General features: G+C 49.3%; 1 protein-coding gene across 1 annotated transcript; it reads right to left on the bottom strand.

The window, feature by feature from the left end:
* Window positions 1-34,771: 34,771 nt before the first annotated feature.
* Window positions 34,772-56,687, bottom strand: LOC142905980 (uncharacterized). Its single transcript, XM_076053294.1, has 6 exons — window positions 56,514-56,687; window positions 51,686-51,709; window positions 50,931-50,960; window positions 48,927-48,977; window positions 47,484-47,657; window positions 34,772-41,171 (listed from the first exon to the last, which is right to left on the bottom strand). Exons 1-6 carry the CDS (start codon window positions 56,526-56,528, stop codon window positions 40,536-40,538), a joined length of 930 nt encoding a protein of 309 aa, XP_075909409.1. The 5' UTR covers window positions 56,529-56,687; the 3' UTR covers window positions 34,772-40,535.
* Window positions 56,688-69,324: the final 12,637 nt, after the last annotated feature.

Raw genomic sequence — 69,324 nt, forward strand, 5'->3', positions numbered from 1 at the left:
ATATGCGTATCGCATCCAACAGGCACGCAGCGTTAGTTACGACCCAAGACAACCATCAACGCCACCTCCTCGCTACCGACTCAAATCCCCGATTCCCCCCCATCCCTGCTAGGATCGCGATGCTGCTGCTGCGGCTGCGGCTGCTGCGGTCACGCCCATCCTAGAATCTCACCCAGGTCTTGGAGGAGCGATGCTGCTGCTGCTGCTGCGAACAGAGCGTGGGACGGCGCTGACGTCCATCATATAACGAACTCCTCCTCCTCGCTTTGACATTCCTCCTGGAAGACGCCTGCTGTTATTAACCGTGAACTCATTCACCCAAACTCACGACCTCCTGTATACCAGGCGAGGTAGTTAACATTTCACCACGGGATGAGAGAGAGAGAGAGAGACACGCAAACTCCAAATATACAGCGGGCGGGATCGAACCCACGACCTCCTGTATACCAGGCGAGGTAGTTAACATCTCACCACGGGATGAGAGAGAGAGAGACACGCAAACTCCAAATATACAGCGGGCGGGATCGAACCCACGACCTCCTGTAGACCAGACGAGGTAGTTAACATCTCACCACGGGATGAGAGAGAGAGACACGCAAACTCCAAATATAAAGCGGGCGGGATCAAACCCACGACCTCCTGTATACCAGGCGAGGAAGTTAACATCTCACCACGGGATGAGAGAGAGAGAGACACGCAAACTCCAAATATACAGCGGGCGGGATCGAACCCACGACCTCCTGGAGACCAGGCGAGGTCGTTAACCGGCACATTTCCATCAATGGACATAAATACAAAGATCCCCCGTATAGCCTTGACAGACTGTAGGGGCAAGTGCTGTTAGCGAGCAGCACCTATGAAGGCCGGCACGTCACACGAGGGGGTGGGGTGGCCAGCACCACGCCCGACCGCCTTTGTCTCTCCCAGTGGTTGCTGCTGTTGTTGCTGCTGCTGCAGGGGATGGGCGACTTAAAAGCTCGCGTCGCGTCACCACTGGCGAGCGAGAGGCGAAGCCGCTGCTCGGGGCTAAATGGTGGCGAGATGACAAGTGTGAGTCTGTGGGTCTCTGTGTGAGTCTGTGGGTCTCTGTGTGAGTCTGTGGGTCTCTGTGTGAGTCTGTGGGTCTCTGTGTGAGTCTGTGGGTCTCTGTGTGAGTCTGTGGGTCTCTGTGTGAGTCTGTGGGTCTCTGTGTGAGTCTGTGGGTCTCTGTGTGAGTCTGTGGGTCTCTGTGTGAGTCTGTGGGTCTCTGTGTGAGTCTGTGGGTCTCTGTGTGAGTCTGTGGGTCTCTGTGTGAGTCTGTGGGTCTCTGTGTGAGTCTGTGGGTCTTTGTGTGAGTCTGTGGGTCTTTGTGTGAGTCTGTGGGTCTTTGTGTGAGTCTGTGGGTCTTTGTGTGAGTCTGTGGGTCTTTGTGTGAGTCTGTGGGTCTTTGTGTGAGTCTGTGGGTCTTTGTGTGAGTCTACGGGTCTCTGTGTGAGTCTGTGGGTCTCTGTGTGAGTCTATGGGTCTCTGTGTGAGTCTGTGGGTCTCTGTGTGAGTCTATGGGTCTCTGTGTGAGTCTGTGGGTCTTTGTGTGAGTCTACGGGTCTCTGTGTGAGTCTGTGGGTCTTTGTGTGAGTCTACGGGTCTCTGTGTGAGTCTGTGGGTCTTTGTGTGAGTCTGTGGGTCTCTGTGTGAGTCTGTGGGTCTCTGTGTGAGTCTGTGGGTCTTTGTGTGAGTCTACGGGTCTCTGTGTGAGTCTGTGGGTCTTTGTGTGAGTCTGTGGGTCTCTGTGTGAGTCTACGGGTCTCTGTGTGAGTCTGTGGGTCTTTGTGTGAGTCTGTGGGTCTCTGTGTGAGTCTGTGGGTCTCTGTGTGAGTCTATGGGTCTCTGTGTGAGTCTGTGGGTCTCTGTGTGAGTCTGTGGGTCTCTGTGTGAGTCTGTGGGTCTCTGTGTGAGTCTGTGGGTCTCTGTGTGAGTCTGTGGGTCTCTGTGTGAGTCTGTGGGTCTCTGTGTGAGTCTGTGGGTCTCTGTGTGAGTCTACGGGTCTCTGTGTGAGTCTGTGGGTCTTTGTGTGAGTCTGTGGGTCTCTGTGTGAGTCTGTGGGTCTCTGTGTGAGTCTGTGGGTCTTTGTGTGAGTCTACGGGTCTCTGTGTGAGTCTGTGGGTCTTTGTGTGAGTCTGTGGGTCTCTGTGTGAGTCTACGGGTCTCTGTGTGAGTCTGTGGGTCTTTGTGTGAGTCTGTGGGTCTCTGTGTGAGTCTGTGGGTCTCTGTGTGAGTCTATGGGTCTCTGTGTGAGTCTGTGGGTCTCTGTGTGAGTCTACGGGTCTCTGTGTGAGTCTGTGGGTCTCTGTGTGAGTCTGTGGGTCTCTGTGTGAGTCTACGGGTCTCTGTGTGAGTCTGTGGGTCTCTGTGTGAGTCTACGGGTCTCTGTGTGAGTCTGTGGGTCTCTGTGTGAGTCTGTGGGTCTCTGTGTGAGTCTGTGGGTCTCTGTGTGAGTCTGTGGGTCTCTGTGTGAGTCTGTGGGTCTCTGTGTGAGTCTGTGGGTCTCTGTGTGAGTCTGTGGGTCTTTGTGTGAGTCTACGGGTCTCTGTGTGAGTCTGTGGGTCTCTGTGTGAGTCTGTGGGTCTCTGTGTGAGTCTGTGGGTCTCTGTGTGAGTCTGTGGGTCTCTGTGTGAGTCTGTGGGTCTTTGTGTGAGTCTGTGGGTCTTTGTGTGAGTCTGTGGGTCTCTGTGTGAGTCTGTGGGTCTCTGTGTGAGTCTGTGGGTCTCTGTGTGAGTCTGTGGGTCTCTGTGTGAGTCTGTGGGTCTCTGTGTGAGTCTACGGGTCTCTGTGTGAGTCTGTGGGTCTCTGTGTGAGTCTGTGGGTCTTTGTGTGAGTCTGTGGGTCTCTGTGTGAGTCTACGGGTCTCTGTGTGAGTCTGTGGGTCTCTGTGTGAGTCTGTGGGTCTCTGTGTGAGTCTGTGGGTCTCTGTGTGAGTCTGTGGGTCTCTGTGTGAGTCTGTGGGTCTCTGTGTGAGTCTGTGGGTCTCTGTGTGAGTCTATAGGTCTCTGTGTGAGTCTGTGGGTCTCTGTGTGAGTCTGTGGGTCTCTGTGTGAGTCTGTGGGTCTCTGTGTGAGTCTACGGGTCTCTGTGTGAGTCTGTGGGTCTCTGTGTGAGTCTGTGGGTCTCTGTGTGAGTCTGTGGGTCTCTGTGTGAGTCTGTGGGTCTCTGTGTGAGTCTGTGGGTCTTTGTGTGAGTCTACGGGTCTCTGTGTGAGTCTGTGGGTCTCTGTGTGAGTCTATAGGTCTCTGTGTGAGTCTGTGGGTCTCTGTCTGAATCTACGGGTCTCTGTGTGAGTCTGTGGGTCTCTGTGTGAGTCTGTGGGTCTTTGTGTGAGTCTACGGGTCTCTGTGTGAGTCTGTGGGTCTCTGTGTGAGTCTATAGGTCTCTGTGTGAGTCTGTGGGTCTCTGTCTGAATCTACGGGTCTCTGTGTGAGTCTGTGGGTCTCTGTGTGAGTCTGTGGGTCTTTGTGTGAGTCTACGGGTCTCTGTGTGAGTCTGTGGGTCTCTGTGTGAGTCTATAGGTCTCTGTGTGAGTCTGTGGGTCTCTGTGCGAGTCTGTGGGTCTTTGTGTGAGTCTACGGGTCTCTGTGTGAGTCTGTGGGTCTCTGTGTGAGTCTATGGGTCTCTGTGTGAGTCTATAGGTCTCTGTGTGAGTCTGTGGGTCTCTGTGTGAGTCTGTGGGTCTCTGTGTGAGTCTGTGGGTCTCTGTGTGAGTCTGTGGGTCTCTGTGTGAGTCTGTGGGTCTCTGTGTGAGTCTGTGGGTCTTTGTGTGAGTCTATAGGTCTCTGTGTGAGTCTATGGGTCTCTGTGTGAGTCTATGGGTCTCTGTGTGAGTCTATAGGTCTCTGTGTGAGTCTATAGGTCTCTGTGTGAGTCTATGGGTCTCTGTGTGAGTTTGTGGGTCTCTGTGTGAGTCTATGGGTCTCTGTGTGAGTCTATGGGTCTCTGTGTGAGTCTATGGGTCTCTGCGTGAGTCTATGGGTCTCTGTGTGAGTCTATGGGTCTCTGTGTGAGTCTATGGGTCTCTGCGTGAGTCTATGGGTCTCTGTGTGAGTCTGTGGGTCTCTGTGCGAGTCTATGGGTCTCTGCGTGAGTTTGTGGGTCTCTGTGTGAGTCTATAGGTCTATTTGAGAGTCTATGGGTCTCTGTGCGAGTCTATAGGTCTCTGCTTGAGTCTATGGGTCTCTATGTGAGTCTATGGGTCTCTGCTTGAGTCTATGGGTCTCTGTGTGAGTCTGTGGGTCTCTGTGTGAGTCTATGAGCAGGCGGTGCCGTGAGACTGTCAGCAGTGAGAATCTCGGGGTACATCTTGGACTCATTGATGAGGTGCGGCTATCGTGTTGTTGTTGATGATGATGATGTCCTGATCGTGTTGTTGATGTTGCTCGTTCTCTGCTTCGCCCCCCCCCCCGCATCCTCCCCCCCCCCCCCAAGGCTGATTACTCCACACTAAGCACCCCCCATGTCTGCACGCTCTCGATTAAATAAATCAACAAACACACGCCTCGCTCTGACATCAACTCCTGCAAGACTCAGGGCGATAACACGATAATTGGTGTTAGGAGTTTGTTGTTTTTAAAATTCAAAGCGTTCATTAAAGCTGTCAAAAATAAGAAAGAAAGTGACAATCAAACGTGTGCCCGCGCGCGCGTGTTCCGTGCACGTGGGGAGCGGTGGCGCAGCGGTTAGCGCGCCGCGCCGCAAATGCCGGGGGGAGGGCCGAGTTCGATTCCCTGCTCACGGCCACCAAGAACGCCAGGGACGATCGTCTGAAGCGGTCCCAGGCCTCTGAATCCCCGAGGTCGACTCCGCTGACTGAAACGAGCACCTGGGTGCGGTGTGTAGACATCGCCACTGGGGAGACAAAGGCGGCCTGGCGCGGATGCGCTGACCACCCACCCCCTCTTGTGCCGTGCCGGCATTCATAGATGGCCGCTCGCGAACAGCACTTGCCCCCAGCAGTCTGTTGAGGCTGTAGGGGGGATCTTTGTCTTTGTGGCCAACACCCAGTGACGATTACCTGGACCGGTCCTGGGCCTCCCCTAGGTCGACTCAGCCTCAAACGAGTACCTGGGTGCGGTGTGTAGACATCTCCACGGGGGAGACAAAGGCGGCCGGGCGCAGGTGGTTGGGCGGGGGGGGGTAGGTGCTCGTGTCGGCCTTCACCGGTGGCTGCTAGCCACCAGCACTTGCCCTAACATCCCGCTCGAGGCTATACGGGGGATCTTTGTCTTCACGTCTCCATCTCTCACGCTCAGTCCTTGGGGTGTCCCCGTGTGTCAGGCACCTCGCGGAGTTGAAGGGGTTAAAGCCCCGTGTTTCATAGCTGCAATGGGCAATGTTTGATTTATATCCGAACCGGTTTTGAACCGATAACCGAATCACTTTTAGAGGGCGGGGGCGGTAATTCCGGTGCAGAAGAAATCTCTCTCTGGGTTCGGTTTTCGTTACGAAACGGACAACAAATTGGTTAAAACCGGTTCCTCGTTCCGGTTTTCGGTTCGACTCGCCTTGTCAGTTTTCAATACTTGCCAATTTGTTTGAGGGGCGTTGTTGATGAACTCGGTCAAACCACTGCCATCCCCGCTGCTACGACGATGGCAGTGGTGGCGCAATGAACAGCAGCACGGACACAGGGACTCCTCTCTTTACGAACGAGTTAGGTTCCAGAGGATTGAGGATGGGGGAGAGAGGTGGTGGTGGTGGTGGGGGTGGTGGGGGTGGTGGTGTGGGTAGTGGTGGTGGGGGTGGTGGTGGGGGAGAGAGGTGGTGGTGGTGGAGGTGGTGGTGGGGGTGGTGGGGGTGGGGGTGGTGGTGGGGGTGGTGGGGGTGGTGGTGATGGTGGTGGGGGTGGTGGTGGTGGTGGTAGTGGTGGTGGTGGTGGTGGGAGTGGTGGTGGGGTTGGGGGTGGTGATGGGGGTGGTGGTGGTGGTGGGGATGGGGGTGGTGTGGGTAGTGGTGGTGGTGGGGGTTGTAGTGGTGGGGGTGGTGGTGGTGGTGGTGGTGTTGGGGAGGGTGATGGTGGGGGTGGTGGTGGGAGTGGTGGTGGTGGAGTTGGGGGTGGGGGTGAGGGTGGGGGTGGGGGTGGTGGTGGTGGGGGTGATGTGGGTAGTGGTGGTGGTGGTGGTAGTGGGAGTGGTGGTGGTGGTGGGGTTGGGGGTGGGTGTGGCCTGGGGTCAACTCTCCATCATCAGCTGCACCAATGCGTCACGTGGGGCCCCACGTGAGTTGAATAGCCAAGGCAACATCCTGGCCGCCCTCGACAGTAAACACCCAGCCGCTGCCCTCTTCCCAACAACGCTGCCCTCTCTACCGCAAAACTCTGCTGCCCTATATAATAAATACATCAAATCTCCCTGTCACAAACGATCATGCCCGATATAATAAAGACCACCGCTGCTGCCCTCCATAACATAGACCCTGCTGCCCTCTATCAGTGACTCTGCTGTGTGTATGTGTGTGTATATGTGTGTGTATGTGTGTGTGTATGTGTGTGTGTTTATGTGTGTATGTGTGTGTGTATGTGTGTGTATGTGTGTGTATGTGTGTGTGTATGTGTGTGTGTGTATGTATGTGTGTGTATGTGTGTGTATGTGTGTGTGTATGTGTGTGTATGTGTGTGTGTTTATGTGTGTATGTGTGTGTATGTGTGTATGTGTGTGTATGTGTGTGTGTGTATGTGTCTGTATGTGTCTGTGTATGTGTGTGTATGTGTGCAGCCCATGGGCTTGTAATTACCAACACGCTGTTCCGGCATCGGCGCATCCACACAACATCATGGATGCATGCCGGGTCCAAGCAAGAACATCTGCTGGACTACACAGTGACGGGCCAGCGGATGCGAGCCCATGTCCTTGACACCAGGACCTACCGTGGAGCTGATCTGCCCTCTGACCATCCACTAGTCATCTGTAAGATGCGCCTGCCATTCTTTCACTCCGGTGGTGAGTGTACACCCAGGACCCCATTCCAACCTAAGGTGGCCTGGTCTCAGATAGCTGATGAACGTTGCAAGCGATAATTTCATCATCGCTTGCGACTGGGGTTGGCATCGTCCCCCACTCCTCCTGATGTCGAGGGTAAATGGGCGAGGTTTAGGACTGTGACTCAGGCAACTGGAATGGCTGCTTTGGCTACGCGGTCCAGACCTCCCCAGAGACCCTGGCTGACAGAGGAGGTGTTCAGGATGGTTGAGAAAAAGCGACAGGCCCACTCTCATCGTCTACAGCATCCCACGTCAGAGAATGAGGAGGCTTACCGCAGCCTTCGCTCGGAGGTTCGGAGAGCCGTGAGGCGCTGCAAGGATGGGTGGTGGTCGCGGGTTGCTGAGGAGATGGAATCTGCCTCAGTGGTCCGCGATCACAAATCCCTATTTAACTTAATCAAAAAAGTAACTTGCAGCGCCACACCTATTACCATCATTAGAGGAAAACGGTGATCCAATCTCCGACCTCCAGGAACAGGTTTGCAGATTTGCTGAGCATTTATGTGAGGTCTTGGGGGAGGGGAAATCCCTCGGCCAGGAAAACAACGTGGCACAAAGTGGAGATGACCCTGCTGAGGCTGCGGTGCCTCAAATATTTGAAGAAGTCACCCTCTGTGAGTGGCTGGCTGAGGTGCCATCTGTTGAGGAAGTGCTGAAGGCGATCCAGAGTCTGAGACCAGGAAATGCACCGGGAAGAGATGATCTCCCAAGCGAAATGCTGAGGGAGGTTGGCGTTTGTGCACAGACTGCCCTACATGACATCATAACAACAGTCTGGACCACTGGACGGGTTCCGCAGGATTGGAAGGATGCCCTGGTGGTTCCCCTCTTTAAGAAAGGGGACTGCACAGACTGTAACAACTACAGGGGCATCTCACTCCTCAGTGTGCCGGGAGAGGTCCGGGCAAGGATTATTCAACATCGCCTTGCTAGGCACGCTGAGGAGAGGCTTGTGGAGCTCCAATGCAGTTTCAGGAAAGGGCGGTCTAGCACAGATGCTATATTTTCTGTCCATCTGCTACAGCAGAGGTGTAGCGAATTCCAACAAGACCAACATCTCTGCTTTATTGACCTGGTCAAGGCCTATGATACCATCAGCAGGCCTGGGCTCTGGGTTGTTCGTGCTTTTGGAGTCCCTGACCCTCTGCTCACGATCATTAAGGACCTTCATGATGGTGAGCGGGCCCGGATAAAACTACGTGGCCGGGAGTCAGAGCCATTCCCTGTCCACCTTGGGGTGCGACAGGGATGTCCTCTGGCTCCCACATTATTTAACATATATTTTGACCACGTTGTTCATGAAGCCTTCAATAGCTGTACCGGAGTAATCTCCATTTGGTACAGATATAATGGGACGCTGATCGATGCCCGGGTGCGGTCAAGAGATGGCTCCCTATTGGTCAACCACGTTATGTATGCCGATGTGGAAATTTCTGCTCATTCAGAGGAGCAGTTGGAGACGCTGCTGCTGAAACTGGAGCGTGACACTAAGAGGTGGGGCCTTACCATCAGCCCCACCAAAACTAAGCACCTGTCTGGGTATTTTGTACCATCGGAAACTCCACCCCCACATCTCCCAATTGGTGATAGGGCAGTTGTGGAGAGAGTGAACAGTTTCCCATACCTTGGCAGTGTGCTCATGACCGGCTCCGGTTTAACAGTAGAGGTCTCACTCCGAATCAGTCGAGCGGCAATATATTTTCATCGGTTTCGTAACGCTGTGTGGAAGCTACTTGGTCTATCGCTCCGCACGAAGCTTCTTCTCGGCCACGGTCATTCCCTCCCTTCTCTCCGCTTGCGAAACGTGGACCTCCCTAATAGAGCATCTTCGCCGGTTAGGAACATTTAGACTGGCCTGCCTACGATCCATCCTGGGTTTAACCAGGCTGGATTGTGTGAGGAGCTCACAAATCCTTGAAAGATCTGCGCAAGGTCCCATCGGTGAGCTCCTCCGGCAGGCAAGGCTGCATTGGCTAGGTCATGTAGCCCGCATGCCCAGCCACCGCATGCCTAAACAGCTTTTGTTCGTCCGGATCGAGGGGGCTAAACGGGCGTGGCACGGGCTAGAGAAGAGATGGAGTGATGTGGTACAGGAGGACGTGGAGCTGAGTGGACTTGCCGTTGACTGGTACCAGCGGAGGAGGCTCGTGAAGGACGCTACTGGGCAGTTGGATGCAGTCGCCCTCCAACAACAACGGTGGGCGGATGAGCGACGCTCACAACAACGAGTGGAGCGCCGGGTGGCTAAAGCACAGCAAGTTGGCACAGTAAGGGGCACAGGTGGTGCATCAGCCAGTGATCTCAGTCAGTCGACCCGTGGCACCTGGGTCTGTCCCGTGACCTCCTGCCAGTGGGCGTTTAACACTTCACGTGGCCTCAAGGTGCACATGGCCTGGCACAAGCGTCGTGGTGACGTCACCGCCACTTAGTGGCGAATGGCGGTTGTTGTTGTGTATGTGTGTATGTATGTGGAACTTTTTTCGTACCGTACGTAGCCAACCGTGATAATCGGGTTGCAGTGTGGAGTCTATGGATAGTATTGAGTCTATGGGCAGTGTTGAGTCTGTGGGCAGTGTTAGTCTATGGGTAGTGTTAGTGTATGGGTAGTGTTAGTCTATGGGCAGTGTTAGTCTATGGGCAGTGTTAGTCTATGGGTAGTGTTAGTCTATGGGTAGTGTTAGTCTATGGGTAGTGTTAGTCTATGGGTAGTGTAAGTCTATGGGCAGTGTTAGTCTATGGGTAGTGTTAGTCTATGGGTAGTGTACGTCTATGGGTAGTGTTGAGTCTATGGGCAGTGTTAGTCTATGGGCAGTGTTAGTCTATGGGTAGTGTAAGTCTATGGGTAGTGTTAGTCTATGGGCAGTGTTAGTCTATGGGTAGTGTTAGTCTATGGGCAGTGTTAGTCTATGGGCAGTGTTAGTCTATGGGTAGTGTTAGTCTTTGGGTACTCTTAGCCTATGGGCAGTGTTGAGTCTCTGGGTAGTGTTAGTCTATGGGTAGTGTTAGTCTATGGGTAGTGTTAGTCTATGGGCAGTGTTAGTCTATGGGTAGTGTTAGCCTATGGGCAGTGTTGAGTCTCTGGGTAGTGTTAGTCTATGTGTAGTGTTAGCCTATGGGCAGTGTTGAGTCTCTGGGTAGTGTTAGTCTATGGGCAGCGTTAGTCTATGGGTAGTGTTGAGTCTATGGGCAGTGTTAGTCTATGGGCAGCGTTAGTCTATGGGTAGTGTTGAGTCTCTGGGTAGTGTTAGTCTATGGGCAGCGTTAGTCTATGGATAGTGTTGAGTCTATGGGCAGTGCGCGTGTTGAACTTCTTTCGCACCGCACGTAGCCAACCGCGCTAATGGCGTCATTCATGCTCATGGCATCCCCATAACGCTGTACATTCATTATATATCTAACGACCAAATCCCGTGAACACAAACACTATTACCAAGCCAATGAAACACCTACTGCTGCCAAGCAAAACACAACACGAATATAAACAAGTGAAGGGACGGCACCAGCACACAAGGCACGAGACTTCGACAGACCCAAGAGAGAGAGCGTGCACAGCTGTACAGCTCTACTTTCAGAAGCGACAGGCCATCGCAAATGATAGGGGCCGTCCATAAATGACGTCACGCACCTGGGGGGGCGGGGGGTCAGACATTTGTGACGATGTGTGACGAGAGGGGGGGGAGGGGTTTGAGAAATGTGACGTCACATCAAAATGCGCAACTTTAAATAAATATAGACAACACGTTCTACTTAAATAGACTTTTAACAAAAATGTTTTCTCCTACGACATCAGAGTGCAGCGCCACATTAAATACGCACTACAATGACAATAGTTCATAGCGATTGGAAGCATGTTTTATTATTTATTTGGGGGGGGGGGGGGGCAGAGCTTTGTGACGTCATATTTGAGGGCGGGTCTGACTTTTTGTGACGCCGTGTGACGAAGGGAGGGGGGGTTGAAAAATCGTCCAAAAATCGCGTGACGTCATTTATGGCCGGCCCCATAGCTCAACGAAGTGGCTCATCGTCAGCATCGTCTTCTAATGGCAACGTTGGTTCTGAATCGGAGGACCCCCGAGGAACATTCACCCCGACCACAGGGAGAGAGGGAGAGACAGGCAAACTCCAAACTCCAAATGTACAACAGGAAAGGCCGTAGCGATGGAGTTCACATTGACGGGGACCAAATAAATATTTGAAAATACAAGTGCTGTTGGCGAGCACCTACGAAGGCCGGCACGGCAACACGAGGGGGTGGGTGGCCAGCACCACGCCCGGCCGCCTTTGTCTCCCTACTGGCAATGTTTACACAGCACCAAGTACTCATTTGAGGCTAAGTTGACCTAAGGGAGGCCCAGGACCGGTTCTGATAATCGTCACTCGGTGCTGGTGGCCGTGAGCGGGAATCGAACTCGGGTAGCTCCTATCTACTACTACTAACTACTACTAACTATCACTATCTTCCAAGGCCGTAGCCATGGAGTTAACATTGAAAGGGGGGACCAAATCTTCCAGGGGGGTCTGGGGGTCCCCCCTCACAAAAAACAATCTACATTTCAAAACTCATTTCCTGCCTAAAATATTTTTAAAAAATCACTAACACGTGGGATAGACTTTTAATTTATGTTTAACAACAATGTCTAATAGTGAATATTGTATTACATTGCTCTGTTTTTTTATCTTTTTTTACCATTTCTTGTTTCATTGTATGTAATTGCAGAGACTAGGGATTTATAAAGTAACAACCATAACCACAATCATATAAACAGAAATCTATTTTATAGCAATATATTGGGGGGGGGGGACATTTTGAGCATATTTGAATATTGCGGGGGGATGTATCCCCCCCCCCCAATATTTTATTATAATTACGGCCTTGACAACACGTGTCAGGGATCGAACCTACGCTACCTGCTGAATGCCAGGATCTTCACATGTCCGACCGATTCCACAAATCCGCCAAGACCACAGTCCTCCTCGCCGAGAAGCAGCTCTACCAGGGCCCACCCGGCGATTGGGATATTCGACGTTGTAATGTTATGCGTAAATGTGCCAGAACGCGCTGTTTTATCGGAGTCATTTGCAATTATGATGTCGTAATTGCGGCAATGTGCTGCTGTGGCAGGCAACGCGGGCAGATGGCAAATGCCGCGTTCCTGCATCGTGGCGTTGTAAACCGAAGCTGCCAAATCCTAGCACACTCACACACAGCCTAGCACACTCACACACAGCCTAGCACACTTACTCACAGCCTAGTACACTCACAACCTAGTACACTCACACACAGCCTAGCACACTTACTCACAGCCTAGTACACTCACAACCAAGTACACTCACACACAGCCGAGCAAACTTACTCACAGCCTAGTACACTCACAACCTAGTACACTCACACACAGCCTAGCACACTCACTCACAGCCTAGCACACTCACACACAGCCTAGCACACTCACAGCCTAGCACACTCACAGCCTAGCACACTCATTCACAGCCTAGCACACTCACTCACAGCCTAGCACACTCACACACAGCCTAGCACACTCACACACAGCCTAGCACACTCACTCACAGCCTAGCACACTCACACACAGCCTAGCACACTCACACACAGCCTAGCACACTCACTCACAGCCTAGCACACTCACTCACAGCCTAGCACACTCACATACAGCCCAGCACACTCACACACAGCCTAGCACACTCACTCACAGCCTAGCACACTCACGCCCAGTCTAGCACACTCACACACAGCCTAGCACACTCACAGCCTAGCACACTCACACACAGCCTAGCACACTCAAATAGAGCCTAGCACACTCACACACAGCCTAGCACACTCACACACAGCCTAGCACACTCACACACAGCCTAGTACACTCACAACCTAGTACACTCACACACAGCCTAGCACACTCACACACAGCCTAGCACACTCACACACAGCCTAGCACACTCACTCACAGCCTAGCACACTCACTCACAGCCTAGCACACTCACACACAGCCTAGCACACTCACACACAGCCTAGCACACTCACACACAGCCTAGCACACTCACACAGCCTAGCACACTTACACACAGCCTAGCGCACTAACACACAGCCTAGCACACTCACACACAGCCTAGCACACTCACTCACAGCCTAGCACACTCACACACAGCCTAGCACACTCACACACAGCCTAGCACACTCACTCACAGCCTAGCACACTTACACACAGCCTAGCACACTCACACACAGCCTAGCACACTCACACACAGCCTAGCACACTCACTCACAGCCTAGCACACTCACACACAGCCTAGCACACTCACACACAGCCTAGTACACTCACACACAGCCTAGCACACTCACACAAGCCTAGCACACTCAAATACAGCCTAGCACACTCACACACAGCCTAGCACACTCACACACAGCCTAGCACACTCAAATAGAGCCTAGCACACTCACACACAGCCTAGCACACTCACACACAGCCTAGCACACTCACACACAGCCTAGCACACTCACACACAGCCTAGCACACTCACACACAGCCTAGCACACTCACACAGCCTAGCACACTCACTCACAGCCTAGCACACTCACAGCCTAGCACACTCACTCACAGCCTAGCACACTCACACACAGCCTAGCACACTCACACACAGCCTAGCACACTCACTCACAGCCTAGCACACTCACACACAGCCTAGTACACTCACTCACAGCCTAGCACACTCACTCATAGCCTAGCACACTCACACAGCCTAGCACACTCACTCACAGCCTAGCACACTCACACACAGCCTAGCACACTCACACACAGCCTAGCACACTCACACACAGCCTAGCACACTCACACACAGCCTAGCACACTCACACACAGCCTAGCACACTCACACACAGCCTAGCTGACAGCAGTGGCGTTCCTCCGGATCTCGGGTTGTGAGATTCTAGGATGGGTGAAAGTAGCAGCGCGATCTCAGAAGCGATGAGGATCGGGGCTTGAGTCGATAGTGAAGAAGTGACATTGACGAGGTGTTGGTCGTTGATGATGATGATGATGTCCGTTGTGTGTCATTGGTATCAATGACAGCGTGCGGTTTGCGCATCTCAGCAGCGAAATTTGCAAACCCGTTACCCCAAAAAAACCACACACACACACAAAGAAATGCGCGCGCACGCACACACGCACGCACGCGCGCGCACGCACACACGAACGCACGCACGCGCGCGCACACACGCACGCACGCGCGCGCACACGCACACGCACGCACGCGCGCGCATGTAGAAATCGCATAGCCATGAAAACAATTTACTAAGCGTAGGCGCGATGCAACAGGAAGTTGATTTGTAGATGCGGCTGTGCTGTCACGCGCAAACGTTGTCAGAGTCACGGCTCCACCGAACGGAAAACAATCCTTCGCTGGATTTGAAATAATTTCACATCAATCATCCGAGCAGCATTTCCTCGTGGGGACCAGATGAATGTTGTTTGCCGTGCGCGTGCATCTGTGTACGTACGTGAGCATGCAGATGAGTGTCTGTGTGTTTGTGTGTCTGTCTGTGTGTGTTTGTGTCCGTGTGTTGGGGAGCGGTAGGGTAGCGGTTAGCGCTACGCTGCGCTACGAACCTGGCGACCCGAGTTCGATTCCCGCTCGCGGCCAACACCCTGTGACGATTATCTGAATGGGTTCTGGGCCTCCCCTAGGTCGACTCAGCCTCAAATGAGTACCCGGTGCGATGTGTAAACATCGCCACTGGGGAGACAAAGGCGGCCGGGGCGTGGTGCTGGCCACCCACCCCCTCGTGTGCCGTGCCGGCCTTTATAGGTGCTACTCGCTAACAGCACTTACCCCTACAGCCTATTAAGGCTACACGGGGGATCTTTGTATCTATGTCGATTGATGGAAATGTGCCGGTTAACTACCTCGCCTGATCTACAGGAGGTCGTGGGTTCGATCCCAGCCCTGACGCCTGCTGCTGCTGCATATTCGGAGTTTGCGTGCCTCTCTCTCTCTCTCCCCGTGGTCGCGTGGATTTTTGTCCCGGGTCTCCGGTTTTCCCCTTCGCATTTAGAATCACGCGTTCAGAGTCTTTGGTTCCTGCTATAAGTTTCCACTTGATGATGGTGATGATGATGATGGTGGTGATGATGATGGTGATGATGATGGTGGTGATGATGATGGTGATGATGATGGTGGTGACGATGATGGTGATGATGATGGTGGTGATGATGGTAGTGATGATGATGGTGATAAGCTAACTTCGGTGAGGCTATCATTTGTGATGGCCAGGTCGCTTCTGAAAAAAACATCTACACAGCTCAGTGGGAACTTACCTGGTCAAATCAAAATAAAAAGTGTATAGTTTAGTTGTGCTGGCTTTAGACGTCAGAGTCAGTAACTGCTGGCTCTGTAATTTATCAGCGGGATTATCATCATCATCATCATCGTTTTATATATTTCCCCGAATTCCATCCTCGCGTTTTCTTTTTTTTAATTTGACCAACTTACAACGACACCCCCACAATAAAAAAAATTGTCTAGTTGATTTATTTATTTTATAATTAAAAAATATATATATACCAAAAAAATAAAATCGTAATAATAAAAGCGGCGAGACCAACCTTCGACACTTTCATTAAAGTGTCGTAACGTTCGAGTTTGACTTCTTCTTTCTAATTAAAAGTCAGCCAATACTTGGGGCAACCGCACTCGAGCGGTTTATGAAGCAATTTGAAGCCCAGAGCGTTTCCCCATGCGAGGTGCTGCCGAGAGAGGGAGAGGCGGGGAGTGGCGAGCGGAAGGACGCGAGGCAATTGTAATGTCACCTGCTGATTTACACGCGCGCCCTTTGGGAAGGCACGCTGTTTGCGCGCACGCACACGTACACACACACACGTACACACACACACACGTACACACACACACGTACACACACACGTACACACACACGTACACACACGTACACACACACACGTACACACACACACGTACACACACACGTACACACGTACACACACACGTACACACACACACGTACACACACACGTACACACACACACACGTACACACACACACACGTACACACACACACGTACACACACACGTACACACACACACGTACACACACACACGTACACACACACGCGTACACACACACGTACACACGTACACACACACGTACACACACACACGTATACACACACGTACACACACACGTACACACACACGTACACACGTACACACACACACGTACACACACACATACACACACACGTACACACACAAGTACACACACATGTACACACATTTACATACACACACGTACACACACACGTACACACACACACGTACACACACACGTACACACACGTACACACACGTACACACACGCACGTGCACACACGTACACACACACACGTACACACACGTACACACACGCACGTGCACACACACGTACACACACACACACACACGTACACACACGTACACACACGCACGTACACACACACGTACACACACGCACGTACACACACACACGCCCGCGCGACCACGAGCCGGAGAGAGAAGATTTACAGGGCAACAACAACATGAACAACATCATTAACAACATCATCAACAACATCAACAACAACATCAACAACAACATCATTAACAACATCATTAACAACAACATCATTAACAACATCATCAAAAACAACATCAACAACAACATCATTAACAACAACATCATTGACAACAACATCAGCAACAACATCATCAACAACATCAACAACAACAACAACATCAACAACATCAACAATAACATCAACAACAACATCATCAACAACAACATCATCAACAACAACATCATCAACATCAACAACAACATCAACAACAACATCATTGACAACAACATCATCAACAACAACATCAACAACAACAACAACATCAACAACATTGACAACAACAACATCAACAACATCAACAACATCAACAACAACATCAACAACAACATCAACAACAACATCATCAACAACACCATCAACATCAACAACAACATCAACATCATCAACAACATCAACAACAACAACATCATCAACAACAACATTGACAACAACAACATCAACAACATCAACAACAACATCAACAACAACATCAACACCAACAACATCTCTCGCTCGCTCTGCTCGGCTCCTGCGCCCTCTCAAAAATGATGTCGCTATCTCAAGATGTGTTCCGCCAGGCGGTGGTGGTCGTGGCGGTGGCGGCGGTGGTGGCTGTGGTGGCGGTGGCGGTGGTGGTGACGGCGGTGGCGGTGGTGGTGGCGGTGGTGGCTGTGGTGGTGGTGGCGGTGGTGGTGGCGGTGGTGGTGGTCTTGGCGGTGGCGGTAGCAGTGACAGTGGCGATGGCAGTGGTGGTGGTAGCGATGGTGGTGGTAGCAATGGTGGTGGTGGTGGTGGTAGCGGTGGTGGTGGTAGCGGTGGTGGTGGTGTTGGTGACGGTAGTGACGGTGGTGGTCGTGGTGACGGTGGTGGTAGCGGTGGTGTTGGTGGCGGTGGTGGTGGTAGCGATGGTGGTAGTGGTGGCGGTGGTGGTGATCGTGGCGGTGGTGGTATCGGTGGTGGTGGTGGTAGTGGTAGTGGTGGTGCCGGTGGCGGTATCGGTGGAGATGGTGGTGGTGGTGGCGGTGGTGGTGGTGGTGGTAGCGATGGTGGTAGTGGTGGTGGTGGTGATCGTGGCGGTGGTGGTATCGGTGGTGGTGGTGGTGATAGTCGTGGTGGTGGCGGTGGCGGTGGTGGTATCGGTGGAGATGGTAGTGGTATCGGCGGCGGTGGTGGTGGTAGCGGCGGTGGTGGTCGAGGCTCAAAAGAAAGCCGTCCCTTGGTCTGGACCAATCAGTTTCAAGGACAATGCATATATTATCATAGTATGTTTTTTGTTTGCATTTTGACTGCAGGTATTGTGGTTAATGCAGACATGAATCCTCGTAAAAAGGTTTCAGTTTTGTTGCCAAAAAAAGGAGAAAACCCCTATTATTACATTCTGGTACTGGCAAAGGAGGTCTAATGATGTCTGTTTTAGTTTTTTTATCAAAGGCCCCCTGGCCGCGGATGCCAGCTCAACGAAGTGGCTTAATCGTCGCGCAGGAAATTAATGTCTCGCAGGCAAAATGATTGTGAGCGGCGTGGACGTTGATTTCTCAACGTGGAGCGACCCGCATGGAAAATCCACGCGAGCGCGAAGGAGAGAGGCGTCGCAAAACTCCAAATATACAGCAGCAGGCGTCAGGGTCGGGATCGAACCCACGACCTCCTGCATCCACAGGCGAGGTAGTTAACATCTCATAGCCACCGTGATGATGATGATGAGAGAGAGACACGCAAACTCCAAATATACAGCAGCAGGCGTCAGGGTCGGGGCCGAACCCACGACCTCCTGTATACCAGGCGAGGTAGTTAACATCTCCTAGCCACCGTGATGATGATGAGAGAGAAAGACGCAAACTCCAAATATACAACAGCAGGTGTCAGGGTCGGGATCAAACCAATGGCCTCTTCTGTGCGAGGAGAAGCAGTCAACATCCCTCCACCGTATGAACACCATAACACCGCCTGTATTCTTGCCAGAAAGGCTAACAGAATATTGTTTTTTTTTAATCGTAATAATTTCGATGATTATAATTGTTGTTATTATTATAATGATGAGTATCCCATATAGTGAGGTCCTTCCCTGCTGGGGGCCCCGCGTTGCGTCCACGGGGTTCACAAATCGCGGGCTCACACAACTCCACCAATGCTTGAGCAAATGTCTTCCTCCCCCCTCCCTCCCCACCTCCTCATCTTCTTTCAGCGGGGAATCTTTAAACGGAACGCGCGGTGGTTTTATTTACAGTCTGAACAAGAAGGCGGAGAGACCCCGCAAGTGACTCAAAATATTAAGGACATTTTTTTTTACGACGCCGGTGATGTGAAATCGTGAATTTCAGGGCAACCCGGGTTTGGCATTTGTTGGGGCACCCCAACCACCAACCACCCCCCCCAGCCGGCAAGAGATGTTCACGCGCCGAGATGTTCACGCGCCCATTTGTTCACGCGCCGAGATGTTCACGCGCCGACACCCAAGGCAACGATGAACCAACCTCGCGGCGTGGGAGGGCGCGGCGCTCGTGCCGAACGGAGATTTCGGCCGTGACATCTGCCGCACGGCGCAGGGCGCCGGTGACCCCCCCGAGTCTCGGTGACCCCCCGCCCGGAGTCTCGGTGACCCTCCCCCCCACCCCGTCTCGGTGACCCCCCCCCCGAGTCTCGGTGACCCCCGAGTCTCGGTGACCCCTCCGAGTTTCGGTGACCTCCGATGACCTCCACGACATCATCTGTCTGCATCTCTCTCGTCTCACGCCATCTCAATCTCTTGTCTCTATCTCTTGAGTCATCTCACTCGGAATGTATACAATGAATATATACATTGAATGCATACATTGAATGTATACATTGAATGCATTGAGGGAGGCGAGGGGCAGAGATGGAGGGGGGAGCACACAGAGAGGTGATTGCCAAAACATAAAATCTGCTTAGCCCCCCACCCCCACCGCCTCCTATGGGCAGTCACCTCCACACGGCTAGGGGGCACATTCGTGCCAGGCGCTGTCATTGCCAGCAGACAGCTGTTGCGCCGGCAAGAAAATAATTAAGCGAGGTTCCGGCGAAAACGATGCAACCCCGACGGATGGGATTTCATCACCATCCGTCAAGCCAACAGCAAACAGCAGCGAGCAGGAGAGAGAGAGAGAGGAGAGCGCGCGCGGGAACGATTTTCGTTCACAATGCGGCAGCATTTTAAAGATTTGCAACGCGGCGCCAAAGGGTCCCAGCCGGCAAATGGCCACCGTGTGTCGAGCGGCCGCTCCACTGCTGGATGACGGCCTCGCTCCCCGCGGACGCACGCGACCCCACGAGCCCGCGCACTGCCGATGTCACTCGGCGGTTAACTCATTAGGGGGGAGCGGTGGCGCAGCGGTTAGCGCGGCTGCATCGCCACGGTCGCAATACTGTGGCTCGCCTTGAGCGTATCCCTCTTTACACATAGAGTTGCTGTGTTTCTGTATGTGTCGCTTATGTGTACCTGTGTATCTCTGTGGGTCTCTATGTATCTCTGTGGATCTCTATGTATCTCTGTGGGTCTCTGTGTATCTCTGTGGGTCTCTATGTATTTATGTGGGTCTCTACGTATCTCTGTGGGTCTCTATGTATCTCTGTGGGTCTCTATGTATCTCTGTGGGTCTCTATGTATCTCTGTGGGTCTCTACGTATCTCTGTGGGTCTCTATGTATTTATGTGGGTCTCTACGTATCTCTGTGGGTCTCTATGTATCTCTGTGGGTCTCTACGTATCTCTGTGGGTCTCTACGTATCTCTGTGGGTCTCTATGTATCTCTGTGGGTCTCAGTATATCTCTGTGGATCTCTATGTATCTCTGTGGGTCTCTGTGTGTCTCTTTTGATCTTTATGTATCTCTGTGGGTCTCTATGTATCTCTGTGGGTCTCTGTATATCTCTGTGGGTCTCTATGTATTTATTTGTGTCTCTGTTTATTTCTGTGGGTTTCTGTGTATCTGTGGGTCTCTGTGTATCTCTGTGGGTCTCAGTATATCTCTGTGGGTCTCTATGTATCTCTGTGGGTCTCTGTGTATCTCTGTGGGTGTCTATGTATTTATTTGTGTCTCTGTGTATCTCTGTGCGTCTCTATGTATCTCTGTAGGTCTCTGTGTATCTCTCTGGGTCTCTGTGTATCTCTGTGGGTCTCTGTGCATCTATGTGGGTCTCTATGTATCTCTGTGGGTCTCTATGTATATCTGTGGGTCTCTATGTATCTCTGTGGGTCTCTATGTATCTCTGTGGGTCTCTATGTATCTCTGTGGGTCTCTTTGTATCTCTGTGGGTCTCTATGTATCTCTGTGGGTCTCTATGTATCTATGTGGGTCTCTATGTATCTCTGTGGGTCTCTATGTATCTCTGTGGGTCTCTATGTATCTCTGTGGGTCTCTACGTATCTCTGTAAGTCTCTATCTCTGTGCATCTCTGTGGATCTCAGTATATCTCTGTGGATCTCTTTGCATCTCTGTGTATCTCCGTGGGTCTCTATGTATTTACGTGGGTCTCTGTATTTCTGTGGGTCTCTATGCATCCCTGTGGGTCTCTATGGGTCTCTGTGGGTTTATTATATGGTCCGTACTGTGCGATGCATGGCCACAATCGCACTGCTGTGGCTGGTCTCTTTAATTTCACATTCATCAAGGTGATGTGCGCATCCGCCTTCTGTCGGCGTTCTGATGATGCGGTGGATGGTGAACACTGCCAGCGTCTTCAAGGAGGAATGTCAAAGCCAGGAGGAGGAGAAGGAGGTGGTGCGATTATGAGTGGGTCTCCAAATGAGGAGGAGTTTATTGTTCGGGAGATCCGCGATGTTCCGCTCTCTGTTCGCACAGAAACAGCAGCGGCGTTCCTCGTGGACCTGGGTGAGATTCTAGGATGGGGTGAGAGCAACAGCAGCAGCAGCCATCCCAGATTGGATGGGAATCGGGAATTTAGTCGGCGGTGGCGAGGAGGTGACATTGATGAGGTATTGATCGATGATGATGATGATGATGGTGGTGGTGGTGGTGCTGGTGGCTGTCATTGGTGGCGAGACAACGTGCGAACTCCCTTGCAGTTTGGTAGCACGGTAGTGACAATGGTTATCTTGCATTGGAGCGGGTTGTAGGGACTATCCGGTCCGTGACGGGCACGCCTAGGGGCTACTTGCAACTCGCGGTGGCGCCGTCTTCCCAGTGCCGAGCCCGGCCGGGCGGCTGCGCGATTGAGACGCTGGGAATTGTGAAGGTGGAAACCAAAAACGCGTGCCCCAAACCACGGGTTTTGGGGCAACCATGGAAAATAACAAAAATATATATATTTAAAACAAATAAATAAATATTTCCCCAGCCGCGATACTCCTTTGACTCTAAGAGGTAATGGATTAACTGAATAAGTAATTCTCGGAGGGCTTAAATGGCTTTCATCTGTGCCCCGGAGGGTAATTTATATTTTTTTTGTGGGGGGCGGGGGGAGAGGGGGGCAAAATTATTAAATAAATGCGTGGCACATTCGGCATCGCATCCTCCCCGTCACCACCACCACCACCAGCAGGACCACCACCCATGGGGACACTTCACATACACGGCTCCCCCGGAACAACAAAGTGTAACATCAAAGCACGAGGAAGCAAGGGGGGGTGTGTGGGGGTGTGTGTGTGGGGGGGGGAAGACTGCCACTTTCCCCACAGCTCCCTGATAAACCACCACGTGCGTTGGACGGCACTCGAGCGCCGGCCCTCCGTGTGCGTGGCGAGGCAGTCATTCGGCCCTCTAAAGCGACATTAATAAAATACAACAACAACAACAACAAAACGCTAACATGCCAGACAAATGTTTACGATGAGCAATCAATCGTCATCAGCTGCTGCTGCTGCCATGGTCAATCTACTGCTAGATGGAAGCCATCATCATGGTGTCTAGGAGATGTTAACTACCTCGCCTGGTGTACAGGAGGTATTGGGTTCGATCCCGACTTTGATGATGCCTGCTGCTGTATATTTGGAGTCTGCGTGTCTCTCTCTCTCTCATCATCATCATCATCACGGTGGCGAGGAGATGTTAACTATCTCGCCTTGTATGCCGGAGGTCGTCGGTTCAATCCCGACCCTGACGCCTGCTGCTGTATATTTGGAGTTTGTGTCTCTCTCTCTCATCATCATCACGGTGGCGAGGAGATGTTAACTACCTCGCCTGGTATGCAGGAGATCGTGGGTTCGATCCAGACTCAGACGCCTGCTGTATATTTGGAGTTTGCGTGTCTCTCTCTCATCATCATCATCATCATCACGGTGGCTAGGAGATGTTAACTACCTCGCCTGGTACACAGGAGGTCGTCGGTTCAATCCCGACCCTGACGCCTGCTGCTGTATATTTGGAGTTTGTGTGTTTCTCTCTCTCATCCTCATCACGGTGGCGAGGAGATGTTAACTACCTCGCTTGGTGTACAGGAGGTCGTGGGTTCGATCCAGACTCAGACGCCTGCTGTATATTTGGAGTTTGCGTCTCTCTCTCTCTCTCCCCCCATGGTCGCGGGGATTTTTCTCCGGGTCCTCCGGTTTTTCCCTCCACGTTGAGAAACACGACGCGTTAAGAGTCTTCGGCCGCTATAAATGTCCACGCGAGAACCCGCTTTGCTGAGCTATCGTTTGTGATGGCCAGGTCCCTTCTGAAAAAGCGCTAGACGGCTCAGTGGGGCCTTACCCGGTAAAATATATTTATAAAATTGTTCTCGGGCGGCGTTCGTCGTTGCAAGGCCCTCGTGGGCCACGGGCGACCCCTGACGTGCAGGACCCCGACAATCACAACAAGTGAGAAGACCACCCCCCATCATCATCATCATCACAACACCCCCCATCATCATCATCACAACACCACCCGCCATCATCATCACAACACCCCCCATTATCATCATCATCATCATGATCACAACACCCCCCATCATCATCATCACAACACCCCCCATTATCATCATCACAACACCCCCCATCATCATCACAACACCCCCCATCATCATCATCACAACACCCATCATTATCATCATCACAACACCCCCCATCATCATCACAACACCTCCCATCATTATCATCATCACAACACCCCCATCATCATCACAACACCCCCCATCATCACAACACCCCCCATCATCATCATCACAACACCCCCATCATCATCACAACACCCCCCATCATCATCATCACAACACCCCCCATCATCATCATCATCACAACACCCCCCCCCTCACTCACACTGATGACGTCGTATCGGCGAAGTGGCCCCCCTCTGAAAATTGGTGAAGAACACTGGGCTAGGAGGAGGAAGATGATGATGATTGGGGGAGGAGAATGGAGGGGAGGAGGAGAATGGGGGGGAGGAGGAGGATGGGGGGGGAGGAGGAGGATGAGGGGGAGGAGGAGGATGGGGGGGAGGAGGAGGATTGGGGGGAGGAGGAGGATGGGGGTGTGGAGGATGGGGGGGGTGGAGGAGGGGGGGGTAGAGGAAGCGGAGAATGAGGAGGACGATGGGGGGGGGGGGGTGAAATGTTAACGCCACGAGGCAGTGCGATGTCTGGGGTCCTGGGGATCGATCAGGCGTTTGTCTTTTCTGGACGTCCGCGTTTTTCAGAACTGTGGTCATCAATTATTCACCACATTCATTCAATCCACTCATCATCATCATTATCATCGTCGTCGTCATCAATTTCGTTTTCACCGAATTCACGCAACACAGATTCTCCCCCATTGCTTCCTCTCGTAGATTGTATTCACCTCGGCCGCGACCATCACATTCACACGCGCGTATACCGCACCCTTGTGAAATCACTGTAAAGCGAATTGGTTGAGGTGCCTCAATAAATGACGTCATCGCACGGCGCTTTCAGACGCGCTGCTTCTGCGGCCGTCTGGAACGCTCTTCCCTTTCAGATGTTAGGAAGCCACCGGGAGGCTGTGATGCAGTTTCACATCGAGATTGAAAACTAATTTCTTTAGAAATTTTTCTTTAGAAATTAGTTTTTTGTATTCTTGGTTCATTCGGTAAAGTCACGTTGAAGGGAAACAATAAAATAATAAAATATATATAAAACAATTAAATTCTCACGACGTTTCGACTGCAACACAAACAGTCATCATCAGGTGACGTCGCGAGAATTTTATTGTTTTAAGAACCAAGAATATGAATCACTGCAGTCACGAAAGCTTTGAATCAAAATGTATGAGTTTTTGTGTTTAGTTTGTTGTCCTTCCGACGGCACCTCCGATTAACACGGTCCGGCTACGCACGGTGCTAAAGAAGTTCAACATCCACACAAGGACTCCTCTACTTACGAACGAGTTAGGCTACAGAGGTCTATTCGTAAGTCAATTTCTTCGTAAGTCCAACATTGCTCCTGTTACATCGAAAAATGTTGTACGGTGTGTACACTAAACACGGGAAATTGTTTTAAAAGTTGTATAATCTCCTACATATGTAGATGCCACTGGTTCTTCACGTTCTGCAGATGCCACTGGTTCTTCACGTTTTGCAGATGCCACTGGTTCTTCACGTTCTGCAGATGTTGATGCCACTGGTTCTTCACGTTCTGTAGATGTAGATGCCACTGATTCTTCACGTTCTGAAGATGTAGATGCCACTGGTTCTTCACGTTCTGCAGATGTAGATGCCACTGGTTCTTCACGTTCTGCAGATGCCACTGGTTCTTCACGTTCTGCAGATGTAGATGCCACTGGTTCTTCAAGTTCTACAGATGTAGATGCCACTGGTTCTTCACGTTCTGCAGATGCTGATGCCACTGGTTCTTCACGTTCTGCAGATGCCACTGATTCTTCACGTTCTGCAGATGTAGATGCCACTGGTTCTTCACGTTCTACAGATGTAGATGCCACTGGTTCTTCACGTTCTGCAGATGTTGATGCCACTGGTTCTTCACGTTCTGCAGATGTAGATGCCACTGGTTCTTCACGTTCTGCAGATGTAGATGCCACTGGTTCTTCACGTTCTGCAGATGTACAGTGAGGGAAAAAAGTATTTTATCCCCTGCTGATTTTGTACGTTTGCCCACTGACAAAGAAATGATCAGTCTATAATTTTAATGGTAGGTTTATTTGAACAGTGAGTGACAGAATAACAACAACAAAATCCAGAAAAACTCATGTCAAAAATGTTATACATTGATTTGCATTTTAATGAGGGAAATAAGTATTTGACCCCCTCTCAATCAGAAAGATTTCTGGCTCCCAGGTGTCTTTTATACAGGTAACGAGCTGAGATTAGGAGCACACTCTTAAAGAGAGTGATCCTAATCTGAGCTTGTTACCTGTATAAAAGACACCTGTCCACAGAAGCAATCAATCCGATTCCAAACTCTCCACCATGGCCAAGACCAAAGAGCTCTCCAAGGATTTCAGGGACAATATTGTAGACCTACACAAGGCTGGAATGGGCTACAAGACCATTGCCAAGCAACTTTGTGAGAATGTGACAACAGTTGGTGCGATTATTCGCAAATGGAAGAAACACAAAATAACTGTCAATCTCCCTCGGCCTGGGGCTCCATGCAAGATCTCACCTCGTGGAGTTGCAATGATCATAAAAAACGGTGAGGAATCTTCCCAGAACTACACGGGAGGATCTTGTCAATGATCTCAAGGCAGCTGGGACCATAGTCACCAAAAAAACAATTGGTAACACACTACGCCGTGAAGGACTGAAATCCTGCAGCACCCGCAAGGTCCCCCTGCTCAAGAAAGCACATATACATGCCCGTCTGAAGTTTGCCAATGAACATCTGAATGATTCAGAGGACAACTGGGTGAAAGTGTTGTGGTCAGATGAGACCAAAATGGAGCTCTTTGGCATCAACTCAACTCGCCGTGTTTGGAGGAGGAGGAATGCTGCCTATGACCCCAAGAACACCATCCCCACCGTCAAACATGGAGGTGGAAACATTATGCTTTGGGGGTGTTTTTCTGCTAAGGGGACAGGACAACTTCACCGCATCAAAGGGACAATGGACGGGGCCATGTACAGTCAAATCTTGGGTGAGAACCTCTTTCCCTCAGCCAGGGCATTGAAAATGGGTCGTGGATGGGTATTCCAGCATGACAATGACCCAAAACACACGGCCAAGGCAACAAAGGAGTGGCTCAAGAAGAAGCACATTAAGGTCCTGGAGTGGCCTAGCCAGTCTCCAGACCTTAATCCCATAGAAAATCCGTGGAGGGAGTTTAAGGTTCGAGTTGACAAACGTCAGCCTCGAAACCTTAATGACTTGGAGAAGATCTGCAAAGAGGAGTGCGACAAAATCCCTCCTGAGATGTGTGCAAACCTGGTGGCCAACTACAAGAAACGTCTGACCTCTGTGATTACCAACAAGGGTTTTGCCACCAAGTACTAAGTCATGTTTTGCAGAGGGGTCAAATTCTTATTTCCCTCATTAAAATGCAAATCAATTTATAACATTTTTGGCATGCGTTTTTATGGATTTGTTTGTTGTTATTCTGTCTCTCACTGTTCAAATAAACCTACCATTAAAATTATAGACTGATCATTTCTTTGTCAGTGGGCAAACGTACAAAATCAGCAGGGGATCAAATACTTTTTTCCCTCATTGTAGATGTCACTGGTTCTTCACGTTCTGTAGATGTAGATGCCACTGGTTCTTCACATTCTGCAGATGTAGATGCCACTGGTTCTTCACGTTCTGCAGATGTAGATGCCACTGGTTCTTCACGTTCTGCAGATGTAGATGCCACTGGTTCTTCATGTTCTGCAGATGTAGATGCCACTGGTTCTTCACGTTCTGCAGATGTAGATGCCACTGGTTCTTCACGTTCTGTAGATGTAGATGCCACTGGTTCTTCATGTTCTGTAGATGTAGATGTTACTGGTTCATCACGTTCTGTAGATGTAGATGCCACTGGTTCTTCATGTTCTGCAGATGGAGGTGCCACTGGTTCTTCACGTTCTGTAGATGTAGATGCCACTGGTTCTTCATGTTCTGCAGATGTAGATGCCACTGGTTCTTCACGTTCTGTAGATGTAGATGCCACTGGTTCTTCATGTTCTGTAGATGTTACTGGTTCTTCACGTTCTGTAGATGTAGATGCCACTGGTTCATCATGTTCTGTAGATGTAGATGTTACTGGTTCTTCACGTTCTCTAGATGTCGATGCCACTGGTTCTTCATGTTCTGTAGATGTATATGTTACCGGTTCTTCACGTTCTGTAGATGTAGATGCCACTGGTTCTTCATGTTCTGCAGATGGAGGTGCCACTGGTTCTTCACGTTCTGTAGATGTAGATGCCACTGGTTCTTCACGTTCTGCATATGTAGATGCCACTGGTTCTTCACGTTCTGTAGATGTAGATGCCACTGGGTCTTCATGTTCTGTAGATGTAGATGCCACTGGTTCTTCACGTTCTGAAGATGTAGATGCCACTGGATCTTCATATTCTGTAGATGTAGATGCTACTTGTTCTTCACGTTCTGTAAATGTAGATGCCACTGGTTCTTCATGTTCTGCAGATGGAGGTGCCACTGGTTCTTCACGTTCTGTAGATGTAGATGCCACTGGGTCTTCATGTTCTGTAGATGTAGATGCCACCACCGCCATCTATTGCGCGGCGGTTGAAAAAGCACACGGATAGGTTTGTTCGTATCTCTGAAAGTTCGTAAGTCGAGGAATCCCTGTGCGGTGCGAAAAACGTCAACACACTTACTGCCTATAGACTAACACTACCCATAGACTCAACACTGCTCATAGACTAACACTACCCATAGACTATACACTGCCCATAGACTCAACACTACCCATAGACTCAACACTGCCCATAGACTATACACTGCCCATAGACTAACACTACCATAGACTCAACACTGTCCATAGACTCAACACTGCCCATAGACTATACACTACCCATAGACTCAACTCTACCCATAGACTCAACACTACCCATAGACTCAACACTGCCCATAGACTATACACTACCCATAGACTCAACTCTACCCATAAACTCAACACTGCCCATAGACTATACACTACCCATAGACTATACACTACCCAGAGACTCAACTCTACCCATAGACTCAACACTACCCATAGACTCAACACTGCCCATAGACTCAACATTGCCCATAGATACTCTTTGGTTCTATTGGGTAAAGTCACGTAGGTAAAAAATAAAATAACAAAAATCACGACGTTTCGGCCACAACACAAGCGGCCTTCATCAGGTGAGACTGTCTGGAGGACAGCGCTGTCCTCCAGACAGTCTCGTCCCTTCACCTGATAAAAGCCGCTTGTGTTGTGGCCGAAACGTCGTGATTTTTGTTATTTTATTTTTTACCTACGTGACTTTACCCAATAGAACCAAAGAGTATGGATCCTCGCAGTCACGAAAGCTTTAAATCTAGAATTGCCCATAGACTCAACACTACCCACAGACTCAACACTACCCATACACTCAACACTGCCCTTAGACTCAACACTACCCATAGACTGAACACTGCCCATAGACTCAACACTGCCCATAGACTCAACACTACCCATACACTCAACACTGCCCATAGACTGAACACTGCCCATAGACTCAACACTGCCCATAGACTCAACACTACCCATAGACTCAACACTGCCCATAGACTCAACACTGCCCATACACTCAACACTACCCATAGACTCAACACTGCACCATAGACTCAACACTGCCCATAGACTCAACACTGCCCATAGACTCAACACTGCCCATAGACTCAACACTGCCCATAGACTCAACACTGCCCATACACTCAACACTGCCCATACACTCAACACTACCCATACACTCAACACTACCCATAGACTCAACACTGCACCATAGACTCAACACTGCCCATAGACTCAACACTGCCCATAGACTCAACACTGCCCATAGACTCAACAGACTCAACACTGCCCATAGACTCAACACTACCCATAGTCTCAACACTGCCCTTAGACTCAACACTACCCATAGTCTCAACACTACCCATAGAGTCAACACTGCCCACAGACTCAACACTGCCCTTAGACTCAACACTGCCCATAGACTCAACACTGCCCATAGACTCATCACTGCCCCATAGACTCAACACTGCACCATAGACTCAACACAACCCATAGACTCAACAATGCACCTCCGATTAGCACGGTTGGCTACGTACGGCGCGAAAGAAGTTCAACACTCGCACTGTACAAGAATCCCGCTCTGCTCCTCCAGATGGCGCTGAAGCCACGCGCATTGCGAGGCGTGGCAGCGCTGTACACACGAGAAGTCTACGACTGGTAGGTAGTAATAGTTAGCAGTTAGTAGTAGTTAGTAGTAGTAGATAGTTATAGTTAGTAGTAGTTAGTCATAATATATCTTGGGGGAGGGGGGGACATCCCCCCCCCATTTTCAAATATTCTCAAAATGTCCCCCCCTCCAATATATTGCTAAAACATTTATTTATGTTTATATAATTGTGGTTATGGATGTTACTTTAAAAATCCCTAATCTCTGCCATTACATACAATGAAACAAGAAAAGGTAAAAAAGAAAAAACAGAGCAATGTAAATACAATATTCACTATTAGACATTATTGTTAAAAATTAAAATTAAAAGGCTATCCCACGTGATAGTGATTTTTTTTTTATATTTTAGGCATGAAATGAGTTTTGGAATGTAGATTGTTTTTTTGTGAGGGGGGACCCCCAGACCCCCTGGAAGATTTGGTCCCCCCCACAATGTTGACTCCATGGCTACGGCCTTGGAAGATAGTGATAGTTAGTAGTAGTTAGTAGTAGTAGGTAGGAGCTACCCGAGTTCGATTCCCGCTCACGGCCACCCGCACCGAGTGACGATTATCTGAACCGGTCCTGGGCCTCCCTTAGGTCAACTTAGCCTCAAATGAGTACTTGGTGCTGTGCAAACATTGGCAGTAGGGAGACAAAGGCGGCCGGGCGTGCCAGCCTTCGTAGGTGCTCGCCAACAGCACTTGCCCCTACAGTCTGTTGAGGCTACACGGGGGATCTTTGTGTGTTGTTGAAAACAGATCCCGGACCCAGAATGATGAGATTGATTGCTTAAACAAATGTTGCTTCATCATGTCAGTGTTTGTGCGACGAATAAGTGTCATCGGCCGAAACGTCGCCTGTTATATATATTTCCTTTATAAGGCCACGGTTTCATGAATGAATGTGTTGGGTTTTGTCTTATGTGAGCTATGAATCTACTCGTGCATTCAAAGGGAATTTGTTTGCACGAGTTTAAAGACAGCGATTTAGAAAACATACATGTGAACATCATTCAAGCTTAATACAGGGATTTCTTTTTTGGGGTTAGATCCCGTAAATATGTAAATGTGTCGTTGAACCCACCACCACCCGACACAGCCAATTAGTAAGGGTTGTCACGTAAACAGAACGTGCCAATTCGTCACTAGTACAGCACACCAGATTTGGCTGTCGCCTGATGAAGCTAGTTGTAATTACTGGCGAAACGTCGTACTCAGATTGTAAATGTCGTGGCTTGGCTCTCTGACACACAACCGGTGGTGCTGTACTAGTATACTATACTATACACCACTATACACTACACTATACACTACTATACACTACACTATACACTACTATAGACTACTATACACTACACTATACACTACTATACACTATACACTACACTATACACTACTATACACTACACTATATACTGCTATACACTACACTATACACTATACACTACACTATACACTACACTATACACTACACTATACACTACACTATACACTATAGACTACTATACACTACACTATACACTACTATACACTATACACTACACTATACACTACACTATACACTACTATACACTACACTATATACTGCTATACACTACACTATACACTACTATTAACTACACTATACACTACACTATACACTACACTATACACTACACTATACACTACACTATACACTACTATAGACTACTATACACTACACTATACACTACTATACACTATACACTACACTATACACTACACTATACACTACACTATACACTACTATAGACTACACTATACACTACACTATACACTACTATACACTACTATACACTATACTATACACTACACTATACACTACTATACACTACACTATACACTACTATACACTATACACTACTATACACTACACTATACACTACACTATACACTACTACACCATACACTGGTGCTGTACTAGTGACGAATTGGCCACGTTCTGTTTACGTAACAAACCCTTACTAGTTGGCTGTGTCGGATGGTGGTGGGTTTTAACGACACATTTATATATTTACGCGATCTAACCCAAACAAACACAAAACAACCGTATTATGGATGGTATTGTATCGCAAAAGCCTACTTGCGTGTTCAACTGATCATTCAAGCTGTTAGGAGGGGAAACACTGGGCGCCTTTTTGGGACAGGGCAGGTGATGGCTATCGAGGGGTTGATGCTGATTGATGATGATGGGTAGGGGGGGGGTTAGACGTTTCATAAATAACAAAGAGAGCCGCAGCCAAAGGAGCACCTCCCACGTGTGAGATGAAGCGATGGAATTCGGCTCGCGTGCAATCGCTAGATGAATTGTAACGATCCAGGACTATGGGCTCAAACATTCGATTTTCTTTTTAGGCCAGGTGCAAAGCTCCCACTGAGCCCGTATGGCTCTTTTTCAGAAGGCTCTTGTCGCAAGTGATAGCTCAACGAAAGTGTGGAAACTTACAGCGGCCAAAAACTTCTAAACGCACGTTCATAAATGAGGAGGTGAAAACCCGGAGGACCCGAAGAAAAATCCACGCGGCCACGGGGAGAGCGACACGCAAACTCCAAATATACAGCAGCAGGCGTCAGGGGTAGGGATCGAACCCACGACATCCTGTATACCAGGCGAGGTAGTTAACATATCCTAGCCACCGTGATGATGATGAGAGAGAGAGACACGCAAACTCTAAATATACAGCAGCAGGCGTCGTCAGGGTCGGGATCGAACCCACGACCTCCTGTATACCAGGCGAGGTAGTTAACATATCCTAGCCACCGTGATGATGATGAGAGAGAGACACGCAAACTCCAAATATACAGCAGCAGGCGTCAGGGTCAGGTCGAACCCACGACCTCCTGTATACCAGGCGAGGTAGTTAACATCTTCTAGCCACCGCGATGATGATGAGAGAGAGGCACGCACACTCCAAATATACAGCAGGCATCGTCAGGGTCGGGATTGAACCCACGACCTCCTGTATACCTGGCGAGGTAGTTAACATCTCATAGCCACCGTGATGATGAGAGAGACACGCAAACTCTAAATATACAGCAGCAGGCGTCGTCAGGGTCAGGTCGAACCCACGACCTCCTGTATACCAGGCGAGGTAGTTAACATCTTCTAGCCACCGTGATGATGAGAGAGAGAGACACGCAAACTCAAATTGCGTTGAACTTCCGTCGCACCGTGCGTCGCCAGCCGCGCCAATCGGAGGTGCGTGGGGGGGGGGAAGAACAACAAACTAAGCACAAGCAACAGTTCTAAGGAAATGAGTTCGACAGTCTAGATGGTGTACAGCTCCCAGTGGTTCATATTCTTGGTTCTTTCGGTAAAGTCACGTAGAAGGGAAACAATACAATAATAAAAATATAAAACAACACAATTGCTTGTGTTGCAGTCGAAACGTCGTGAGAATTGTATTGTTTTATATTTTTGTTATTGTTTCCCTTGAACGTGCCTTTACCGAAAGAACCAAAAATATGAATCCCTGCAGTCACGAAAGCTTTAAATCAAAATGTAGCTCCCAGTGGCTTCCTAATATCGGAAGAGCGTTCCAGACGGCCGCGGAAGCGCGTCTGAAAGCGCCGTGCGATGACGATGCGGTGACAGTGACCTTTGTCCCATGGCCGAGCCAAACGCCGCCGATGCTGCAAGGACAACCGGAGTTGGCGTGATGATTGGTTCATAGCTCCTTGTCGAACTCGGCGAGGTCTTGTGGTTTATGGCCAAGCATGAGTGTTTAAAGTGTTTGTGACTTGCAAAGCAGGTGTTTTGTTAAGAGCATTACGCAGTTTAAGTTACCCCACCTGGCTTTTACCCCGCCAATTAAGACTTCCGAATAAGATTACAACATTTTGATTTAAAGCTTTCGTGACTGCAGTAATTCATATTCTTAGCTCTTTCGGTAAAGTAACGTTGAAGGGAAACAATAAAATAATAAAATATATAAAACAATAAAAATTCTCACGTTTAGACCATAACACAAACGGTCGTCATCTGGTGTGTTGGTGTTATGGTCGAAACGTCGTGATTTTTTTGTTTTATATTTTATTATTTTGTTTCCCTTCAACGTGACTTTACCGAAAGAGGTAAGAATATGATTACATGTTGGGAGTGACATAACCCATGCTCTCGAATGATGTTTGTTAACTTCTTGAATATTACCATCGGAGAACCCAGTGGCAGTCAAATTAGAACTTACAATGTCAGTACAGTAACTCCATCGCACTGCAGAACCCAAGTCTTGATGCTATTGCAAGATTCTGATACATTTTATGCGACTAGGGTGGAGAAACCTTTCCTAAAACCGGCTCGTCGCTTTTAAATGTTGCGTTTTGTTCCCAATGTCAAAAAGTTCGCACCTGCGACAGAGGGCAATTGGGTTTCGCCTTCTCGTCGGCTTGATCGCACCTTTTTAAATCACTACGAGGGCATCATAACTGGATATGTCTGCCTAACATTGTTCCAACAATTGGTTCCCGCTTCTTTGATAATCTCCAGACTTAAATTCCTTTGGTCCCCCCCCCCCACCCTATTTCATATAATAAGGCCGCTTAGTGGGGCCTTACCTGTAAAAATAAAAAGTTGAGTTTGAATCTCTACGAGTCTCTGTGTCTATGGGTCTCCGAGTCGAGAATCAACATCACCACGCGTTCAGTGTTTGGCTGCCGCTGTAAATTTCCACGCGACGATGATGATGCACCACTTCGTCGAGCTATTACTTGTGATAGCCAATTCGCTTCTGAAAAAAAAGCTCAGTGGGCCTCACCTAGTAAAATAAATAAAAAGTCAACAGTTAAAACAGTTAACACTAATGGAAATGTAAAATAAAAAGCGCAGGCGAACATGAAGAATCCAAACGAGCCACGTGTATTTTCAACATGTTTTTATTAACTATTACTACAATTTACTCACAAAAAACAATTTAATAAAACAGCGATGTCTGCATGACTAAGTTGTATAAAAATACAAACACTCAATTCTGAAACTGTAGAGTGACGAAACAGTAATGCTCTATTTTTTTATTTCATTATTAAACTTAGCTCAATGTCGAAGCCTTTAAACTACGCTACCTACTCTTTTGCAATGCTTTGTGAGCTGGTATTTTGCATGTTTAAATACACACTTATCCCGAGGCAAAGGAACACACGTATAGAGATCATTTATCTTCTTATTTATACAATCCAAACTGCCTATGTAATATTACTCTACCACAAGACAATACAGTCAAAATTGTAATGACATGGAAAATATTTTGTGATCAAAAACACACACGGTTGCATGTTGTCTTATTTTTTTGCTATTTTGTGATTATAAAAGATCTACCCACCCCTTTCCTCTGTTTGAAATGTTTTTTTTTTAATCTTGTAAAAACTGTGTACAAATGAACCTGATGTTTTTTTTGTATTTTAAAACTTGCACCAGATGCCCTGGTAATCGACCCACCGAGGCATAGGAAACCTACTGCAATGGGGAAAAAAAAATAAAACCACGTATGTATGCATCTTAAAACGGGCTTGGGAATACCTGCACAAATAAACCTGCACAAATAAACCTGCAACCACCATCCCACACCACCCCCCCCCCCCCCCCCACCAACCGTGTGGAGATCCCGCTACGGCCAAACGCCTGGTGGGAGAGCGAGCGAGATGGGTAGGAAGAGAAAACTAGACAAATATTCCCACTTTTGCCAAACGCGAATCGACTCGCAAACCACCCTGGTGGGGGGGGGGGGGTTACAAAAATGAGCGGTGGCGAGCGGCGGAGAACGCAACGCGCATTCGGGGGCGTTGATTTTTTTTTCTGTCGATGGCTGTTGGGCCAGAGCGTTTAACCCCCCCCCTCCCCCACCGCTGTGATGAATGGGGGGGGGGGGGGGCTGCGAAAGCCTAAACTTTATGCCCGAGTTCTCTCCAGAGAGATAACTCTCTCTTGAGAGAAAGATAGAGAGAAGAGCCCCGAGAGAGACCGCGGACACAGCAGCCAACGACGTCAACACTCACCGTATTCACCGCTTAAATCGCAAATGTTTGAACAGAATTTGCGGTGGAGTTTTTGCTTTTAACACAAGTACCAAATAAGGAGCACTGCAGCCAATGGTCTGTTGTTTTTACATAATTCAAATGAGCCGCCAACATCAAAATCATTAAGTCCCGCTAACGCTGGAGTGGGGGAATAGGGGGGGGGAGGTCCTAACGTGCACGAGGTCACGGGCGCTTGGCTGGAGACGCCACGTCTCGCCGCTCCACGTTGTGACGGCCGGGCGTGCCAGCCGATGGCAAACACCCCTCGCGGTTCAATACAAGTGACGGCCCATTGCCACTCCCCTTATCAGCGTGGGACCTCTAACTTGGTCACGAGATATGAGAATCGCAACAGCAGCCACTGCCCCCCCCTCCTCCCACCATACCTGTCACAACACGTTACACCTCCACGCAGTGATATTGAGATCGATTTTTTGTCGCCCTGCCAAACTAAAAACACAAACGCGCGCGCACGCACGCACACACACATTTAATATTTCCACAACACGAAACATTGATGCTATTTCCGCTGTTTATCCATAGCTCACCACTGAGAACCTGGTCGAATTCGTTGCAGGAAGGGAGAACGGGAAAAAAAAAACTCCCACACGCAAACAAATAATTCCACGGATAACCCAAAACTCCTAATATTCAGAGGCCGTTTCGAATGGAAACGTGTCCCAACCACCACCCCCCCGCACCCCATTCACCCCACTGGATGAAAGCACAGAGCGGAGAGGCTCGGCCCAACAAGCAACGCGCAAGCCATGGTACAACAACAAGGTACAACGCACCAAATCAAGGAAATGCAGACCAAACACAACTATTTGACAGCACAGTCCAGAGCGCACATTTCAGCAAAAAAGCAGCAATGTTTGCAGGACAGATAATTCTTAATCCAAATTTTTATACATATAAAAATTCCCCTCCCAAAATCAAAAATGACACATTTGCATTTGTTAGCAAAAACAAAAATAATGGGGCTTCTGAATGGGAAATTAAGACTAAGAAGTGGAGCTAAGAGGGGGGGGGGAAATGCACTGCTCTGGGGCCCTTGGTTCTGCTACAGCAACATTAGCCATTAAATCTTGACTTAAAGCTTTCGTGACTGCAGGAATTCATTATTATTTGGGTCTTTCGATAAAGTCACGTAGGTAGGTTCAAAGGAAATAACAAAAAAACTACACGACGTCTCGATCGTAACACAAGCGGTCGTCCTGAACCCATCTGCGTGACTTACCGACAGACCCAAACAATATAGCATTAGCCATTGCTTGGGACAAATTCCAATTTCCAGCCACGCCACCGCAGCCGGCTCCAAAATGCACTTCTGTGCAGGGCAAAACTTTCTCCGCCACGGATGCTTGCTTTTTACACAACTTTCAAACGGGCCCATTAAAACGGCTTTTACGTTTATTTATTTTTTACTCCGTTCAAAAAAAATCACCTCCACGCTTCAATGCCCCGACCGAACGTCTCCCGATTATGCCGTCTCGGAACGACCGAGGGACCTAACTTGAACGAAGCAAAAGCTCCCGAGGAGTTTCGTTTTTTATCAGACGCGTTGGCGCACCCAAACGGAGTAAAAAGGCGAAAAATTTACGCAGACGAAATTGGCGACGGCAAACCCGTTGGCATCGGGCGATGAGAAACTCATTGGGCATCGCTCCGTCGTTTTTATAAACAGCAGCAGCGGCGGCGGCGGCGCCGTCTCACGACACGGGCCCCAACAAACGCAAGCTGGAATGTAAAACCCACACAGCAGCCCAGCAACATAAACCACCAACGCGAACACGACCGTGGCACAACAAAAAACTAATAAGGAAACAAGCGCTCGTTTGCCAGCCTTCCCCGAGCAAATCTCCACGACAAACTCATCACACACTCCGACACCCGCTGATAATGCTGCTGCTGCCGCCGCCGCCGCCGCTTCTCTCTTACAAGGAAAACTTAAGAGTTTTATAGAACATGTTGGCCATGCCACAAATGGAATTGTAGAAATAATTTTGTTTTTGTTTTACAAAGGTGGGGGACACGTGCGTTAATGGGGGTTTTCTGCTCGTTAAATATTACTCAAATAAACAACAACAAAAAAAGCTTGGTTGGAAAAATAAAAATGCTTAGAGTGCTTGGGAAGTGAGAGCCCAAATAAAAAAAACAAAGCTCAATTTCAGAAAATTAGCGACAGTCTTACATTTTTGCTTTCATTTACCAACAGTGGGCAACTCCAACGAAAGGTGAGCGGGGTACTTAAGGAACCTAAAATCAAAAAGCAGCCGATTAAAAAAAATTAAAGAAAAACTAAATATTTTTCCGGGACGTCAACGCACATGGGTTTAGATTTTAACATTTCGACGCTGTGGTGGCGAGGAGCTGTTATCTCCCTCGACTGGTACGCAGGAAGTCGTGGATTCGACCCCAACCCTTGTGTTCTTTGCATTTGGCGTTCGGGCGATCTCAGTCGTCGCGTGGATTTTTCTGCAACGGTTTTGCCCTTCGCATTTCAAACCTAAATTATTTTAGCTGCTAATATAATTTCTCACGTGTAATGATGATGATGATGATAAGCCACTTGGAAGATATCACGTGTGGCAAGGTCACCTCTGGAAAACAGCTAACAGTTCGCTCTAGCTTTACACGGCGATTTTATTTATTTATTATTAAGTTGACTTAATTTTACGCGGACCTTCGTCTTACACCGTGGGCACTCTTACGCAACGTGGCGACGACGCTGCAGTGAAGAACACCGCTGGACTTGCGCACACTCAAGCCGCTTGCACAGAACAACGCATGCACTGCACCCCGTAGACTTCACCGACCGGCGATACAATTCATCCGCAAGGTCCGGTTCACCACCTCTCTAACGCTCCGTTGTCCTCTCTCAAAGTTGTTCAGCAATCGTGGCCCCCCCCCCCCCTTCCATTCAGCTCCGTCCAATAACGTCTACTCAAGAACTAAGATGCTCCCAGTCGCGTGCGCATGTTGAACTTCTTTCGCATCGTACGTAGCCAACAGTGCTAATCAGAGGCGCATCCAATTGTTCAAATTGCAGGTCATCATCACGCCTTCAAAAAAAAAAAACGTTAAAAATGAAACGTGTTTAACTCTGCACCATTGGACCATTCCAATTGAAACATTTAGAAAACAAGTACGGTGTTGATGACTCCGCGGACAGAATTAATTCTGACAGAATTAAGACCTGCCACTTACTACACAGGTCTGCCTTTCCTAATAAAGGCAGTGTGTGGAGACAAGCGACTGTCTGAATGCGCCCGAGTCTCTCCGAGCGGCGAGTCAAGAAGTTTGATCGCAGAATGGAAGCACCGGTGGCTCGAGGTTGTCGGAGGATTTGTCGAGTATCACGGTCAGTGCTACCTGGTGCGTGTGTAGCGGTTCCAGCCCAGTGCACACACGCGCACGTCCAGCCAACGGCCACCTCCCACCAAGTATCGTGTTGCTAAAAAAATATCAAGTCTGGTAAATTCTCAAACGTTACTTTAAAATTCGTGATGCTCACCGTAAAAAATTTTTTTACCCCGGTTCGTATTCGTAAAAACGTTTTAAAATGTGCTACCAAATGCAGGGATTATAAAGGTTAGAATGCCCAAACTATTTGGCCTGAAGATGAGCCCACATGTGAATGGGGCTTTGACAGCTCCCCCCCCGCCCTCCCCCCCCACCACCCCAAAGAGATTAATCTATTATGCACCAACACTCAAACTGCATCGGACACCCAACGCCTTGGACGCACGGTGGAGTTCTCCACTCTGTAGTGGAAAATACAAAGCAAAGTTGTGGATACTTTGACAAACACAAAATGTTCCCCCCTCTGAAAATATTTAGCTTTTCTGCAAAGATATTACTCGTTTAATTGTACGCCAACTATTTGAGATGGGGCAAAACAAGGTGATGCGGCCATTTAATGCTTTTGTTGCCACATCTCGCAGGGAAATATAAAGTTAAATAACTAGGAGTTTTATTAAATAATACTGAGAAAGGCAACATCACATGTAAATACATTAGACTTGATCAGATTCCATCCGTACCCACACACTTGCCCTAAATTACCAAACAAAAGCATTTTCAGCATCGGGATAAGACTTTCGTTTTTATGTTTTTCCCCCCCCCAAAAATAATCATACACCTGTGTGCCTTTCCAGGTCAAAATCAAAGTGAGCCAAAACAAAAATCGGACCAAAAATCCCAAACAGATAGCCTAAAAAAAAAAATCTCAATTATCTACGCTAAAATAAAAATCGTGAACGCTGCCAATATTCTAACGGTAAAAGGTACCCAGAAAAAAACAAATCTCGGAAAGGTGCTAAAAATCGGTTATGCTCTAAACGGAGAGAAATCTGTATGCAACTAGCCGCAACAACAACAAAATTATATCCAAAGAAGCTAGTGTGTGATTCAACACAAATCGGCGTCAGCTGCAGAGAAAAATCCAATGGCTGTTATCTGTCTCACACGCGCGCACACGCAAAACGGGGGAGAGAGAGAGAGAAAGAAAACGATTAAAATAAACGGCATCCGGGCGTCGACGGTGGCAGTGCCGTCGATGACGACAGCGGCGGCGTCGAAGATGGCGGCGAGGGCGTCTCGACGTTCTTACTCGGCCGCCTTAATGACGCCGCCTTCCGAAGTCGGCGGGGGGCCCGGCATCGCCACCATTGTCGGGCCGGGGCCCGGCACGGCCACGGCCGCCGGCGCCGCGGGGGCCGGGGCCTGCACCACCACGGACGGCGGCGGCGGGGCCTGCGCCTGCTGCTGCTGCTGCTGCTGCGGCGGCGGCGGCGGCGGCGCCTTCAGGATCAGCGTCGGCGCCTGCGGGGCGGCGGGGGGGGCGGCGGCGGGGGGGGCGGCGGGGGGGGCCGAGGGAGGCGGCGCCGCCACCGCGTTCGCCGCGGGGGGGGCGCCCCCCGCCGCCGCCTTTGCCGGCGGGGGCGGGGCCTGCGCCGCGACGGGCGGAGCCTGCGGGGCAGCGGGCGGGGCCTGCGGGATGAGGGGCGTAGCTTTCGCCGGCACCGCCGGGGGGGCCGCCGGCGTCGGCGGCTCGTTGGGGAGCGTGGGCTTGGCCTGCGAGGCGGCGCTGGCCGGAGGAGGCTGAGCGGGCTTCACCGCGTCTGGCGCGGACGCTTTGGGCTGGGAGGCCGGTGGCGTCTGCGCGGCGGCGGTGACGGTGGCGGCCAGCTGCTCCTTCTCGGCCGGCTTCTCAATCGCCGCTTGCTCCTCCTTCGCTTTCGTCTGCGGCGCAACGGGGAAGGGGGAGGTAGGGAGGGAGGGGGAAAGGGCGGGGGGCCCCCCAGTTAACCGGAGCGCGCGCCTGCCACCTCAAAAAAAACCCACGCAAAGACATTCAACGCACGTACGTTCATCGCTCGCATCCTCGCGGTAATTGAATTGCTGTTGCATTCAAATGAAAGGCAGCGATGCACATCAGGCGTGCTGTAACGGAGCGTCTGACCACGAGTTAAAACGCAAATAAATATTTCTCCCTCCCGCAAACAAAACGGAGCGGGTCAACGCGGCTCGGCGAAAGTGGCAGAGTCGACCGAGCGATCGCAGACTGAGACGTGAAAAAACACACAAAATACGCAAAGCTTCAGCCCCGTGTGCACTCTCAGAGGCAAGGGTAAACCAGCCAGACCAGGTCACCGTCAGGCCATCAGATGGTTGATTGAAGAGTCTGTGGCCCAAAATGCAAAGAAGAAATGCACCACTCCAATGGAATGTAGGTCACAGAGACACTTCGATCGCACCTCATTAAGCAAAATCCAAAGGCCAGATTTACATCTTCGCAACGACGAAGATGTCGACGAAAACATTCGGTTATTTTTCATGAAATATCTTGAAAGTAAAGGCCCACTATCTGCATCAGCTGAGAAATAACAGCTTCAAACACTTCCCCAACATCAAGGTAAGAGAAGACTTTCACCGCCATGTACTCGCAAATGCCCTCCATCACCCATGAATGGATTGCACGAGGCTGGGCGCCATTTAAACACTGCCCAACTTGCCGCGACATTCTAAACCCACACCGCCCACCACCGCCACAAGGCTGACAATACTGTGAGAGACGCACACATCTCACCATATTTTCCTGGGCATTAATTACCCACGTGCAGCGCAACAGGTTTGACATTTGCGCGTAACTAGTTCAAAGTTCCGGCTAAAACACACACTTCCTTCTGGCGATTCCATACGTTGACTCGCGTCGTCAACATTGACGCAAATCGTTTTTTTTAAGACGACGAGAAGGTCAACACCAAAGGCGCAGCGGCCGATGCCGTTGCACCCGTTCGCAAAAAAAAAACAAGCATCACGAGTTTGAAAAAGAAACAAAAGCGGCAAGCAATTGGCCATCACAGAAGGCAAACCCACACACATACACAGCAAAACACAGCAAAAAAAGATAGCATGCACACAGCAGCAGCAGCAACCCGTGGGGGTATTAGTGAACAGTTGCCATCTAAAAACGGCGCCGATACCAGGTTTTGTTAGAGCACCGTGTTAATGCACAACAGCCGGTAAAAATTTTGAATGCCAATTGCACGCAAAGGAAGCAAAAAAAAATGCGATTTTTTTTCCAACTCTCACCAACCTCGAGTGTTAAGTTTCACTTTGCTTGTTAACTGTGTGGGAGGCTACTTAATATTTAAAGTGGTTGCCTGCACGTGCCCGAGTTGGCCACCGAGGTAATGGTGCGATTCCACACACGTGCAACAGCAACACCCACGGCAGTCGGTAAAGGATTTTCAAAAGGTGCACACGCCAGGTGTAGCCACGAAATATAAAAACGCGAGGCAACTGTGCATCCCGAAAACAAGTTTACTCGTAACTCAAAAACACGTGCAGTCTAATACAATCCAGGTCAACTCGCATCGAGCCTCATTACGGAATTGACAAATTCGGGGACACGAGAGGCACACACTGTTGCAAGATTTCGTCCAATTGAGCCAAGATTAAATTCATTGCTCCGGGACAATGAATGGGGGGCCCTTGCATCGATTGCCTTTGTAGAAATCCACTAAAGAGCAGGCGGGATCCAATAATTTTGACACCTCCTTCCCCCGAGAGGCAGTGGAGCTAACGCCGCTAATAATTCACCTTGGCACTCCACGAAGCACCGCAGGTGTGCTGCGCCTGCAGTGATACCAAGGTGGCGAGATGTTAACTACCTCGCCTGTTGTACACGAGTTCGTTGGTTCGATTCCGAGCCCGAAGGCTGTGTATGTATATTTGGGGTTTGCATGTCTCTCTCTTTCCCCGTGGTCGTGCGGATTTTTACTCCGGGTCCTCTGGTTTTTCCCTCCACATTTAGAAATCAACATCGCGCGTTTAGAGTATTTGGCTGCTGTAAATTTCCACGATGCTAATCTACTTCTGCTGAGATATCATTTGTGACAAAAGTAATTGATGCTAGCTTTTGTGGGCCTTACGGCTCGCAAAATTAAAAATTGTTTAGTTTGATAAGCGGCGGCGCATTCAAAGGTGGCGCTGTTTCGGCACAGCTCTGCAGGCTGCGTGGCTTCAATCATTTATGATAGAACACTCTCGTGGATAGTGGTTTTATTTATATACATTTCATTTTAAGTGACTTGTTTACCCTGGCCTATACTTTGCACTCCTGTCATGTGTTTGTACTATTTGTAGTTGTAACGTTTTGACCCCGTGCCCCTACAGGACATCGGGGGAAAAAAAAGAGCTTTATAGCTCACCGGGTTCTTCCAGTATAAATGCATATTTTGATTCTGTTGAATGACAATAAGGAAGACGCAATACAAAAAACCTACTCGCAGCTTGTAGTTGATATGCACCCATGTCGTGTGGCTGAGCTGTCCAATACGAGTTTGGAACATTACTTATGAGACCGATACATTTTCAGTTATAGCCAGACGCACTCGAGCGATGGCACCGCAGTACATCGGAGGCGATTAGTCCATTGCTGAACTAATCGTACCGTCCGCAACTAGCTTGTAGCTTGACTCCTGCACTGTGTAACACGCCACTTCAGTCACATTACAAAGCCACTCTGGCAGCTACTTCACATTATTTTTTCTTCCCCAAACAACAAAAGTTTAACATTTGTGTCAAACCGCCCGGGACGCACAGCCAAGCCTAAAGAGTTATCTGTGCTTGAGAGTCGTCTTCCATGCAGTGAAATTTCCTTATGACTGTCGTGCCAGTTCCGGGAGAAAATTACTTTCGATGGTCTTTTTTACAAGACAGGTCCACAGGGGACTGCCGAATACTCAAACAAGTTTGGTCCACACCATGAAAAAAACTGAGGGTTGTCTACCAGCCGTTACCAAACAACTGTCTTACAAACATGAAATTCCACGTGCCAATAAACTCACTCGTAATATAATTATTGTTATTCCTGAGGTCAGTGAGTCACTCTGTATCCAAACACTCACCTTGCAGTTAATTGCAAGGGGATTTTCAGATGCAGACGCCAAAGACAATTGTAATTACAAAGGGAATATTTGGTCGAACTCTGATTGCAATTATGAATTACAATTGACATCAGATCTACTGCACGCTTTAAAAAGCATCCATCAGCACCCCATCGTTTTTCTCTTGGCGGTAAAATAAGCACCACTTTTGTGGGCAGTCAACAGGGAGAAGCTGTCGTTCTACCAAGATACCAGTCCATGCCATAGGAAGGTGGCCTTTCCATAGACTCAAGATTCCGCAAATGTTGACAAGCACCTTCTCTAACGCTTGTTGCTTCCTAAATGGGGGGACGGGGCCGGCGACTTTTCCCCATGTTTTATATCCACGACAGTGTCGGGTAACAACAGTAGCAACAGAAAGCGCCCACGCAAACTGAATTTGACCTCATTCTACACACGCAAGGTCAAACTGCTTCAGCCTAAGGACCAGGAGGCACTGCAAACAGCCTGCTGGAGCTATGAACTAAAACTATTCAAGCTAAACTTGTTTTTTTACTCTACCAGGTAAGGCCCCGTGAGCTGTATAACTCTTGTGCAGAAATGACAGCTCGACAAAGTGGCTCGTCACGTGGTAATTTACAGCAGCCAAATACTCTAAAAGCGCATGCCGATTCGAAACGTAGAGGGGGGGAAAAAAGGCACGCGACCACGGACAGACAGACATGCAAACGCCACCGCAGTGCCCTACAATAATTTGACCCGCCCCTCCCGCCCCCCCGTCGCGACGCACACGCGGGAACACAAAAGGAGGCACACTCTGGGAAGGACGTTCCTACCGCCGCCACCGAGACCACTCATGCCCAGCATCACCCTCCCTGGTGCCGAGGGGCCGGCAACGCCCAGGGGAAGCGAGCTGCGGCAATCGCTCGCAGGGAACACGCACACGCACGTGCGCGACACCAAGATCTTCCCGGGGGGGGGAGGGGTGGGGTCGGTTCGAGGATTCATGTAGAGGAGAAGAGGGAAGAGGAGGAAGATTGAGGGTCAAGCCATGCGGTGTCACGGCGAACAGAAGGGTGCATTCCGAGGTAAACAACTACAACTGTCACGGGCACGAAAAACTCGTTTTGAAATGCGCACGAAAGCTGGAGTTTGGGCCAATTTTTTTTAAGTGCAGAGTTGGGAAAACGTTTCCTTGCCGAGAGCCAAATATGACTTTGAGGTTACATTTGGCGCAGGCCAAACGCATTAACAGAAATATACGTATGTTGAACGTCTTTCGCACTGTGTGTAGCCAACCGCGCTAATCGGAGGCCCTTGCAGTGACTGAGGCTTCCGATAATAGGAATGCAGTGTTGCTGGGTCAAAGAAACGTCGCCCTCTAGTACACAATTAGTTTGGCTTTGACGCTCACCCATGACAGGTAAATATTGTTTGGGGGCTGTTTGGAAATCGTCGGCCTCGTGTTTTATGAAATAAAGTGGGGGGGCCTTAGGTTCCCAACCCCCTCCACGCCCCCCCCCCCACCCTGTTGTAAACGTAAGCCATGCAACCTGCCTTCCTTTTGGAGAAAACATTGAGAAAGAGACCTTTATTGTTAAGAGTAACAGTACAACATGCACTTGACATGCAAGGGGGAAAAAAACGACAAAAGTTAAAAGGGGAATCGTGCAAAACAATAAGCGAAGCCATTTGGGGGCATGTTTGTAGTTGGTCCGCAGGCCCGATCGGGTTCCAACACCGTGCACAACAGTGGTACACGCAAGGTGGCGATGGCGAAAGTCATTAGCCTCCCAGCCGCAAGGTTGAAAACTCTCGAGCGAGCACCACGTAAAAACTCCGGAGGCCATTGACGAGCAAAAGCCTCGAACGTCTGATTTTTAGAAACACTCCCCAGCAGTGAGTGGGACCCACGTGGAAATTTAGCCTCCCCACTTGTGGCTACTCGCAAGATTCTAAATAAATTAAGCAGAAACCAAACACGTGAAAGTGCTGGCCAAAAAGGTCTGTGTTATTGTAGATTTAAACTATTTTTATTTTACCAGGTAAGGCCCACTGAGCTATATAGCTATTTTTCAGAAGCAACCTAGATACCACAAATGATAGCTCAACCAAGTGGCTTATCCTGTGGAAATGTATAGCAACCAAATATTCTTAAACGCACGGCGATTCTAAAATGTGCAGGGGAAAACCGGAGGACCTGAAGAAAAATCCACACGGGAAGAACACAAAAACGCCAAACATAGAGGCGTCAGGGTCGGGACTGAACCCACGACCACCGATAATACCAGGAGAGGTAGTTAACATCTTGCCAACGTGGTGCCCTGTTTTGTTGAGGGCACCAATTGCCTGATTAATTTATCCTTAATCTAGAAAATACCCGATGTCTTAATTTTTTACATCATCAAGCTCACAGAGCGAGAGTAGTGAGAATTGAAGACTTTGCAACTATACTCTTCCCCACCCTAACCTAAGAAAATAAATAAGATATCGCCTCTCGGACCTGTAACTTTACACGACAAAGACATTCGCCCGATGTCTGGTGAACGATTCACGTTTTAGTTTTCAGATTGTACCGGGAAGTTACTGCTCTGGTGCAGTTATGGCACTGCATTGTGAGAATAAAGTTGAGCCAGCCTGGAAATCATGGGCCTCATTTTAAGGTGAATATCAAGAGCATGTTTTGCCCAATGCTGTTGCTGTTGGCACCACTATTATATAAAATACACAAAAGCATTTTCCAATGTTTTTAGGAGTTTGCACTGGTTTTTGTCTACAGTGTAAAGTGATCAAGTTGGTTACTGGACATTATATGCAAGCGCAAACGGCTCTATTTTTTGTCCAAAATCCGACTTGTGTATGCGATTTCATTTTCGAAAGCTGCTCACACATCCCACCTCTTCACACATCTGCCCACAACTCAGTCCCCAACACAATCGGATTTGCAACTAACTTCTTGAAGACGACCAGTAGCCCGGTTTATTTGAATTTCACCCCCGAGTGTAAACGCTCACATACACTGCAACCTAAAGAACAAAAATGCCACTTAAAATGTATTTCAACACCAGCAGCCATTGGGCCATATTTTTCACTTTCACAAAAAGTCAAAGGTCAGAGTGTTTTGCCCGGTGGCTCGGGTTGGCGTCGCATTCTCTCCCACCTCGTCGCCGTTCTTCTCTCCGTTCTCTGCAGGGGCGGTCTCTCCGGACACCTTCTCCGAGGAGGCGCTCACGTCGTCAGAACCCAGGGCGTCGCCGGCAGCGGCATCCTCCTCCTCCATCCTCTCCACCTCCTCATTGTCCCGGTTCTCCTCGGAAGCCTCCGTTGACTTTCGCTAAATACCCACCGCAGCCACCCCCCCACCCACCCCACCGAGGTTGGCGACAGGAGGAAAACCAAAAAACACAAAGTCACATCGCAAGGCTTGACCCTTACCCCTTCTGCTTCCGTACGTGTACATCGTTGGACCGGAACCGATTCCGAATAGAATCTGAAGTAAAAGGCTGTGCGGGAAGGCGTGCGGCAGTTTGGGTCCAGCTATCGTAAGGTGCGTTCGTGTTGCTACCCATCTTTGCGTTGAGTACAGTACCGTGTCTTTAAAAACAGCAGCACTCCTCCTCCCTAAATAAAACTAATGCTAACCGCTTGCGTGTTCCGAGATTGAGCGGTGAAAGGGGCACCCAACCCCTCCAAGTTGTAGACATCTTGGAACAGGAAGGGGTTCATAGGCTTAGTATCCACACTTGTCAACGTGTGTGTCACATATCTGCAAAGCTGACATGAATTAAGTGAAAAGCCAAATAGCACTATTTTTTTCTTTTCATGCAGCCATTGGCAACCGAGCTGAAACCATCAACCACCGGATAATACAACATATAGAGTGGGTGACCAAAACCCAGATTAAAAAACTCAGGGTCTCAGTCGTGCTGGCCGAGTTCTCAGGCCTGGCATTACAACCCCAATCACGCAAACTCCGGTCATCTTCGCAGTGGCTTCTGGCTAACCATTGAACAAAGACGGTGGTAGCCACATCGCGCGCTTTCAGATGCACTTCTGCGGCCGTCTGGAGCGCTCCTCCTTCCGATATTCACAAGCCACTGAGAGCTATGCATTTTTTAATTTTCATCTAGATTGACCTCCAATTAGCACGGTTGGCTATGTATGGTGCGAAAGAAATCCACGTACATACATCAGAATCAAAATATTTATTTATAGTGGAGGAATCCCATGAGCTATGAAGATGTCTAGTTGGGGCGGGTCATAAAGTTACAAAAAGACGACAGGAGTGCAAAGTATTGGAAACATAAACAAATAACTTGAAAAAAACTAATAAAACTAAACTATTTTATCTAACCAGGTAAAGCAGAGCAATTAACTTATTTTTCAGAAGCGACATGGCCACAAATAATAGCTCAACAAAGTGGCATACCAATCGGGCATTTCATCGCAGCAAAATAATCTAAATAATCTAAATGCATGTTTATAATTACATTTGAAAGGCCTCCTTCAAAAAGGAAAGCAACAAGACAGGGTATCGCTTGTTACTCTCGCCGTAACAATAACCCTAAAACGACACGTGCCTAAAGATCCCCCCCGCTCTCACCTTGGTGGGTGTCTTCTTTGGCTTGGGCTCTGGCTTGGGGGGAGACGGCCTCTGCAACGAGCGAACAGAGCCCACGGGTTCACCAAACGACCTTGGTGGCCGGCCTGAGACCATCAACCGCGCTGCACTTGAGGGCCCCGCCGGTATAACCACCGGGCGGCCGCCAAGATTCGAACCCAGAATCCCAATGGTGCCGGCCGAGCACTTAAACCTCTTGAGTCACCAGGCCACCTCCTAGTTATCTTCATTGTTCAGAGTGCTTCTCAAGTCACACTTTGTGTACATTATTGTTCTCTAGTTTAGTCTTGACTGGAGGACTGACATTTTAAACTAAACTATTTTTTTTTATTTTACCAGGTAAGGCCCACTAAGCTCTAACAACTCTTTTTTCAGAAACGACCTATCACAAAGGATAGCTCAAGAAAATGGCTCATCATCACGTGGAAATTTATAGCAGTCAAACAATCTAAATGCGTGATGCTGATTCAAAATGTGGAGGGAAAAAAACGGAGGACAACCCCCCGCGTAAAATCCACGCGACCACGGGTTCAACATGTGAACTCCAAATATACAAGCGTCAGTGTCGGGATCGAACCCACAACCTCCTGTATAGTAGGCAAGGTAGTTAACTTCTCGCCACCGTGACGCCTCGGCTTCATCAACACCAAGCTTTCCCCATATATTGAATAGAGAATGCAATTCAAGCACATCTTGCAGGGTTTGTGCAATGATTTCCAACATTCGCGTATCCAAAGAAGTAATTTAACCAGCAATGTTACATTTCAAGCCGCACAAAGATATGACACGTCACGTGTAACGATGTCGCACGCCACCAGACGACCAATTTGGCCGTTTTCTATAGCACCCAAAACCTTGTGCTCACATGTCATTTATATAGAATCATCTTTATGAGCCTTAGTTACCCAATGTTACAGTCCGAGCTAACGCATCAATGCTTTCAACCTTAGCTGGGAACCATGAATAACACTCACTGTCAACGCTCGGCCAAGCATTGCAAATGCTCTTCTGTAATTTTGAGCAAGAGGAATATTTCCTCAAGCGAATCATCGGCGCTTGGCTAGCAGCACACTGCGGCATGGCTCACTCAAGCATCCACTGTCATTTTGGCTTGAATTTTTTTTACAACTGCCAAACAGCCGCGACAATAAATCCCACTCGTCTGGGCAGTAAATACCGCCAAAATATGAGCACAAGCGCCTTGTAATCACGCCTCCTCCGTCCTCAAAAGTGCCATTAGAATAGCACTTCCATGGCGTCCAGCGCAACAGTGTTTGGTCAAAATCCTATGCTCATTGGTGCACTCAAAAACATGTGGTTGGCACTCGCAAAACCAGCACTGTCGACTGCTGTCTGGTAGCCCAGTGGCTCTGAGCCTCAAGAGCACTGCAGGCAAATACCAGTGGCATGCACTGGCAAAAAAACGATAATTAAATATTAAAAATGACACCGCAAAAAACAAAAAAATACGTTTACGCTCAATTCAGCAACGGGAGAAAAACAATGTTACGCAAACCAACGACACAAGAGGAATAATACACCACAGCTATAGCTGTGCACAATGAAATGCTATTATGGTTGTGTTTTATTGTCCACCACAGCACTGTCATAAAAGAGGGGAGTATGGGGGGGGAGGAGGTCAACACGTAGTAACCGTGTTGGCCTAATCCCTTAAGTCAACTCGACTTATGCAACAGCAGACGCTTCGTATTAAGCGGGCTCCAAACGGGCTCCAGCGTTACATAACCACGACGAGGCGGGAAACTTAGCCATGCGCGTTCCAAGGGACCCAAGCAAACGCGGTCCCCACCCCTCCGCTACGGGGATCCGCTAGCCTCAACGACCAGCGGCAGGGCTGGGGATAGAACGCCACGGTTGGTTTAAACGACGACGACGAAAAAAACACCGCCCGCCCGACAAAAAGAACACAAACTCTGCGCGCTAAGCACATTCCTCTGGTTAATCAGAAGCGGATTATGCACTTACCGCGGACAGTCTGGCAGAGCGTCTCCGAGGCTGTGGGCAAAGGGAAAAGAAGAGGGCACAAATCACCAAAACGCAGAGAGAAATGTTGTAACTGCACAGGCGGGGGGGAGGGGGGAACGCTACGCCTAGTTGCGTCGTTATTGCAACCGTGACATGCTCAGCTTTGGGCTTCGTATGCATTGTGAACACGTATGTACGCGTGTTTAACTTCTTTCGCACAGTACGTACATAGTCAACCGTGCTAATCGGAAGTGTGGGAAAGGACAAACTAAACACAAAAAAACGTGAATGTGTGAAATGCAAAGCTGGGATAGATTTCCACTGACCATGAGCAAACAAATTAAGCTCGTAGGCAGTATCCCTGCGGTTGGTTTTGCTCACGCGTGGAAACGCCGTCAACATGTGGCCAGAAAACGACACAAACTGTGCAGTGCTATGGGGGTTCTGCGCGTCTAAACGACCAGCGACTGGAGATAGAAGACCATGATGGTTGGTTGAAACAAAAAGCGCACACCATGACGTGCTCAGCTATGGGCTTCGAATGCATTGTGAAGTTGAATGTGTAAAATGCAACACTGGGCTAGATTTCCACCGACCGTGAGTAACAAATGAAGCTCGTAAGCAGTATCCCTGTGGTTGGTTTTGCTCACGCACGGAAACGCTGTCAACATGTGGCCAGCAATGATACAGAAACGCCGTAATGCAATCTTGGCCAACGGTGTAAAATATCAGGACTTGAAATGAAAAGTACCCACCTCTGCCACTTCCCCTTCAGAAGACTGAAAAACACAAAGCAGAAACCATTAGTGAAATGAGCAAAGTGTACAAATAATATTCATGCAAGTGCTTCAGAGAAAAGAGTCTGATTAGTTGGTCAATGCAGCATCACACAGGTGTATGTACAGCCTAGCTTTCTAGTCACTGGATCCAATTCACAAGCAGTTCAGTTAGGACTACTGCTAGTTTTTCATTATTGCCGAGGATTATGAAAGCATGCCGGGGAACTATTTGCAACAGCAGGTCACTGTGTCGGTATCCAAATCCTAACATTTCTCAAATTTTGCTCAACATTCTACCAATTACGAAATATTAGTTTGTTTCCTGGTTAAATAAAGGACAATACAGGAAATCGGTTGGTGTAACACTAAATGGTACTCGCGTGATGACAGTAAACAACAATACATTTTGGTGGTGTTGAAAAAATATATTGACAGAAACTTTAGCACTCTCCCATTAACGTTACGTAATATTAGCTTTTTTTTTCTCGTCACAAGCCCCGAATACATTCTCTGCTTTTCAAACTTACATCCCCCACGCTCTCACTTCGTGTCAGTGGCCTATTGCGTAAAGGATCCGAAAGTTCCATTTCCCCTTCATCCATAATCAACAGCAGCAGTACAAACTAAACCAGTTGACGTGCCCCCGTTCAACTGAATCTCGTGCAACAGTTAGCCGCTGACGGCCTTGAGCCAAGTGGTGGAAATTCCACATTGACAAAGTGGGGAGCAGTCTGTCCACATAACAACCACTGCTCACTTCCCCAAAGATTGGTGATACTCAAATTAATGAACTCGGAAGGCAAAACTAAGCTAAGGCCGTCGCCTGATGAAGCTAGTAGTCATTTCATGGCGAAACGTCGTACTCAGATTATAAATGTCATGGCTTGGCTCTCCAACACACCACACCGGTGTGCTGTACTAGTGACGAATTGGGCACGCTCTGTTTACCTGATAACCCTTACTAGTTGGCTGTGTCGGGTGGTGGCGGGTTTTAACGACACATTTATATATTTACGCGATTTAACCCCAAAAAGCCTCTTATGCGTAAGCTAATGTAGGTTATACTTATACTACTGGACAGCTGTGGAAAAAGAGCTTTAGAGCTCATCGGATTCGTCCAGTATAAATATTCAGATTCTTTATTTTTTTTACATGGAGAGACGTATACACACGTGACTTCGATTAACTATTTTACGGGAGGTTATAGCCACCGATGCATCCATACATGACGCTTCATTCCAAGCTTCACATTCAAACACAATACGGTTCGTCTCAACAAAAACAAAGACACCCTTAACCCCGTTTCAAGCCAAGTGGCTCAAATCAGCTCGTGTGCAGCAGGACGCTTGGTGGATTATTACATTGCAAAAAAGTGAGATGGTGAAACCTCGCGGCATCCTTTTAGAACCACGCGTTTAGACGACTTAGATTATTTTGCTGCTCTAAATGAAGTGATGGGCCACTTTGTTGAGCCATCGTTTCTGGTGGCCAGGTTGCTTTTGAAAAATGAGTGAATGCCTCGGTGGGCTTTGCCTGGTAGGATGTGGATGGTTTAGTTTTATTGTAGTATGTGTTTCGGTGATATATTTACCTTTCTTGTACTTTTGCACTACTGTCGTGTTTTTTGTAACGTTCTGACCCAGTGCCTTACCGGACATTTCTTAAAGAGCTTTACAGCTCATCGGATTCCTCCAGTGTAAACATAGCATTCCGATTCTCATCCAGCAGTGGAGTGACCGTGGCCGCTGGTGAGCCGTCACCCCGTGTTTACATGCGCGCGTGACGTCGGCTTGGCGGGAAAGCATCCCATTGGTCGCCGCCGGCGTGACGTCGGCGCGCACTTTTTCGAACGCGGCCAATGGGACCGCGCCCGGGAACGTTCTGGAACGGCGTCGCCGGCGGCCTTGCCAGCCCCAGAGGTTTTCCCTCCGGAGGCAGAGACCTCGGCTCTCGTGGTGCCAGGCTCCAAGGTTTTACCTCCGTTGCTCTCCGGCCTCGCTCGGCCAATGCCAGACCGGAGGCTTTACCTCCGCGGGCAGCGTTTACTATTAATAAACACGCCGCCAAACGAGAGGGTTTATTTGCCTCGTGCGTCTCGAGTCCAAGTTTAAACTTTTTTTTTTAAAGGCGATACACGCCTCGCGAGTATTTTTATGGTACTGTACTTTATATTTTTGACGGCTCTGGAGGACTCTTGACGGTTACAGAAAAGTTGTCTGCCGAAAACTTAAAAAGACTCGTTTTTACCTGTTGGGGTTTTGAAAGCTACACATTTCGTTTGCAAGCAACCCCCGGACGCCGCCGTTTCCCGCGTAGGTTTTTTTAAGAGGATGGTAAACCTATTAGGTTGCAAATCCCCACCAAAAACATAACGCACACAAAAAAAACGAATCCACGTTACAAATAAGCCTGGCATTTTTACAGTGTTCAATAAAGGCCATTAACATCGAGCAATCAATTAAGACGTGCTATTTCTCAAAACGTCTGTGGATGAACGCACAAACGCAAATTTTGCACGCAAACGCAAAGCTGACCTCGTTCATATTTTAACGTGCCCACCGTTCCGAAGCTGTATCATCACACAACATTCACAACGCATTGATGCGTTGAGAGTGAAAAGGCCTCTGTGTTGTGGAAAGCGCAACGCGAAGAATTAACTTCGCCAAGTTCGAATTTTGAAACACGCGCGCGCAAAACAAGCAAGTAAAACAGTTCCCAAACGCGCACCGCACTTGAAGCAACAACTTTCACCAGAGCACATCAAAAGACCCGAGGAGGGGGGAGGGGGGGTGGAAAAACAAAGAGATCAACGGCAACGTAAACGAAGATAAATAATGACTATTCAATAAATAACAACAAATATATAATCACGCCGCCGACGTGTGTGAACACTCGGCAGTGTCGCGTTAGGGCTCAAGTCCAGACTCCCTCTTTCGTTTCGGTCAATAATGAAGTTCAAATATAACAATCATATTTAATTGCACGTAAAACCAATGGGGGATTTTTTTTTTAAACGTATCGTCTGCCATGCGTAATGGAAAACAATTTAAACCAGCCACGGTAACCGCACGTCACATCACCGGTACGCGCTTATTATTATGAACACGCCAATTGTTTGCGGTCACAATAACAACAAACCAGTAGTAGCAACCACGAGTCGTCGACTTTCAATAACAAAACCCTGCAAGTTGTGTAACTTTGGACCAAAACACGACTCTTCACGTGGACAGGAATCAATTGCGCGCGTGGCTCAGCGCAGCAAAGTATGTTTGACAGACAACATACAACAACACAATACAACAACAACCACACCGTGTAACCTGCGCAGTGTGTCGGCAAGCAGTCCCCCCCCCCCCCCATTGCATTCATCCACTGCTGGATGACCTTGCCCCTGGTAACTCTGAAGCAATGGCACTTCGAGAAAACGTTGCGTACAACCAACAAAATCCACAGCGTCGCAGACGCGATTGCAAACCACTCTCTGACGTGGTCTCTCTCCCCCTACCCCACCCCCCTTCCTTCTCCTTAGTTGCACACCACAAAGTGCAACTTAGTGCTAAAAACAGTCGCATTCAACACGCGCATTTTTAAACCACGGGGCGTTTCGCCTGGGCAGGTAGAACCCGACGGCCAACTTCGCCAAGTCGCATTCATTTCTCACAGACAGGAGAAGGGTCGGGGGAGCAAAAGAAGACTTTCGGTGACCTCACAAAGCGGCGATTCGTTAGCCGCCCACCTTATTACAGACCAATGGACACCCTCACCCCGGTGCCCCCGTATAAATCGCAACAGTTCCATCCTACAAAGAGTCCCATCCGCAAGGGGAGAGAAGTGCGCCCCACACGCAAATCGACACGCGAATAAAAAGAACCACTTTTTTTTGGCGGTTTAAAACTCAATCTGCCCGTACAAGAATACCGGGTAAACCACGCGGGTTTCGTGAAGTTAACTCGTCACGACGCGGCATTCATCCAGCAGTGGATTTGACGGCTCTGGCCCGTGGGTTTGCGATGTTTTTTTTTGCTTTCTGACACGCGGAACCATAACCACAGACACCACCCTCAACCACCACCCTCAACCACCCCGCCGCACACCACCACCCTCAACCACCCACACCACCACCCTCAAACACCACCCACACCACCCTCAAACACCACCCACACCACCCTCAAACACCACCCACACCACCCTCAAACACCACCCACACCACCCTCAACCACCACCCACACCACCCTCAACCACCACCCACCCCACCACCCTCAAACACCCTCAACCACCACCACCCTCACCACCACCCTCAACCACCACCCTCGCGCGTGGCTCGTTGAGCGGTGGTTGGCGAGAGAAGAGCAGCCGAGGTGGGCCAGTGTTGTTATTCTCTAAAAGCCCATCACCAGCAAACACAAACCAAACCCGCCGCAGTAAATTCAAACTCACAACAACCAACGCAGCCAACGCCGCCAACGCTGACAACGCCGCCGCCAAACCGCGCGCAAACGACTTTCAACGTTCGACAACGACGACGACGACAAAAAAGCGCCACGGCACCAAACGTTGGGCTGAGGAGAAACTGCGACAGGCGAGACGAGGCTGAGGCGAGGCTGAGGCGAAGCTTTAATAACATGGCCGACGGGCGAGAGTGCCCACCGCCGTTCTCCTCAACCGACGGTCACCATCACCACCACCACCACAGCCGCAGCCGCCGAGGCCGCCAACCACCACCCAACCGCCATCGCCGCCCGCCCGCCCACCCGCCCGCCCGAGAAGAACAACAACAACACCACCACCACCCAGAAGCACGAACCTTTCTCTTCGGCATCGCTATGCAGGCGGCGGCTGCTGCTGCTGCAGGGGGGGGGGGGAAGGCGATGGGCGTCACGACGGATGGAGGAGAGGGGCTCGCAGCCGATGTTTGTCCTCTCGTCTTCGTTGTCGTTGTTGTAATGGGGGAGGAGGGAGGAGGCAACGACAGCGGGGGGGAGGGGCGGGGCGACGGGTGGAAGGGGCGGGGCTGACCGGGTTTGGCTTCCGTCTGCAACGGCAGCGGTGGGGGGCGGGGACGAGAGAAGGGGCGGGGCCAGAGAGTGAGGAAGGCGCGGCTTAGGAAGATACGTAAGGGGCGGGGCTAGAAAGTGGAGGGGCGGGGCTGGTGAGCGAAGGGGCGGGGACTGATCGGGTTTGGTTTCCGACTCTAACGGCAACGATGGGTGGAGGTGGGGGCGAGAGAAGGAAAGAGGGCGGGGGCTGCGGAGGGAAGAGGCGGGGCTACGTGAGGGGGGCGGGAGGCTCCAGCGGCGAGCGAGGGGGAGGGGCGTGGAGCGGGGGCTGTGGGGGAGTGGGTGGGGGCCACGCAGGCGAGGAAGCTTGGCTGAGTCACGTAGCCCGCATTGCCCAGCCATCGCGTGGCCAAGCTGATTCTGCTTGGCCGGACAGAGGAGGGGTGGAGGTGGGTGGGTGGGTGGATTGGTGGAGGTGGGTGGGTGGGTGGATTGGTGGAGGTGGGTGGGTGGGGGTGGAGAAGAAATGCTTCGCTTCGGATGACCGCTGCAAAGTATGATCTCGTGTTTTGATTTAGCGTGCTGATCTTTAAAGGTGCATTGAAAATTTGTGATACTCCGACCGATGCTCCTGCTGTTGTGGAGTGACTCATGCAGCCAGCTATGGCTGCATGGTTTGGTGGAACATGTTGTTTATGTCGTTTATTTTGAAATTTCGGTCACAGTTCCTGTGATCACTGTTACATTGCTTTTATGGCTTTATTTTGGTGATTTCAAAACGTTTTTTTTGTTTGGCCATGTTTGTTGTAGTACGGAGTTAGACTGATGGCTTTAATCTAAGTTGTCTTGTGGTTGTTGTTTGACTTGCATCCCACTGGGATTTTTGCACACAGCGTTGGTGTACGGTGTTTTTTCTGGAAATTTTTGCTGTTTTTTTTCCTGGATTTTTCTGTTTGCGCAGTCACATAGTCACTTTAAGATGTTTTCTTGTTCATGTTTTTTTTGTTTGTTGCGATTGCACGCGATTCAAGAGCCGAATGGCTCACAGGGCTCTCTACCAAATAAATGAAACTGAAGAGACGGTCCTAATTGCGGGGCTGCGAGGATGTGGAAGCCGAGTGTACCTGTCCAGCAGCCTCGGTCTTCAAGATCGACCTCTGTGGAGGAGCAAGAAGGAGGGTCGTGGAGGAAGCGACAGGGAAGTTGGACGCAGTTCGCCCTCCCCAACAACAGCGGAGGGGCAGAGGAGCGACGCTCGTAGCAATAATGAGCGGAACGCCGGGCGGGTTGAACGCAGCGAGTTGGCACAGTTGGGGGGAGGGGCACAGGTGGTGCATCTGCCAGTCGGCTTGGTCAGTCAACCCGCGGCACCTGGGTCTGTCCCTGTACACTTCACGTGCACCTGGTGCCATCACCGCCAGTTCGTGGAATTTAAACCACGCCCCCCCACACACACACAGCCACGCCCCCTTCTACTCGACCTGGGACCCATATCAGAAGAATCGGAACCTGTATTTATACTGCAGGAGGAATCCGATAAGCTATAAAGCTCTTTCTTTTTTTACAGATGTCCAGTAGGGGCACGGAGTAAAAACGTTACAACATATTCTTGGTTCTTTCGGTAAAGTCACGTAGAAGGGAACCAAGAATATGAATCCCTGCAGTCACGAAAGCTTTAAATCAAAAGTTACAACAACAGTCACAAAAGCACGATCGGAGTGCAAAGTACAAGAAATGTAATCAAATCAGCCAAACACAAACAAATACAAGGCTCAACCATCCCCATCCGACCAGGCAAAGCTCACTGAGACATTTCACTTATATTTTTTTGAGAAGCGATCTGGCCACAAATGGTAACTCAACAAAGTGGCTCCAATCATTTGGACATTTATCGCACCAAAAGAATCTAAATTCATCTAAATAATCTCTAACAGAGAGCGTCCGTGTCGATAATATCTGGAAACTTATGTGGTTATGCTTGCTCCACGTTGGCAGTCCAGCACAAGCACAAATAACGCAAACTCAACCCATTCGTCAATAACACTGCCATAAACTGATTTTATTTTTTATAGGCGACGTTTCGGGGCAATGGTCCTTCATTGAGATTATTTAGATTATTTCCACATGATTAGCCACTTTGTTGAGCTATAATTTGTGACCAGATCGCTTCTGAAAAATAAGTTATTATTTCAATGGGCTTTACCTGGTAAGATAAAAAAAACGTTTAATTGTATTTGCTTATTTATTTGTAAATGATTTGTTTACCTTTCATATACATTTACACTCATATCGTGGTTTGTAACTGTTGTCACGTTCTGACCCCGTGTCCCTACTGAAGCATCTGTGAAAAAGAGCTTCATAGCTCATCGGATTCCTCCAGTATCAATAAATATTCTGACTATAATATCACGTGATGGCTCTTAATGTGCCATTGCCATAAAACGTACTTCTATTGCTTCATTTTAATTCCTACATTTTGTTCCAGGCTTAACTTTTCTCTATCGTACTCGAGTATCCTTGACTGGATTTGTTTTTTTGTTCATGTAACTTGCTGACCCGCTCCCAACTGGACATCTGTAAAACAAAGCCGTCCATAAATGACGTCACGCACCTAGGGAGGGGGGAGAGTCAGACATTTGTGACTATGTGTGACGAGGGGGGGGGGGTTGAGAAATGTGACGTCACATCAAAATGCGCAACTTTAAATAAATTAAGAATTGTTATAACAACATTAATTGTTATAACAACACTCCTACGAAATCAGAGCGCAGCGCCACATTAAATCAATCACAATAGTTTAAAGCGATTTGAAGCATGTTTTATTTTCACAATGGAAATATGTTTGTTGTTTTTTTGGGGGGGGGGCAGAGCTTTGTGACGTCATATTTGTGGGGGGGGTCTGACTTTTTGTGACGAGTGGGGGGGGGGGTCAAAAATCGTCCAAAAATCGCGTGACGTCATTTATGGACGGTTCTTCAGCAGATTTCCTCCAGTTTGAATACAGATTCTGATTTCTGATCGTCAGCCGCATCACCCTGGGTTGTGTGGCCTGTACCGGGTTTAACGCGTAGGCTTTCGCGACCAATATGATCCATTCTGGAGGTTTTTTATTGTTAATTCTAATTACTCTAATTGTAAATGTTGTAGGTTTACTCTCCAACACACCCTTTGGGCTGTACTAGCAACGAATCGGCATGTTTTGTTTAAGTGACAAACCATACATACTGACTGTGGGGGTTTTAACGACACAATATTTACATTTACGCGATCTCTAACCCCAAAACAAAAACCGATATTATGGCTTATCGGGAGTTTCCCGCCTTCGGGAGGCAGGCGGGGCAAGCCGTCATTGCAAGCAAGCCCCGCCCCCCATCTCAGAGCCCCGCCCCCCATCTCAGAGCCCCGCCCCTCACCAACGTTCCAGGGGAGGGGGGAGTGGGCGCGTTCGCGCGCGCTGATTAGCCGCAGGCGCGAGCACGTGACCGCTCCCTCGCGTGCGCTCGGCGCGAGACTGGGAGGAGAGGTAGGGGAGGAAGGGGGGGATGAGGGGGGAGGGGTGGTGGGGGTGCTGTTTGGGGGGGGTGGGGTGGCGGAACCCACGTGGTCCCATCACCCCCCACCTCACTCACTGGCTCATGGCAGCCAGGGCAGCCACTCACGTGGAGGTGGCGAGTCCCATTCATGCCGAAAGGGAGAACGTGTGGAGCGTCGGCGTGCTGTGCCTGCGTGCTGTGCCCTGCCGTGCTGTGCCGTGCTGTGCCCTGCCGTTAATTGATTGATGCAGCATTGTCGTCATTTTCACTTTCGGGGGGGCGTGTATGGGCGCCGCGGTGGCGAGATGTTAACTACCTCGCCTGGTACACAGGAGGTCGTGGGTTTAATCCCGACCCTGACGCCTGCTGCTGCTGCTGTATATTTGGAGTTTGCGTCCTCTTTTTTTAATTTATTTTATTTTTTAGAGGAAACAAGAAGATGCTTGGTGTAGTCGGCACTTTGCTTCGTCCATCATTTAATTTTTTTTAGTTTTTTTCAACGCTCCCCACCCCTCTCGTGGCCGCATTTATTTTTTTATTTCTTTCAGATTCCCCCCCACCGGTCCACATTTAGAATCACCGTTCCTTCGGAGTTGTTTGGCTGCGATAAATTTCGACTCGATAAGCCACTCCGTTGTGCTATGATGCGTGGCCAGATCGCTTCTGAAAAAAAAGGCTATACAGCTCAGAGGGACTTATCTGGTCAAATAAAATAGTTTTAAATTCGTCTTTATGGGGGGAGGGGGTGGGAGCATGGTTATTGCACAACGGCAGCTGCTGTTAACCGCACAACGTTTCGCCCCAGGGTCATTGACGGGTCATGAGGTTGTGCATTTCTCTGCGCGCCCGTGACCACACGTCGTACACACAAGCGCACGTGAACATTGGAGCAACGTTGCATATTTTACTGGGTGGGCAGAAGGAATTGTGGCATCGATAGAATTTTTGCCGTGTTGACCCTCTGTGACAAAAAAAAATTATAGCTTTAGAGCTCATCGGATTCCTCCAACCGCTATGAATAAAGATTCTGAATTTGAACTTGCCTTTACGCCTCCAAAAATGTGGGGGGGTCTGATATTTAATCATGAGACACCCCCATTGCAACTGATACGTACAGTCCCGATCTGGGGTGGGGGTGGCGCAGGGGAGACGCCCTCCGCTTTGCCAACACCGCGATGACCGGGCGTGGTGAAGTATGGTCAAACGGCTCCCGTGACCCACAGTGCATGGCATGAGTGGCTTTCGTTTCGACGTGGATTCGGCAAAAAAAATGGGGCCGAGCGTGATTTAATAATTATTTCGTTAATGCTTATCTCTGTGACAGCTCGTACAGTGCACAGAAATGTTGATTTTATCGCTTTTCGCAACAATGCGGAGTTTTTGTGACATTGTCCCAAGAGCTTGGACTGTACGATACGGCGGTACGTGCCAGAACGACCGTGGAGCTGGCGAGCTAGGTATGGGCCAGCTATGTGGAAGCTATGTGCCAGCAATGGGCCAACTATGTGCCACCTATGAGCCAGCTATGCACCAGCTATTGGCCAGCTATGGGCCAACTATGTGCCAGCTATGGGCCAACTATGTGCCAGCTATCACCCAACTATGTGCCAGGTATGGGACAGGTATATGGTAGCTATGTGCTAGCTATGCAGGCCAGCTATCGGCCAGCTATGGCCCAATTATGTGTCAGCTATGGGCCAAGTATATGCTAGCTATGGACCACCTATGGGCCAGCTATGGGCCAGCTATGGCCCAATTATGTTCCAGCTATGGCCCAACTATGTGCCAGCTATGGGCCAGCCATGGGCCAGACATGGGCCAGCTATTGACAATTCCTGCAATTCTTTAGGTATCCACCGAAAAGTGAAATTCTCGAATAGGGGAAGCAAGTTAACGTATCATCATTATTACAAGTTAACGTAGCTCTATTTGCGTGTTTTGCTCAACGCGATGTCCGGCACGTGCTGGAAGCTCGTCCAGGAAGTGAATTGAGTTCAGTTGAATGTTAATCCAGTTACCGAGCCTCCTTCCAAACAAGTGGGGCGAAACGTCGGACATTATTACAGTGCATACATTTTTTTTTTCGAACGACCAGATTTCACTATGTACGCATTCGGCTGATTGCTGTTGGCATCGGCCACGCGAGTCGGTCCCCATGGTGTGACGGCTCCGCGTCCACGCTTATCCAGCAGGCAGCGTTGGCGATTGGACCGTGCTGGTGAATCCTAAGACGACCAAACCCGCGTCCTCAATTCTCTCTCAAGATTTGGCCGTTTCGTGTGTGCCGGCGTCACGGTGCAGATTTGACGACGACAACAACAATAACAAGAACCACGAACTACCCGCGAAATACTCAATTTGGAGCACGCATCCGCATCCATTACCCGCCTGCGAAAAACTTGGCAGGAACCCTCCTGGGGAAAGAGTTACGGTGAGACTCAGCGAGGCCTTTACAAGCTTAGAATCGTTATAAGAAAAAGAAGATAAAATCAGGAGTGTTTTTTTTTCATGGGAGACAGTCATCATGACTCAATAAAAATGTGCAACACTTAACGCGGGGTGGTGTGGCAGGGGGTCGCCAGGCCAAAATAACAAGAATAGAAAATTTATTTTTCAAAATTCTGTAGTAAACAAAAAAAAACCTCAATGCTCTATGTGTGGTGGACACGAGGCGGTGATGGTGGTCCTTAATAAATAACGTCAGGAAGCCAGCCACTTAAAGAGCCGCATATACGACGAATCCAGAGTCGTAGGGTGGTTGCTACCTCGGTAGGCCCCCACGTACCGACTAAAACCAGGGAGGCGATAAGTGCGTTTTTAATTTTCAAGAACGCACCGATCACGCGCTTTGGGAGAGCTAGGGAGAGTACTCGAGGGTTTTACCCTTTCTGGCAATAAAACAGTTGTGTTAAGATGTTAAAGTATATGTGAGTTTGACCACATTGACCACAACAAATATGTGTGGTTAATGAAGACATTATTCCTTGCAAAAGGTTTCTGTTGGGTGTTTTAACATCTTAACAATTGTTTTTTTTGGTATTGCAGTCGAAACGTCGTGAGAATTTTATAGTTTTTTAATTATTTTATTGTTTCCCTTCTACGTGACTTTACCGAAAGAACCAAGAATAGAACTGTTTTATTGCCAGAAAGGGTAAAACCCTATTCTTAGATGTTGATACTGGCAAGGGAGGTCCCGTGATGTAAACTATTTTTGTTTTACCAGGTAAGCCCCACTGAGCTATATAGCTTTGTTTTCATAAGCGACCTGCCAATCACAAATGATAACCCAACGAAGTGGCTTATCACGTGGAAATGTATAGCAGCCTAAATATTCTAAACGCGTGATGTTGATTTTAAATGTAGTTGGGTAAAAAAACGGAGGTCCCGGAGAAAAACCCACGTGACCACGGGAAGAGAGAGAGAGACACGTAAAGTCCAAATATACAACAGGCGTCAGGGTCGGGATCCAACCCATGACCTCCTGTATACCAGGCGAGGTAGTTAACATCTCCTAGCCATCGTGATGATGATGAGAGAGAGACACACAAACTCCAAATATACAGCAGGCGTCAGGGTCGGGATCAAACCCACGACCTCCTGTACACCAGGCGAGGTAGTTAACGTCTCATAGACACCGTGATGATGATGAGAGAGAGAAACACACAAACTCCAAATATACAGCAGCAGGCGTCAGGGTCGTACCCACGACCCCCTGCATACCAGGCGAGGTAGTTAACATCTCATAGCCACCGTGATGAAGGTGAGAGAGAGAGAGAGACACACACACAAACTCCAAATATACTGCAGGCGTCATGGTCGGGATCGAACCCACGACCTCCTGTATACCAAGCGAGGTAGTTAACATCTCCAAGCCACCGTGGTGATAAGGTAAAACCCTTCCCGTGCCATGCCCTCAAATGCCCTCCCTGTCTCACCACAAGGAAAACGACACTCCGCCCCCCTCCCCATGAGACCAAAGAGAATAAACAAACGTTAGCACAAGCAACATTCGAGAATGAAAGAGCTTTGCGACGTTGTGCAAAAAAAAAAACCCGACTTCTGGGGGTCGGTGTTTCTCAATCGCGCCCGTCGCCTCTCGTGTGATTTTAGCGAGAGATTGCTCAAATAACGACGGGGTGGGGGGGGTTCATGCTGTTGTTGCTGTTGTTGCATCTTTTTTTATGTTTAGCGAAACGTCGCAAGATTAAGTTGTAAACAGTGGCGGCGCGAGGCATAAGCGACCCGAGCAAGCAAGCAAAGCTTCGTACCAATCTTGATTTGAAGCTTTCGTGACTGCAGGAATCCATACGTCACTTACCGAAGGAACCAAAGAGTAAAGCATCGTTCCCCCAAGTGGCTGCACCGGCTCAGGGATTCGTGAACACAAATAGTGGGCGCATGAAATATCAGTTCAAACTTCTGCACTTAATAAACAACCACATAAAATGATCATTGTTTTTTTGCCCTTTTATCTGGCAACAAAACTGACACTTTTTTTAAATAAATGCTTACACCCCGAGCTCTCATACTCTGATGGTGCATTGTCTTTGAGTTGTGCGCCTTTTGGCGTCATCTGGTCCAACACCAACGTGAGACGAGGCTCTAAGAAAAGCTGTCTCGGGTGTGGACCAATCAATTTAAAGGACAGTGCCACATACATTATCAGAGTTATGTTTTTTGTTTGCATTTCGACCGCAGGTATTGTGGTCAATGTAAACATGACTCCTTGTAAAAAAAAGGTGTCAGTTTTGTTGCCAGATAAAAAGGAAAAAAAAACAATTATCATATTTTGCTACTGGCAAAAGAGGTTCCAATGGTGGAACCTCATGAAAGTTGAAATCAAAAACACATACTCCACGGAATCTAACCCATCATCTCTATCTTATCGGCGATTGTCTAATCTCATCCTCACTACGTGTCTGTGTTGATCTACATCGGTCTTATCTCGCGATATGTCTCGTCTGTATCTCTTCTATCATCTCACGAGGATTTTACAAGTGAATATGTATAAATGGGCAAACACCACAATTTGAAATAACAACAACAACCGCCATTCGCCACTAAGTGGCGGTGACGTCCCCACGGCGCTTGTGCCAGGCTAGGTGCACGTTGAGGCCACGTGAAGTGTCGAACGCCCGCCGGCAGGAGGCCACGGAATAAACCCAGATGCCATGGGTCGACTGTCTGACGCGCCAGCTGTACTCCCCGCTGTGCCGACTCGCTGTATTTTATCCGCCCGGCGCTCCGCTCGTTGTTGTGAGCGTCGTTTGTTGGCACGCGATTAAAGTTGTTGTGAGCGTCGCTCCTCCGCCGTCCGCTGTTGCTGGAGGGCGACTGCCTCTAACTGCACAGGACCAGCGTCCTTCACGAGCCTCCTCCACAGGGACGCACACAGATAAAGATCCCCCGTATAGCCATAACAATCCTTTGGGGCAAGGGCTGCGAGCAGCTATGAAGTCCGGCACGGCACACGAGGAGGTGGGGGGGGCAGGACCACGCCCGGCCGCCTTTGTCTCCCTCCTGGCAATGTTTACTCACAGCACCAAGTACTCATTTGATGCTGAGTCGACCTAGGGGAAGCCCAGGACCGGTTCAGATAATCGTCACTGCTGTTGGTGGCCGTGAGCGGGAATCGAAATGGGGTTGCCGGGCTCGTTGCGCAACGCGTTTACCGCTGCACCACCACTCCTCCTACACACACAAACAAAGACAAAGATACCCCGTATAGCCTGTAACAGACTGTTGGGGCAAGTGCTGTTAGCGAGCACATACACACAGGCATACACATACACTCCCAAGCGCACACACGCACACACTCCGCGCAAGCGAACGCATTCGGCCGAAGGAAAGTGTGGCCATAGAGAGCTGGAAACTTTAATCGCGTGCCAACGAACCCACCCGGGGCTTCTGACAGCGGAAGAAAAAAAAATAACAACCAAACGTGGCGACAATCGTTCGTCAATAGCGCCGGGTGGCCTTAACGTTCAAACAAATAACAAAAAGGGTGACGTATCGGGCGATTGTTTTTTTTCACACCACGTACAGTAAATGCATCATCCATCCACATTGCTATGATGAAGGGCTTGCAGTAATTCCACTTGGGCGCGAAGCAGAACGCTGACAGCGGGGATGTTGTCAGTACAAGGGAATCCCGCCTACTTACGAACGAGTTATGTTCAAGGGTTCTGTTCGTAAGTCGAATTGTTCGTAAGTAGAAGGCGTCCCCGCATGAGATGAGTGGAAGGGTTTTTTTTGACAACGTGGGCTTTCGGGGAGAGGCCCACAGTGCCGACATCACACTTTAACTCCCTTCGATGTAAGACCGAAACAGGGAGTAACTTCTCCACAACTCTGGCAGTCGCCTAATGAGGCTGATTGTAAATCGCCGGCAAAACTTCACAGTCCTCGAATAGTAAAACGCTGTTGTCGGTTTACTCTCCAAACACACAAACGGGTTTGCCGAAGTAGTCACGAATTGGCACGTTTTGTTTAACGTGACAAACCGTGCTCATGCGGCTGTGTCGGGTGATGGAGGGGTCGAACGACACATTTATAATTTAGGCGATCTCTAACCCCACCTCCACCTGCCCCCTCCCCCCCCCCCAAAAAAAAACCTTTACTACGGAAGATAATTTTCGGGGAGTCACGGTGGTTGGGGGGGGGGCACGGTGGGGGGGCACGGTGGGGGGGGGGGGCTCAATGGGAGAGGAGGGGGGGCTGGTAGGTGGTAGCCGCCGTATAGAATAACTGACGCAGCATTCGAAAATAGACGCGGCGTCTATTAATAGCGCGCGTACAGAGGTCAGCGAGAGTGAGAGAGAGAGGGAGGTGGTGGTGGAGGAGGAGGAGACCCGGGCCGCTGTGATCGCAGTCCTTATTCCCGCGACTCGCTTTAGGGGGCTGGTGGCCATTCATTCATCGCCGCCGTTCAAACAAAACACGCCGCTACTGAACAGCTGATGAGGCGGCGGTGCTGGTCGAAGCGCAGCCCCTGCAGTTGCTTGGCACGCGACACTGCTGCGGGCGGACGTGGAAGCCCGCTGATAATAATTATTCCTCACCACGTGGCACTGACAGAGCGCGATTAGTAAATGAGTGGAGCTGCAGGCGTAGGACTTTAGCAATTGCTGTTCTTAGGCCACTTGCCCTCCACTACAGGGAGCTCCGAACAGCCCCTCCACAGGGTGTTTGGCCTACTCTTCCACCCCAGCGTACGCGACTACCTGCCGCGCAGTCGTGATAATTCACTACGTGACACGATTATTCTTCCAGGGTAGCAAGTGTTAATTTCTAATTGCGTATGTCTCAAAAGGTACACAAAATGTGTTTTTTTACTCCGCACAAACTTTGCTTTTGTGACCAGGACTTTACGTGAAGGAATGACACAAACGCACACCACGTGTTCTCATTGGCAATAGCTACATTTCAAAAGATCACTGTCCTGCTCACAAAAGCAAAGTTTGTGTGGAATAATAGCCACTTGATGTACCTTTTCAGGCAGAAGCAATTAGAAAATAACACTTACTACCCAGTTACACAGTGTAACCATTCCTAATTATGTCATTTGTTTTTACCAGGTAAGGCCCCGCTGAGCTATGTGGTTCTTTTTTCAGAAGCGACCTGGCCACAAATGATTGCTCAACGGAAGTGGCTTATCACGTGTGCAAATGTGTAGAGCAGCAGCCACTTACTCTTAAGGGGCCGTCCATAAATGACGTCACGCACTTAGGGGGGGGGGGGTTGAGAAATGTGACGTCACGTAAAAACGCGCAACTTTAAATAAATATAGACAACACGTTCTACTTTATTAAATAGACTTTTTGATAAATGTTTTATTCTACAACATCAGAGTGGAGCGCCACATTAAATACGCACTACAATGACAATAGTTTAAATCGATTTGAAGCATGTTTTTTTTGGGAGGGGGGGGGCAGAGCTTTGTGACGTCATATTTGAGAGGGGGGGGGTCTGACTTTTTGTGACGCCGTGTGACGATGCGGGGAGGTCAAAAATCGTCCAAAATTTTGCGTGACGTCATTTATGAACGGCCCCAAAATGCACGGTGATGTTGATTAGAAATGCGGAGGGGAAAAAAACCGGAGGACCTGGAGAAAAATCGACGCGACCACGGTAACTGAGACGTGTAAACTCCAAATATACAGCAGCAGCAGGCGTCAGGGTCAGGATCGAACCCACGACCTCCTGTATACCTGGCGAGGTAGTTAACATCTCCTAGCCACCGTGATGATGATGAGAGAGAGACACGCAAACTCCAAATATACAGCAGGCAGTAGGCGTCAGGGTCGGGATCGAACCCGCGACCTCCTGTATACCTGGCGAGGGAGTTAACATCTATAGCCACCGTGATGATGATGAGAGAGAGAGACACGCAAACTCCAAATATACAGCAGCAGCAGCAGGCGTCAGGGTCGGGATCGAACCCACGACCTCCTGTATCCCAGGCGAGGTAGTTAACAAAGGTGCTTTGTTTACCATTCCTGTGTTTTAGACTGCTACCCTGTTGTTGTAACTGTTGTTGTTATTGTAACGTTCTGACCCAGTGCCGCGCCTGGATAATCTGTGGTAAAAGAGCTTCACAGCTCATCGGATTCCTCTAGTGTAAATAAACACTCTGATCCTGCACGACTTATACAATGTGTATCTCTCAGGCTCTGGCTCTCTCCACGTTGACTCTGCTGCTACGTCTCACTCATCTGTCATCTGCTCTTTGACATCGATGTACAATATATACGCACGTACAGCAGAGCGGAACGGTTAAAAATAACTCGCGCTAAATATAAACACAAAGGAAACACCCAGGGGCTAACCCAGCACTGTCCTCCTTCATATAAAACGACAGTGCTTCAATTACAAAGATCCTCCGTATAGCCTTAATAGACGTTTCGGGGCAAGTGCTGATTGCGAGCAGCTATGAAATCCGGCACGAGACACACCAGGGGGTGTCGGTGACCAGCACCACGCGCGCGGCCGCCTTTGTCTCTCCAATGCTAATGGTTTGCACGCCGCACCAAGGTAGTATTTTGAGGCCGAGTCGACCTAGGAGAGGGCTCGGGAACCGGTTCAC

Source organism: Petromyzon marinus, chromosome 60, assembly GCF_048934315.1.
Source record: "Petromyzon marinus isolate PM22_M1 ecotype Great Lakes invasive population chromosome 60, UKy_Petmar_22M1.pri1.0, whole genome shotgun sequence".
NCBI lineage: Eukaryota > Metazoa > Chordata > Hyperoartia > Petromyzontiformes > Petromyzontidae > Petromyzon > Petromyzon marinus.

What these genes read in the sequence shown, in the direction of transcription:
- LOC142905980 (XM_076053294.1), bottom strand. An exon ending in CAAAGAAGACACCCACCAAG is followed by an intron (nt 47,658 to 48,926) that starts GTGAGAGCGGGG and finishes GTGGGTATTTAG; the next exon opens with CGAAAGTCAACGGAGGCTTC. An exon ending in GAGAGAAGAACGGCGACGAG is followed by an intron (nt 41,172 to 47,483) that starts GTGGGAGAGAAT and finishes GTTGCGCCGCAG; the next exon opens with ACGAAAGCGAAGGAGGAGCA.